Source organism: Chelonia mydas, chromosome 3 (assembly GCF_015237465.2).
Source record: "Chelonia mydas isolate rCheMyd1 chromosome 3, rCheMyd1.pri.v2, whole genome shotgun sequence".
Taxonomy (NCBI): Eukaryota; Metazoa; Chordata; order Testudines; family Cheloniidae; genus Chelonia; species Chelonia mydas.
In genome coordinates, this window is record NC_057851.1 from 42768249 (window position 1) to 42840337 (window position 72089).

A 72089-nucleotide genomic window follows, 5' to 3' on the forward strand; every position below is an offset into this window, starting at 1 on the left:
GGTAGGGATAGAAAACAGAGGGCCCTAGACAAATTAGAGGATTGGGCCAAAAGAAATCTGATGAGGTTCAACAAGGACAAGTGCAGAGTCCTGCACTTAGGACGGAAGAATCCCATGCACCGCTACAGACAAGGGACTGAATGGCTTGGCAGCAGTTCTGCAGAAAAGGACCTAGGGATTACAGTGGATGAGAAGCTGGATATGAGTCAGTGTGCCGTTGTTGCCAAGAAGGCCAATGGCATTTTGGGATGTATAAGTAGGGGCATTGCCAGCAGATCGAGGGACGTGATTGTTCCCCTCTATTCGACATTGGTGAGGCCTCATCTGGAGTACTGTGTCCAGTTTTGGGCCCCACACTACAAGAAGGATGTGGAAAAATTGGAAAGAGTCCAGTGGAGGGCAACAAAAATGATTAGGGGACTGGAACACATGACTTATGAGGAGAGGCTGAGGAAACTGGGATTGTTTAGTCTGCGGAAGAGAAGAATGAGGGGGGATTTGATAGCTGCTTTCAACTACCTGAAAGGGGGTTCCAAAGAGGATGGATCTAGACTGTTCTCAGTGGTAGCAGATGGCAGAACGAGGAGTAATGATCTCAAGTTGCAGTGGGGGGAGGTTTAGGTTGGATATTAGGAAAAACTTTTTCACTAGGAGGGTGGTGAAGCACTGGAATGCGTTACCTAGGGAGGTGGTGGAATCTCCTTCCTTTGAGGTTTTTAAAGTCAGGCTTGACAAAGCCCTGGCTGGGATGATTTAGTTGGGGATTGGTCCTGCTTTGAGCAGGGGGTTGGACTAGATGACCTCCTGAGGTCCCTTCCAACCCTGAGATTCTATGATTCTATGAACAAGGGATGCTGTTAAAATGAAAGACTTACTTAATAGTTTACATTTCAAATGTTTTAACTGTTTTTCTTTTTTCTTTTATCTTTAATAGAAAATTGAAAGGATTTATAATGATTTGTTTGCCCTGGGTGCTAGGCATGCTGAAGTCCCTAGATACCAAGCCACTGACCTTGTTTAATACTGTTTCATGTTAGACAATGACTCGCTGAGTTATATTAACACCTTTGGCCCCATTTGTTCCATCTAAATTAATACGACAGCAGGTTAGTGTCACAGCTGACAACAAATGGCCAAATCCTGTTTCCACTGACTTCAGTAGTGTTTAGGAGCTGTCCCAAAATAGAAGAATCCTAGTTCCTTGTCCCCTGATTTAACAACCAGATAATAGTACATCCCTTATCAGTTCAGATAAGTTAGATGGCAACATTATGGATAATAGGCACAGATAAATGAGCTTCTGAAATCCAGAGATCACAATTCAACTTCTGCTTTAGAAGCCAACTGAAAATGGATACAGTGATTTCCTCTTTTTGTTGTCCATGATTCAGCATGATTGGCCTGAGGAGGGAGACAAAGTTGAGGTGCAGCTTGAGGAGCTGTCTGAGGAAGGCTGCACAAAACCTAACCAGTCGTGCACTACAATACGGTCCTACAAATCCTTCATACATATCTGATTCACACACAAAAATATACACCAAAAATTTAAAAACAGGTAACCTTCCATTGAACCAACTACTGGGGACAGTTAGAAAGAAGGGTCTAAATTCAGAGGTGCACGTTACACATTGGGTATAAATTAGTCAAAATGTGGATGTATGTGTGAGAAACAGAGAAAGCAATACAGTAGAGCTTGCATTGATTTGGTCTGAATTCAGGGGTTGTGCAGAACAATTGTATTTTAGAAGTCACGGGGTGAATAGCAGTAATACCAACATATTAAAGGATATAAAATAAAGGCCCTGATTCAGATTTTACACCAATTTTATACTGACGAAAGGCCATAGTCTTTAGTTGAATTACTATGAATTTACATCACATTAAATAAGATCAGAATCAGGCCTTTTCTTTTCCACCCTTCTGTTACCTGCTAATCATTCTACAGATCCTCCTACCCCAATGCAGACTGCTCCCAAATTTAGTCTTACTATTAGAAATCAATGGGGAATTCTGCTTACAAATTGCTCGCACGATATGGCCCATAATTATGAAAAAGGCCAAAGTATTGATTCATTCCTTAGATCTTCTGAGGAAATCACAGAAAGTGTAGCTTTAATTAAGTATAAAGAGTTGAAGAGTTTTGCTTCTGTATTAAGTAACAGAACTCTGGAGACATATAGATTCGTTGATACAGATAAGTGTTTTATATCACTATAAAACAAACATTTTTGTGGTATTATAAGTTTACACCTGAGCCTTTCAGACCTAAACATAGATCTTTAGGAATATATCAGGAAGCACATAGTGGGTTTGCCCAAAGATGAATGAGCTAATATGATAAAGAGATGATACCTAGGACTAACTGATTAAAATAATTGTTTTTCCAATAATTTTAGAATTTCAGTAAAAGAAAAATAAACAAAATCAAACTAAGGCTCCTTTTATATTCATTTTTTGTATATAGTTATTGTAGGACTGTTTAAAGTTAAACTTATTTTCTCGAACATAAATACAACAAAAACAGGCGTATCTATTAATCTGGGTTATTGGGCGAAATTAGATTCGTCAGAGAAAGCAATTCCAAATATACGAACAATCATTCTGTGGCGTTTGTCTTTAGAATCTGTTACGACTCCCTTGTTTTCTGTATACTGCATCTTCAAATTTCCAAGACTGTGCTGTCTGTAACCATTTTGAAAGGCAAGGTTCAATAGAGATATACACACTATGCTCTCAGAATTTACATTCTTAATGTTTTCTTAATCTAGAATAAAGCCATTTAAACTGAAAGCATCCTTTTGCTCTGTCTGTATGAAGAAACATAACACATAAGAAAGGCTCTGACAAATTAAACAAATGAAAACAAAAAATAAATAATTCTGAAACTACAATTGTTAGAAGTTTACTTTGGATTACTGTAAACAATAGAAAAGTAAGACACAATCCAGATATTGAGCAGTCATCCACTCTGTTCATTCATTAGCAATATGTGAGGCTTGACAACACTTGGATGTGGTCAAATTGTAATTCTTATTGAAACTAAAAATCAATTCCTCTGTGATGGACATTAGTTTCAGTACAGCAAACATGAAAAGCTTCGCACCTAGCAACTGATGTCTGAATTAGACCAAATTAAAGGATTCGGTATGCTTGATTGTGCCACTTGTCAATAAAACCATAACAAGCCACTTTGAAAACTGTTAATGAGTAACAGTGAAAGAGCATTATGAAAATTGCTAGAAGATGTGCATGATAATGTATTATTACCTCTTTTGACCCAAGCAGTTAGCCAAAGTTCAAGACCCTGCAGTGGTTTCCATTAGGAGGAAAAATTGATGATGGAGTCAGGTATCTTTGATGCAACCCTGTTTATTACCAAAGAAGTCCTGTTTTCCTGAACACAAGAGGAATCAAACAAGGGTAGTTTCTCTGCTCATACCACGAAGCCCCTTTCACCCAGCACTCTGCCCAAACGTACTCTCTCTAGGCCTTTCTAAACATCATGCTCTCAGTCTCTGTTTAGGCGATGTCTGGTATGTCCTGGCTTCTTCTCTATATCTGTTTCTATGATGTTTCTCTTTCACACACATACACACACCCCTCTTCTAAAAACAACACCCAGCCAAGCCGCCTCCCACGTAATTCAAATTACATAATGGCCTCATACATCCCATTTCTTCAGGCCATAACGTGTGCCTGTATTTGGAATTGAGGCCTCTATTGTTCCATAAAACTATCCTTTTCCTCTGTCTGTATGAAGAATTATAACACATACCCTAACCCTAACCACCATATTTGGGGATGGGAAGAAATTGTCCCCTGGGTCAGACTGGCAGAGACCTTTGGGTGAGGGCAGGGGTTGCCTTCCTCTGCAGCATGGGGCACAGGTCAACTGCAGGTTTAAATTGGTGTAAATGGTGGATTCTCTGTAACTTGAAGTCTTCAACTCCTGATTTGAGAACTACAGTAGTTCAGCCAGAGGTTATAGGTCTATTACAGGAATTGGTGGGTGAGGTTCTGTGGCCTGCAACATGCAGGAGGCCAGACTAGATGATCATGATGGTCCCTTCTGGCCTTAAAGTCTATGAGTCTATAAAGGAGCTTAACTATTTCTTACTGCTGTTTTATATGAAGAGCAGCACTTACCCCCACCAGCTCCAATGACCTTTCACGCAACCCACATCAGTATTTAGTAGAGGCGTAGACTCGGCTGTGATTAATCATACTAACAGCAAAAAATAGGCCATAGTCTCCCCTTGGTTTTTGTGAGGAACATTCACTGATATCAGTAGAGCTGCCACATGAGAACTGAGGGTAGAAATGGCCCAAAGTAAATGTCGGTTAACTACAAAAGACAAGGTAAAAGTCTCAGAGGTACATATTACAGGTTCAAATAACTCAAAAACAATTCATCTTCTCACATCCAAAATTAAAATAGTGAAACTGAGTTGATTTGCTAAAAAATGAAAAAAGCCAGTCTCCAGATGAATAATAATGCTGTTGTTAGTATATATGTGGGTCTGGTAGAATCACCTCTTATTAAGGTTGCTTGGCACTTCCCATTATAAGATCTTGTTCTCATTTACTTATAACTTTATCAAAGTTTAGCCATTGAGCTGAAATTTTCCGTACTGAGTGTCTACCTCTGGTTGATCTATTTATTTATTTTTGTTGTTGTGGGAAACATTTAGCCAAAACAGTTCAACTGTTTCTGAGAATGAAGTTAGGGAAAATACATTTTGCCCATGTTAGAGAATTCTGGTCACCATTTCTTTCAAATTCTCTAGTACAGGGTTTCTCAACCCATGGATCGGAACCCAAAATGTTTCAAAGGATCACGTGGCAGCTCCTGAGGCTCCTGTCCCTCAGGGCTTGGTTTGGTCCAGTCAGGGGGGCAAGACCAAACTAGAGCAAAGCTGCAACCCCGGAGGTTGCAATGCCCGAGCGGAGAGCCAAGCCCAGTCAGCCTCACAGCAGGAGCTGCCACTGTGGGGTGAGTGCCAGGCAGGATTCAACTTCCCCTTTCCCCCACCACACACTCTCACCCTGGAGGGCAAGACCCAACTGAAACCACTGAGGGCATCCTCCCACAGACTATATACTGGGTTGTGACATGCCATAAACATTTACAAATGGGTCCTGAGTCCCAAAAGGTTGAGAACCCCTGTTCTAACACCCCTATGCTTTGGAGCAGGGACTTAAAATTGGGTACAAGGGAATTTTGTTAGAGATGTATATTTTGCCATGAAAATCTGCACAAATTTGGTAAAGTTATAAGCTTTTGATAACTCACATTTTCTATGTGCTCAGTAGACTTATTTGTTTCTAGCAGCTAAATTTCCCAAAGATTCCATATGAACTGATCATGCTCCACCCAGGATTTTTCCCTGCAATTGCAGATCTGCTGTGGGCCAATCAGGGCCCTGGGCCACGGCCGGGCACCTGAACTGAGAACAGGAAGACCATCTGTCCTGTTCTCTCAGTGACCCACCTGCTGGAGGAAGTTGCCTGATCCAAATATAGAGGACATGGGGAGGAACAGATTGGGACAAGAAGCCTTGGGGAGAGGAGGGACACAATGTGACTTGAGGCTAGCAGGGGGGCAGAGACAGAAACTGGGAGTGAGACAGAGCGGTGGAAGACAGAGTGGCTAGGCAAGGAGACTGGGATTGGGAGCCAGGGGTAGAGATGGGAGCCCGGGGAGGGGGAGTAAGGCAGGGGACTGAGAAACAGAAGATTGGGTGGGAGACTGACATTAGACAAGGAGCAAGGGGTAGACTGGGAATGGCTGGGCAAGGAGACTGGTATTGAGAACAATGGGGCAGAGGAAAGAAGCTGAAGAGGGAGAGGAGACAGATCTGATGATGAACTGGGTGCAGGAGAATTGGGACTAGATGAGAGGAGAGTTTGGGACCAGAAGCCAGTAGTAACGGAGCACAGGAGGGGTGTGGGTTAATTTTGGGAAACCCATTTGAAATTCAAGACCTGATTTTTCAAAGTACTTAGCATTATATAGCACTTTATGTTTAAAGAATAGCTCCCATTGATTTCAATTGCCCCTGAAAGTGCTCAGCACTTCTGCATATCAGATCCCAGGGCCTCAAAGCAGACAAACAGAAAATGAGAAACAATTAGTGACCACCTGTGAAAAGTTTGTTCTAAGTGAGTTATCCAACTTTACACACAAACTCTATAGCAGAAGGGTTATCCCACTCTGCAAGGCAGCATTCAGCTGACTTTACCACAAGACCATCCTTTATCTTCCTGAAATCTCCTGATCCATTCACTTCACACATGCCAATCCTCCCTCAAATGAGAGGCCAGACCTTTAATTTTGGGTCAGCTTAGACCCATCCATCCTAGGATCTGCAATAGGTACACACCTTTCCACTTTTGCAACAAATGAAACAGGGATCCCATAGTCAACAGCTTCCTTTCACTTCAAAGCTGTAATTCATAACGAGAGCAGTTCCATCTTATGAATTGAATGAGACAGGGGTCCTGTGGACCAAACAGTGTGTGATCATGTACTTAAACAATTCTCCTCTCTCCTGACTTGTACCAGGCACAATGCACATGCACAGGGGGCTGAACTAAGGTTGCACAGACAATCTTAATTCTGGTGTTTCCTATTTTTTACTCTCTTGATTTTGCAACCTTAAGTATGTTCTTTTAACATAGTTTTGTGTGTTTAGTTATATCTCAGATAGAAAGATAGATAAGGAACATGAATCTGCTCTTAATTGCGCTGGCATAAATCATTAATAATTCCTCTGAAGTCTTACATTGAGTTACATCAGCATAAAACTAGTGTTAGCAAGAGCAGAATCAGGCTCAGGTCATTTAAATCTCATGTAACCTGGCCTTTTTTGGTTAATGGCTGAAAAAATTGTGGCATTTGGTCTTCCTCTACAAATCTGAACTGTGCTAAACTCTTTACTCTGAAATGCTGTTCAACTCGTTGTTAAAAATTCTTATGGTTTCTTGGTTGTGTGAGAATGTAATTCCTGGATTCATTTGAGCTTGTTTTACACCTCCCAAGGATTTAGGTTTTCTGAAATTAAAACTCTTCAGCACATGTCTGTGCTTCTCTAAGAAGGTAGTTCTGGAATTTTCAGCTGCAATAGAATTTCTGCGATATGACTGACCTTGTTCTCATCTCAAGCTAAGATGACCCTCCATGGGGGTACTGTTAAAAATAAATGACCTAAACATAGTCATGGTGTAAGCAGATCCAATTCCCTTTAATTCAGTGGGTTTACACTTAGGTGGAATTACATCTGAAATATTTTGACCAATTTCTCATTTTGTTTCCTGGTCAAATTTTATTACAGCATTGTATCCCACCTTGATTGAGCTATAATATGTTAAAAGAAAAGAGATATTGGGTATATTTAAAAGATGAAGAATGTTTTAAGCTCATTTTTAAGAAGATAATTTAAGATTTTTGTTCCAAATGAATGAGTTCAAACTATTAACAATAAAAATATAACTAAATGGCAGTCTAAAACTATACAGGAGTTTAAAAGAATCAGTTAAATAAGAGTGTCTGCTCTGAAGCTCACTGACCAAATGAAGTCTTCTGTGTCCTACACAGAAAAGGTTGCTCTGATCAAGATAGATACTGCAGTGATAGGTGCCGAAGTGCAATGACTAGACAGATGTCCAGCGTACTAGCTTTTCATACATGATGAAGAGGCCCAGACATCCAACACTGTTAACCTTTTTGGCAGGGGAGATGGGGCACGAGGGCAAGGGGGCACATGGCACTGTTAATAGTACCAAAGTGAGTGTTTAAAATGGAACAGCAGCTTTTTTTTCTTTTGGGTCTTCCACAAGAACCTTGGAATGCCCAGTCACAAACAATTCATTGTTGTTGTCTGGAATCAGCCGGAGGGGAAAAGAAGTACTCCCCTCTTGTGAAATAATATGGGTCACAAGATTCTTGGAACAGAGCACTGTAGGCAGTAGCTGTTGTTAGAGTAAGTGTGTCTGTAAAGCAAATCCCCAGCTAGGGGACCAATCCTGTAAGATGCTACATGTCTCCTGTGAGGTGCTAAACACTCTCAACTCCCATTGGTGTGATTGGAAGTCAAGGGCACTCAGCACCCTCCAGGATCAGATAAAAAAGCAGGAGGTGGGAACAAAAAAAATGTATATAGTGGAGCCTGCTGATCATCAGTGTATTCTTGGTTTAGTAAAATTGCCACCATTTTTCAGTAGTTGGATTTGCTGTTCCATAACTTTAACCAGTTGGGGGATTGAACCAATAGTAAGAGGTAGGTAACATCAGAATAATTCTATTTCTGTACCTTTGACCCCTCGTTCACTATCTCTGTGGGCACTCCTTTCAAGTGACTGGCCCAGCACCTGTACTTTTCTCAGAGTGGAACTCTCAGGTCCAACTGGGTTTGGCCCCTGCTATAGACTTCCCTCAGGAAGCTAAGAACAGTAGGTAAATGTAGTGAAACTGGATAGTTGTTTCAAAAGAAAGTATTATTTATCCACAGGAATATAGCAATCAGAGAGAAAAGGGTTGACATAATAAGAGACCAAAAGTCCAACAAACAATAGTCCCGAGACCTCAAACCAAGTCTTTGGCCCAAGTCCTGACTCAATAACCCTTCAATCACTGGTTTCCAAGGTCTGCCTATAACCTTTTCCAGTGGACAGTGGGGGAACCAAGGCTGTCCTTCTTCTCTGAGTTCCAGCAAAGGGACCCTTTAATAAGCAGTTAAGGTCTCTCGATTCAGATTCCCTGCTTCTGCCCTGAGCTTCTCCATAAATCAGCCTGTCCACCATCCCCTCCCTGGGCTTCCTGCATACCTGTGTTCGTCTCAGACATCCCAAAGTCTCAGGCTTTATCCTTTCTTCAGGGCCCTGGCTCACAGTATTCCCCCTGGAGTTTTCCAACAGATCCCAAATCAAAAAGTGCAAACTTAAACAACTTCCACCCTTCCCAAGCTGGAGTTTAGTTCTTCACAAGTCTTCCCCAATACTCTTCTGCTCAGCTGAACACCAACATCCCAGTGCTTCCTCCCTGGAGCTTTGTCCCTACTTTGAGACTCACCACAGAAGCAAACATTTCTCCTATAACTTTGCCCAATTCTCCTCTCTCCTGACTTGTACCAGGCCTTTCTCAGCAATCAAGCACTCCCAACATTCTCCTTCCTGGGGCTCCCTCTATCTTATATTTCTCAGGGCATGTCTTCACTAGCAATGTTAAAAAGCTGCCGCGGCTTAAATGCAATGATATTTTCTGTCTTATTATCTATCCCTTTCTTAATGAGTCCCAACATTCTGTTCACTTTTTTAACTGCTGCTGCACATGGAGTCGATGATTTCAGAGAACTATCCACGACTCCAAGATCTCTTTTTTGAGTGGTAACAGCTAATTTAGACCCCATCATTTTATATGGATAGTTGGGATTATGTTTTCCAATGTGCATTACTTTGCATTTATCAGCTTTGAATTTCATCTGCCATTTTGTTTCCCAGTCACCCAGTTTTGTGAGATCCTTTTGTAGCTCTTTGCAGTTTGCCTGGGACTTAACTATCTTGAGTAGTTTGGTATCAACTGCAAATTTTGTCACCTCACTGTTTACCCCTTTTTCCAGATCATTTATGAATATGTTGAATAGGACTGGTCCCAATACAGACCCCTGGGGAACACCACTATTTACCTTTCTCCATTCTGAAAACTGACCATTTATTCCTAAACCCTTTGTTTCCTATCTTTTAACCAGTTACCAATCCATGAGAGGACCTTCCCTCTTATCCCGTAACAGCTTACTTTGTTTAAGAGCCTTTGGTAAGGGACCTTGTCAACAGCTTTCTGAAAATCTCAGTACACTATATCCACTGGATCCCCCTTATCCACATGCTTGTTGACCCCCTCAAAGAATTCTAGTAGATTGGTGAGGCATGATTTCCCTTTACAAAAAACATGTTGACTTTTAATAACATAAGATAAAAATGGCCATACTGGGTCAGACCAAAGGTCCATCCAACCCAGTATCCTGTCTACCGACAGTGGCCAATCCCAGGTACCCCAGAAGGTGTGAACCTAACAGGTAATGATCAAGTGATCTCTCTCTTGCCATCCATCTCCACCCTCTGACAAACAGAGGCTAGTGACACCAAAAAATTATGTTAATCTGTGTGTCTGACAATTCTGTTTTTTTACTATAGTTTCAACAAGTTTGCCTGGTACTGAAGTCAGGTTTACCAGCCTGTAATTTCCAGGATCACCTCTGGAGCCTTTTTTTAAAAATTGGCATCAAATTAGCTATTCTCCAGTCATTTGGTACAGAAGCTGATTTAAATGATACGTTACAGACTACAGTTAGTAGTTCTGCAATTTCCCATTTGAGTTCATTCAGAACTCTTGGGTAAATACCATCTGGACCTAGTGACTTATTACTATTTAGTTTATCAATTTGTTCCAAAACCTCCTCTAATGAAACCTCAATCTGGGACAGTTCCTCAGATTTGTTACCTAAAAAGAATGGGTCAGGTTTGGGAATCTCCCTCACATCCTCAGCCATGAAGACTGATGCATAGAATTCATTTAGTTTCTCCACAATGGTCTTATTGTCCTTGAGTGCTTCTTTAGCGTTTCGATTGTCCAGTGGCCCCACTGATTGTTCAGCAGGCTTCCTGCTTCTGATGTACTTTAAAAAAATTTGCTATTACTTTTTAAGTTCTTTTGATCTCCTGTTTTCATGGGCCTTTTCTTTACCAGTTTCAAACCAGTTTTGTAGGTTAGCTGGAGAGGAGACAAAATCTTTAAAGTTAATAGTCCTGGCATTGTCCCTTAACAACTCTCAAGCATTTGCAGAAAGGTGGCTTATCTTTGCCATTCTTGCCTTTCCTGCTTTTTCTTTTTCAGAAAGCACACAGTTCTGTTAAATCAATGTAGTGATCCATAAAACATCTCACAAACTAGGTCAATTTACAGTATTAACAAACTATTAGAGAGCAGCTCCAAATCCTTCAATAACACCCCCCCCCCATTGAAGATGAATGGAACAGGAGTACCTCCTGAGCACCATAGGGAAGTTCTCACACCTCCTTTTGAGAGAGAACAACTGCCATCATGTTTGCACTCCCTTTGACGTGAATTACCTCCTTGTCATCATCTTGGAATACCAGACTCCATTTTAGCAATTTGACATTAGTCACATGAGAAACATGCTCCTTCCATCTCTAATTAAGATACAAATACCAGCTATATATGTCAGGGCAAATTCCCCCATCCCAATCCACGGGATGTCAAAAAGTAGCTGGGGCTCCCTGAAGGCCAAAAGGTAAAACAAGAAACTCAGAGAACCTCTGAGTCCCCCGCTCCCCCCACCCGCCCCCACACACACACACATTAATTTAGACTCAGATAGTCTACTCAGATAGTAAACAAAGCAGGAACCTGACCCGCACAGAGTATTCATAAATTATTAGAGTCCAAATCCATCACATCAAGTAATTGAAAAGATTTTTAAAAATAGACATCTCTTGATGTTGCTGGAGAAGCAGAAGTAACTGCTTTTGCTCAATTTTTTAAGTGATAGCAATATTTCTGTGTGTATTGTGTTGTGCTGACCAATCCTGACAAATACTACTAAGGAACAAATTTTTAACCTTTTTGAGGATTCTTAAAAACAGCAGTGCTGTTATTCAACTATATACTGGTGGTGCTGCAGCTACAACTAGCAAAAAGAATGGCCTCCGAGCTAGAATCAGAGCTTTCCAAGCAGATTCAGTGCATTATCTAAAGAGAAGCGCTAACAGCAAAGCAATTAGCTCCTAAATTACATTCAAGTTATGTATCCCTATCAAAGGCTATAAAATTGGCAAATTTTATCAAGTCAAGGACACTCAATTCAAGACTTTGAGAGAAGATGTGCTCTGAGCAACAAAACCTCCTCTCCATACTGAAGTAAAATAGCTGTCAAGAGGCAACATTTTGAGTTTAAGTGTTTGAACTCAGAAATTAAGTCTTTTTATTTCTGGAAAGCAATTCAGTGAAGCAATACACTAGTGACTGTGTATTCTGGCAGACCTGTCTGATACATTTGATAAGTTAAATATACTCAGTTTGTCACCGCAGAGATATGATTCAAACTTTCTGAAAATGACAGACAAGTTAGCTGCATTCAAAGAAAAGCTTAGTCTGTATGGTCAGGGGGGGAGGAAGGAGTACAGAAATAATCACCTCATTTGAACTTCTTGGAGACGTCTGTATAAAAATTAAAAATTGTGTGGAGTGAAAGGAATACTGAGCACATGTCAAAATTACAAAGCAAATTCATGAATCATTTCTCAGAGTCTGAGATTAATGACGTGAAGCAGTATGATTGGGTAAAAAGTCCTTTCAAAGAAGCAGTTGTTAACTGCTTTTCTGCTGAGTGAAGATGTGGAGGTAATGAATGAACTTTCCAGTGATTGTTCAATGAAAATAAAACCTCAGCCACAGTGCTAGTTTTGGCTCTGTACTTCAAATAAATATCCTGGCAGAGGATGAAAGAATTATGCCTGCTGCTACCATTTGGATCTTATGTGAACTACAGTTCTCTGCAATTCCCATGATACAAAGAAAATCTAGCAGATTACCTCTTAACAGTGATTTGATACATGTGATAACTTGTCATTACTAGCAAACTCAAATGTTACACTAGAGATATTATGTTGAGCAGTTTGCAATTTTACTTCCAAAACTATTAACAGTGAAACAGTTAACAATGTTCGCAAAAAGAAAAGGAGTACTCCTTTTCTTTTTGCGAACACAGACTAACATGGCTGCTACTCTGTTAACAATGTGGACTTTAAAAATATTGTATGTAGGTTAACAACCTAACAATGAATGGGTAGTTGTTTTAGGCTTTCTGAAAATATAGGCTGATGTGACTATTGGTTTACAATCTGTTCACATTTTCAAGGTTAACTTTAGAACCATGAGAGGAAATAAAATGTGGTATGACATTGTAGGTTCTGGTACACAATTTTACAGCGAAGGGTGGCCAAATGGCAAATTCTACAGGAACCTACATCGAAGTAAAAATTGCAGAATGCCTGCAAGATTAGAGATACTTTAATGCATTATTCTTATTTTGTTACTGAATACCTCCATTTTCCATCTTATTATCTATGCTGGGAAAGCAGGTACATTTCAGTAACATGGAAGTTTCATCTTTATTCCTTCCTAATTATTTCATAATCTGTTAACAATTTCTGCCATTTTGAATCTAGGCGGCTTGCAACACATTGGATTTTAAATGGAAACCATGTAATCCAAAGAGTTAATTCACATTGTAAATGGTATTCTAGGAGTTCCTGGGGCCTCCTTCTACTTTCATTATACAAATTTTACACACATTCCCTGGACTTTCATAAATTTACTCCCAATGTACAGCAGTTCAAGTGAGATGAAAAGTGCGACCCGTGAATCTAAAAACCCTCCTCTCTACATCATCAGCAATTCCATGAGTTGCCCTCCCTTAGCAGTCTTGTTCTTTCATTAGTTTTCAGCTACAAAACTGGATAGAAAAGGACATCATATTTTTTTTTCATCTTGTTTACTCCAGCAATTTTTAAAAACACAAAATCGATAAAAGGTATGCTACACAATACATTCATTTAATATAAAAATCACTGTTTAAACTGAAGTGTAAACAAAACTACAATTAAAACCACTAGCCTTTCTGAATGTCTGGGAGCAATTGGCAGAGGCTGAGGGAACTCGGCTTGCTTAGTCTGCCGAAGAGAAGAGTGAGGGGGGATTTGATAGCAGCCTTCAACTACCTGAAGGGGGGTTCCAAACAGGATGGAGCTAGGCTGTTCTCAATAGTGGCAGATGACAGAACAAGGAGCAATGGTGTCAAGTTGCAGTGGGGGAGGTCTACGTTGGATTTTAGGAAACACTAATTCATTAGGAGGGTGGTGAAGCATTGGAATGGGTTACTTAGGGAGGTGGTGGAATCTCCATCCTTAGAGGTTTTTAAGGCTTGGCTTGACAAAGCCCTGGCTGGGATGATTTAGTTGGTGTTGGCCCTGCTTTGAGCAGGGGTTGGACTAGATGACCTCCTGAGGTCTCTTCCAACCCTAATCTTCTATGATTCTATATATAATTAAAGTAGATTAAGATGATGGATTAACAATGGTAAACATTCTTCTAATTCATATTGCGTATTCATTTCCACTATACTCATGACCTTTATTCTTCTCTATTTGGAAACAGGCTTTTTATTTGGAGATGTACTATATTTACTTATAAAGTACTGCCTATCATGTCTCAGTAACCTATATCATGGCTCTCTATAATAGCCACATTTTTAATTCCATTAAGGCCTTCCTTGGATTGGCACAATAATGAGGGAAACAAATGAAGCATTGTAATAGAATCATAGAATAGAATCATAGAATATCAGGGTTGGAAGGGACCTCAGGAGGTCATCTAGTCCAACCCCCAGCTCAAAGCAGGACCAAAACCCAACTAAATCATCCCAGCCAGGGCTTTGTCAAGCCTGACCTTAAAAATAGCTAAGGAAGGAGATTCCACCACCTCCCTAGGTAATGCATTCCAGTGTTTCACCACCCTCTGAGTGAAAAAGTTTTTCCTAATATCCAACCTAAACCTCCCCCCACTGCAACTTGAGACCATTACTCCTTGTTCTGTCATCAGCTACCACTGAGAACAGTCTAGATCCATCCTCTTTGGAACCCCCTTTCCAGCTATCAAATCCCCCCTCATTCTTCTCTTCCGCAGACTAAACAATCCCGGTCCCTCAGCGTCTCCTCATAAGTCATGTGTACTTATATATATAGTACTGTAATTGTATAGTACTAAGCAGTTGACATCCTTTTTGGTCAGGGTTTTCTAATTTTCTCTACATTTACATTTGATCCTTTCAGTATTTTCTACTAATAGATTCTGATTCTCATTCCCCACCCCTGAAATTGACAATTTAGTTCAGCTGGTGGCTTTGCAGTAGATTCTTCTTCATTTTGCCATGAAAGTATGTTTCGTATCCAAGTCAACTTTAATCATATTCTGGCTGTGTCCAATTCTTGCATAATGTATAACAAGCCTACATCCATTAGTGTCAATTAGAAATACTTAAAACATTTTAAAAGACATTTTATATTAACATTCCCCTTTTATCCTTGACCAACAAGTCATCTGAACTCAGCTTTTCTCATCCTCCATAGCTAATATAGAGACTGATCCTGCTTCCATTGAAGTCAACGGGACATTTGCCACTGATTTCAATCAGAGGAGCATTGGGTCCTGGGTTACTGACTGAATTTAACTGATCATATGATACTTCTCTTTTCATGGTGTTTATTTTAGTACTAGAACTTTTTGACTCTGCCATACAGAAAAAGAAAGACACAGGACACTGCTTGAAACAGATTTTTCTAGATATTTTGGACCAGACACAAAGCCCATTGAAGTCCACAGAAGTCTTTCCACTGAATTAAATGGGGTTTTAATCAGGGCTTGACTAGGACATGGATCTTTGATAGGAACATGCAACCTGACCTAAAGAATAAATGATGGACTGGTTGGTAATGATGAGAAGAAGTATTTAGTGGAGATGCAGGCATTCATCAATATCTTCCAGTCAGTGTTTAATACAATAAGGAGAAAAGCATGGTGTAATCTATAATGTACATAGGCTGTTGTTCTCAACTGTAGCGCATAACGTTTTCCCAGAGAATAGAGGAATTACATATTGAAGCATGTTTCTATTTCTAGAATACATCTATATATGGGGGAGAAGACAAAAACATGACTGGATCCAGATTTATTTTTTAAAAAATAGCTCGAAACTTCTGTAAACTAGTACAGACATCTCAAATGCAAAGCTTCCAAGAGAGAAATCCGTACCCTATTATATGATAAACACCTTACATCAGCTATAAAATTCATCTTCAGCTAGCTCAAACACTACAGAAGCACAATTAACCTGCCAGAAATAAATCAGAATTACGTGGACATTTTATATAGCACTCACACTAAAATCATGTAATTATTACTAATTATTTGGTGAGCTTCAGCAGTGGCCCCACTTTTGTTCAGAACTTCAAGAAGACATGGAGTTTATAGTCTAAGGCCCCAATTCTGCAAACAATTATACATATTGAAGGCTATGGGATTATTCACTTGAATAAAAGTCAGTATATGTTGAAGTATTTCCAGGATGAGACTCAAGATAACAAACATCAGACAACTATTCAAATGTAAAAAGCACCAGGAAATGAATAAATCATAGAGGGTTATAAAAATAACAACACTTATTTGGCTAGGAAGTTAACACTGGAAAAAAATGTGTGCTCTGAAAGAGGAGAAGGTGGATGCTATAATAAATTCTCAGATTTTTAGTCTAGAAAAGACCATTAGATCCTCTAGTCTTGTATAACACAGGCCATAGAATTTCATCAGTTACCCCTGTATTGAGCCCAGGATGGACTGATGGATCACCAATTTTAATAATGATTTAAATCATCGAGCAGGAAACCTTGAGGTAGTAGCTTATTTTAATCTTGTTTTGCATTTGTGCTTAGTTATTTTTCTAAAGAAAGGTTGATTTTCACTGGTTGCTAACCATTAAAATATGTTAATTTGCGATTAAATTGAGACTTTACATTAAATATGGTGCTTCTTTTTTATATCCAGGAGGATACACTATATCTACACACATTTATTTAAGCATTTATGTAGCTTAATTTACATTTATTCAGATTCTTAATTTTTATGTTTTTATTATGTTAGAAAATTGTGAATAATACATTTCTTATTTATTAGATTATTAGCTTTTTACTAGTGATTTATGTCAAGCTGTATTTGTATGGATATTGGAATTCAATTAAAAATACACAAAAACACCATTTTAAAATTGTTTTTGCTAAATAATGCTACTGTACACATGCTGGATTCATAAGAAAAAAGTTTATCAAAACAGGTTTTGCATTTAAAACTAACTGATTTATTAAACAAATGAAGTATTATCTGTGGTTAGTGAATTATTTCTGGTCACTATGCCCTTCAAGATATTAGAACTAGTAGATCTAATCCTCTCACACCTTGTTTTTATTCATAGAATGCAAAAGGAAAACAAGATTTCCTGCAAATTCAACTCCCAATGAGTTCTTAACTTGGCATGAACTAGTTATTGAACTAAACTAGTTTGAATAAACTGAAAAGAAGAAAATATTCTCTCTGCACCTGCAGAAGAATCTACTGATGTCAAAAGCTGGTTTAGCACTTCAACAAACTCTGGTTCCACGTTCTTAACCAGTGACTTCTATTCATTCATTGGTCTGACTTTCTTTAAAACTTGGCAACAAACATGCATGGCTTAATATTTTTTTAAAAAATTAATTTAAATAATTTAAATAGATTATATTTTGTTTAAGCCTTAACATAGGCAGTTATTTGAAAGATTTGTTTTGAAAATAAATAAACTTGTATTTAATTTAAAATTCCATATAAATAAAAATACATTTTTTTTTTAATATGGCTCCAGCTAGTTTCAAAGGTAGAGATGGTTTTGGTTTGCTTTTATCAAGTTTTTGTTTTGTTTTTAAATGCAAGTTCACAGTGAGTTACAGTTAATGAACTGTGATTTTGGCTTAGTTAATTGTCTTATTAAAAGTAGTTTCTATTTTGTTCTGGTTATTCTGGCTAACTAATACGGGATGTTTATATCAGTATACAGGACATTTTGGTTTAAACCATCCTCTTCCACAATTATCTAGAAAGAAAGTAAACACAAACAAGCAAATGCTCATTGCAAGTGAATGTGGTGGAATTTTGTCTGGCTAGCCCAGTGTTTCTCAAAGTGGGGGGCATGCCCCCCTCAGCAGGCATGGAAGAATATTCAGGAAGGTGTGCAGCAGAGCCAGGGCCATGGGGGGCAGAGAAGGAGTACCACAATTCCAGCCCCCCTCCAACCCCAGACCAGCTTTGCCCTCATTCCCTTTCTGCCCCCAGACCAGCTCCAACCCCAGCTACAACTCCACTCCACCTCCTGTTCTGCCCCCAACCAGGCTCTGCCCTCATTACCTTTTCACCCCCAGACAAGCTCCACCTCTAGCCCCATCTCCTCCCCCAACCCCAATTCCACCCCCAGATCTACCATGCTCTGCTGCTGAAGAAGCCTCAGCTCTGCAGTAATGGAGGGGACACAGACAAATTTGATTACTGATAAGAGGGGGGTGTGACTGGAAAAGTTTGAACACCATTGGGCTTAGCAGAAAGTAAAGGACTAATGGCTTCTTTAATGATCCCCATTGCCCTTGTGTTCTGATAGGAGGAAAAAGGAAGTAGTACCTGATTGAGCCAAGGTGGGGACCAGAATGACTGGTTCAGGTGGGGCCACAGACCCACCAGGCACATTAGTGAGAAAGGGCATTAATATCCTGTGCACCTCAATAAGAACACTCATCACAGACCACCAGCACCCACCTTCCCACCCATGGTATCAGCGTAGGACCCAGGTATTCATGATCTGCTACGGGCTTTACACTAATCATGTTTTTTTTCTTTGGGACTGGGAAGAAATTTTTCCCTTACCACAAGACTGGCTGTCATAAATATAAAGGGAAGGGTAACCACCTTTCTGTATACAGTGCTATACAATCCCTCTTGGCCAGAGGCAAAACCCTTTCACCTGTAAAGCGTTAAGAAGCTAAGATAACCTCGCTGGCATCTGACCCAAAATGACCAATGAGGGGACAAGATACTTTCAAATCTGGACAGGGGGAGGGCAACAAAGGGTCTGCCTGTGTGATGCTTTTGCTGGGAACAGATCAAGAATGCAGCCTTACAACTCCTGTTAAATTAGTAAGTAATCTAGCTAGAAATGCGTTAGATTTCCTTTTGTTTAATGGCTGGTAAAATAAGCTGTGCTGGATGGAATGCATATTCCAGTTTTTGTGTCTTTTGTAACTTAAGGTTTTGCCTAGAGGGATTCTGAATGTTTTTAATCTGATTACCCTGCAAGGTATTTACCATCCTGATTTTACAGAGGTGATTCTTTTATCTTTTCTTTCATTAAAATTCTTCTTTTAAGAACCTGATTGTTTTTTCATTGGTCTTAAGATCCAAGGGTTTGGGTCTGTGTTCACCTGTACCAATTGGGGTGAGGATTCTTATCAAGCCTTCCCCAGGAAAGGGGGTGTAGGACTTGGGGGGGATATTTTGGGGGAAGACATCTCCAAGTGGGCTCTTTCCCTGTTCTTTGTTTAAAACGCTTGGTGGTGGCAGCATACTGTTCTAGGACAAGGCAAAGTTTGTACCTTGCGGAAGTTTTTAATCTAAACTGGTAAGAATAAGCTTAGGGGGTCTCTCGTGCAGGTCCCCACATCTGTACCCTAGAGTTTGGAGTGGGGAAGGAACCTTGACACTGGCTTAGGCAAGGTTGGCTTTATCACCTTCCAACCGTAGGTCAGGGACCTGGTGAAGGAGGTAAGATCAAGATTTTGTAGCTTAGTAGGTAGCAGTTGAATCCAGTGCAGGTATTCATTACAGAGGGGATATGATTACATGATAAACAGGAGTTGTACTTGGATTTACAAGAAGACAGGTTGGGAAGGGAGAGGGCTGACAGCCTTCCAAATAGGTGGAAATGGTTAAGGAAAGAATGATGACCTGTCCAATACAATTTATTGCCAGAAATGCCCAGATAAGTTAATCAAGTTGTGGCCTAATTAAACCACTGCCTTTTGTCTTCCTTCCTGCATGGCCAAGGAAATTAACATGTGGGCAGGCCAAGATCACATTTCAGAAAAATGGCACTGCTTTTGGGTGGGTACTTTTCAATTAACTGGATGTTAGCCAGTCATGGCTGTGAGAACTGGTTCATGATTGTCATCAGCTGGGTGCTTGATCAACATGTCAGAAAGAGAAATCAAGCCAAAAAGGGAGTGCCTTAATAGCCTGGTACACATGGATATTTTCCATTCAAATCCAGTGGAGGATGCAGCATTTCCCTGGTTTCCTGGTCCCGTGCAGCCTAGCAACAATAGCTCAAAAAAAGATGTTTAGAGGATTCAGCACCAGTGAGCAATCAGCATAAATGAGGGAAACATTATGGTTGGACAACTTTACAACATGGGCCAGGCTCTGAAGCTGTCAGGGCTCAAGAACAGCCTTCAACTGTCAGGTGTGGAACTGGTATGGTATCCATTGTTTTATGGACGATGTATGTATAACATAATTCTTCCTGTTAGGGTTTGTGGCAAATTGCCGGCACTACTATGATGGGTCTCGCGCTCTCTCGTCTTGGAAGCGGCGGGGTTCAAGGTACCGTTTCTTGCCCCTCAAGTGGGGTATTAACTGCCCCACTAGTGTCCTAGAGGAGGGGAGTGGAGAGGGAGGGACCCGGGCCCGCCCTCTACTCCGGGTTCCACCCCAGGGGCCCTAGGGATAGCGGTAAACCACTAGAACTAGCGCCGGTTCCTTCCCCTGGGATACTTCCCTCTCCTGCCCTTCAGCTTGTGGGGCTTCCTGCCCTCCCTCTGCACAAACCAGGTGTCCCTTTACGTAGGGTCTTGGTCTTCTTAGCCCACCACAGCACTTCTCCAAATTCTCCTCTGCTTCCCTCCAAACTGCTCTCTGCTCCAACGCCAATCCTCTCCGCTTCAACTCCTCCAAACTGCTCTCTGCTCCAACGCCAATCCACTCCGCTTCAACTCCTCCAAACTGCTCTCTGCTCCAACGCCAATCCACTCCGCTTCAACACCTCCTCTTGTCTGATTGAAGCAGGGGGGTTTTATCATGTGACTGGCTTCAGGTGCTTTAATTGGCTTCAGGTGCTTTAATTAATTTATAGCAAACTTTCTTCCCTCTACAGGGAATAAGGCTTCCTTCTAACACTCTCCCTCTGGCCATGCTGTATCACAGGTTGCACTGATAATTATGCGGTGTTTGCTTCCACAGGAGCATACTGAATTTTTCTGTTGTTAGTACTGCATTTGCCCTACTGCGATTGTGGTTTTTTCTATGCCTTCTTTTTCTTCTTGCAAACAAAAATAAATAAACTGGATCATTTCAAAAGTGTTCCTGTACCACCAATAATTGCTCCACAATGCAACCTCAGAAAATACAAGAGAAGTGGCTTTTTCGCACTCTGTGTCTGCTGAAATTCACAGCTATTTTTATGAGTTCACTATGCTACTGTAAACATTGGCATCATCCAGCACCATGTACTGCTTTACCAAATGTGCTACAAAGTGGTTGTGCTGATACATAAAGTGCATCTGCCACGCCCACTTATGCAAATTAAGTGGCTGGTAGGAAGTCTAAATCTAAAATCAAAGTAAGATTTTTCAGCCTTTATTTATAAAAGAAATGCAAAATATAATTTAATAATACAGGTACCATAGTAGTAAGGAAACTAACAGGTTGTGTCTGAATCAAAATAAGGTTTATGTAATGCAAAAATTCACTCTCATTTGTTTGTTTGTATTGCGTCAAAGATGTCATTCAGGATTGGGGCCCCATTGTCCAAGGCACTGTATAAAAACAATGAAAACATTGTTGCTATCCCACAGACCTTACAATAAGAAAGCCAGATTCTGATCCTCTTTCTTACATTGACTAGAACTTTATTCCACAACTATCTCCAATGACTTTGGTGGAGCTACTTGTCGAGTAAGGTACTATTCATTGTAGCAATCAAAGGAATCAGGCTCTGATTTTTCAGGAGTAGTCCCCTTGAAGCTATTTGGACTACTCATAAATAAGGTGGAGTAAGGGCATTGGAATCTGGTTGTGAATAAATCACTTACTCATGCTCTGATCCTGCAATCTAATCTGCACAAACTGTACCTTAGAGACCCACTGAATTCAGATTACAAGATTGAGTACAAACTGAAACCCCAATGAGGCCACACTAACAGGGAGCCAGAGAAAGATTCAGGGGCCCCTAGCACTGACAAGAAAGCACATGGTCATAGCTCTACATCACATTGGATTCTTTCAAATAACAAAGAACTAAGTCAAGACTTCAAGTTTTGTCCAGGATGACCAGCCTCAAAGGCAATCTGATAGTGTGATTTATAATTGCAGGACTAGCTTGATCCACATTTAAAGGAGGAACACATTCTGATCTTATTTATTAGACTTTGCACATAACTCCAATATCTTCCTGTCATAGAGAATCCCTTAACCTACCCTATGAGTCCCGCTGCCTAGTGTGTTCTTCTGGCCTTCTTGCCACAAGCACAAGCAGGCCAGATCCCTTTCACGAAATATGCTTTTAATCTTCAATTTCAAAACATAACAGAAGAAACCACAGGTATACAAGCAGACAGACACTTCCACACTCCTTTCACTCCTCTCCCCCAGCTCACACTCTGAATCCCCACATTTTATTTCCCAGTTCCTCCCAAATATATCCTCCCAATTACTGAACCAACTGCCTCATTAGCCCAGCAATTGCCACCCCAGTGTCAGTAATCCCCAACAGAAACTGGTTAATTGACTTCAATTAAGCCTACAATCTTCCCGTCGTGCAGTAACCTCAGTGACCAACATGCTACAGGGAAGTGTGACAGGCGTTATCACAATCTGAGATGATCATAGTTCTCTCTTTCAAAATCCATGTCAGCTGGAATCAAATCAAGTAAAAATTGACATCTAAATACCTTTTACCTAAGCCTGGACAAGTCCACTAAAAAAAAAAAAACCAAGGGAAGGTTGAAAGTTTTTAGAAAGGCACAGACTTTAACAAGCTAAACAAAGGCCTGTGGTGGGAAGCTTACTTGTATATGATTGATATGACTGATTAGAAAGAAAAATTGGTGTTATATTTGTCTACATAAGGAAACTTTATTTATTGTGAATTGCTAGCAGGAAAATAACTCTTTCTGTTTAAAGGCCCTTGCTAATTTACCTTATACTCTTAGGGTATGTCTACACAGCAAAAAAGGTGTATTCTTAACGTATATTAGCTAATCCTATAGCTGCCCTATAGGCTTGAACTCGAGCTGCTAACCTGAGATTGAAGCAGAGTTGCCATGTCTTTGCTCCTATTTTAGTCCAAATTAACTAACCCAAGTCATAAAACCAGAGTTAAGAACACACATTTTTTTCCTGTTTAGATCCACACTCAATAGGACTTTCCTAAGTAACTATTTACTATTATTAAACAAAAAAATACTGGGAATGGCAAACATGCATAAATAAACCAAGAGCAAGAATAATACAGTTTATCAGACATGCCAGAGAATTGTCCGCATACTTTCAATGGTTTAAATCCATCATTTAAGATGTTAGCAAAGGTTGTCTAAAATTAGACAGCAAGCTCTGTCTGTCCAATTTCCTGCACTATTACTGGTCTGACAGATTCAATCACTTTCACTTCCTCTTCAGGCGCATGGAAATCTTGAGTAGAGTTGGTCAAATAGTGGGGGAAATTATTCAATGTGTTTACAAATTGTAAATCGTTATTTTATCCAGCCATGTGTAAGGGGGCTGTTGGCCCCTTTCTAAGACTTCGTGGAGTTTTTTTGATTCGCCCTCACTCTGTACCAGGACAAAGGGGAAGGGCCAAAGAGGAGTAAGGATCCTGGGACTGAAAGGACTTCTGGCCAGTCAAAGAACTGCAAACCAGCATCCAAAGTCAGTCTGACTGACCAAGCAGCCAGGCCAATCAAGGAGCCCCAGCTCAGGTCCCAGACACCGGGTGTGCTGGGGAAAGGACACTTGAAGAGAGCAGCACTGGGTGGGGTAAGGGGACTGTAGCCAGAAGCCAGGAGGAGAAAAAGAGTGCGAGAGGCTAGAAGGGAGCTGTGTAAAGACACAGCGACATGTGTAGGAGGGAGCCAGGGAGTGGAGTGGAGGAGGTTCAGTAAGGAAAGCGGGAACCCAGTGTGAACAAGGGAAAGAACCAGCAGTGAGGGGGACAAACTTTCGGAATCCAGTAACACCACTGTCACACTGCCTTGTGACTAGCACCAACCTGGGGGAGCTTAGCAGCCCCTGAGTCCAAGGAAAAGGTCAGAAGTCCTGCGGGGTAACTTCAGCTCATTCTGTGGAGGCCGGTCCAGTCCAGTCCTGAAGCAAAGACTTCTCTGAGCTGTGCACAGCCCAGACAATGGCAGCCCCATCCTCGCAGCAGGCAGAGGAGTCTGGAGCTCAGAGGAGGACAGGGTTTTTTTCTTTGTCTCTTTTTCTCTCATTTTGAGCCCTTGACTATGGGGGGAAGGCATGAGTGGACTGCTTCCCACAGTGTGTACTCAGCCAACATGTTCACCTGCTTGAAAGACAGTTCTTCATTCACTAAATGGCACAAAATCTAGTGACCTTTCAAATCAGGGTCTCTGTTATAGGGGGATAATTTGGGGCTTGCACAAAAAAGGAAAAGGGGGAGCCTGGACACTGCTGTGACAATTTGTGTGGAACTCTGAGTGACACCCTCACCTGATGGGCAGGACATTATCCTCATCACACACCCCTTCTGGAACTATCAAACTGAAAAGCCAAATTTCCCCACCTCACAGAAGAGACGGTTACTGTTTAAAGTGGGGTGGGGGGTTGTATGTGTACATATAGAGTAATCGTTTAGTAGGTCTTTTCATCTCAATGTAAGTAATAGTGTAAGGATTGCTTTAGTGTATTATTCAACTGCTTAATACATTTTGAAACTTGTTAGCAAGTTTCTCCCCATTTTCAGGGTGTTCCTGAGAAAGATAAATCTATTGTACTTGATTTGGTGTTTTGTGTGTGTGCCCCTTTTAACAGTTTAGTTCGAGTTAAGGCTACTACCTCAGTTAGGTGTATGTTACTTATTGAGAATCTGTCTAGGAACTGGAGGGGAGCACTCCACCTCAACGATGGATCTGGCATGGGTAAGAGCAGCAACTGGAGAAGACGTACCATGATGAGAGGGTGAGCTGATTTGGAATCTCCATGTTCAGACTCAGTCCTGGGTTCTCTCAGGCAGCTGTGATACCTCTCAAGAAGGAGGGTAATTGGATTGCAGTTTTAAACACAATCCCAGAGTGTTCTGGGGACCCAGAGGCAAGGCCCTGCTGGTATAACCTCTCTAGGTAGATCAGAGGGAAAGCAAGTCTCCTGGAGTTACTAGTGTCCCATCCCTTCCCACAGGTGGGGAATCACACCCAGAATGTTCCTCTGGGTCATGCCGGAGGGCAGTGAAAGACAGGATGCTTCTTTTCCCATTGTGATAACTTAGGGTGGGGTAGGTTCCCATTTTACAATATCCCTGCCCCTAATCCTGCTATACGTGTTTAGATACTTGATCATTTTTCTGCATATTTTCCCTGTTTTTGATTACATGGATGGAGCTAGGTTTGTGTGACTGTGAGTAATGGCTGGATTTGGCATCCTGTAATATTTTGTTTGTAGGGAGTAGTTCTATACTTAATAAAATGATTTCAGTGGTAGGGAGATAGTCAAGCACCAACAGATATTACTGGTGATTATGCCTGTCTTCTAAAAAGAACTGCTCTACAGCTGACAAAAGGCATTTTTCAGCATCTAACTTCTCTCCATTTGGATAAACAGAACATATAACAACATCTCTAAGGGCATGATTACCAAAAATTTAACACTATTAGGGGAAGGAAGAGAATAAGAGAGTGAGAAAGCCAATGACTTTCCAACAAACAACTGAGTGAACCCATGAGAGATTCAATGTGCCAATGACTTCTTTAGACACTGCCCTTGCTTATAAAGGCTGTTGTTCAATCAAGGAACAGAAACCATATCATGTAGTCAAACAGAGAATTTCAAACATTCATTTCAAAAGTGGAATCAACGGTTCTTAAACACAGGCCCAAACATATTAATAAAAGTGATTAATCACTTATGAATAACAAATAAATCCATACAAAATCATGATCCGCAATCTGAGAATACAATATAGGCCAGTTCTGAAAAATAATTTTTTCACATCAGGTAGTTAGTCTAGCTCTCCTCTTGAGGTACTATAATATCACCCCCTCTATCTTTGAGCAGATGTCTTGTCTATATTCCCCTTGGATGTCTCACCCATTTCTATTACTCCTCCTCATGGAGTCTCCTGTACTTGTCATATTGTATAACTTTTAATGTCTATCAACTGGCTTAACGCAGAAAATGACATTACCTATATCACATCAAGTAAAAAGGTAATCAGACTCTCTCGTAGATTCCAGATACAGATAGATCTCATCTTCTGTTTTCATTAGTAACTTTATATTCAGCTTTATGGACTAGATTTGCTCTGTTATTACACTGCATCTCCATGGTCCTTCTTGCTTTTGTTTGAATATTGAGGATGGAATTGTTGAGAAAAATCCAAATTCCCACTATATTTTGATTAGGGTGGGAACTATCACTCAATGTTATTGGAACAGCCTTATTGAGACATTAGGTGATATTGTGATAGGCAACATATTATATTTATCAACATGGAATAATGTTCTAAACTCTAGTTTTACTTTGGAGGACTGGGAGGATTGGAGTCAGGGCTCATAAAATATTATTACGAATGTAGAGAAAGGGAGTATTGTACTAGTCAGAAGGATCTTTTATGGCATAAACATTCAAATCCTCCCTACAACTGGATAAACTTCATAAAGATGATCATCCTCATAATTGTAAATGTAGCTTTAAAAAATTCATTGTGATTGTTATTTCCTTTTGTTATTTACATGTTTTATTGTTTTTTATGAAGACATACAAAAGACCAAAGAAGATGCAATATAATTATTAAGGTTTGATATACAAAAGAGGTAGGTGGTAAGGTACATTAATATGGAACAAACTGGTGCAGACCACGGTGTGTATGCTGTCTGGAGTCTGGTAGATAAGGAAGATTAAATTTTGTTGTGTTAGTCATGTTCAGAGGTCATTTGTGGCTTTTTAAATAAATAAGCACATTGCAGACCACTCAGATTATATATCTCATTTCTAAAGATCTCCTGATATATCAGTTCTGTATAGAGTATTAGCTAATAAATAATTGTAAATACTGGCTGCTCCAAGCTGCTCATACAGTTAGGAAATGCATAAATTTGGAGATGTCAGATGGATGAAGATATTATTCCAGTCAAGTTTAAATAATTTATTGAGGAAATGTCTTACTTGAAGAAAGTGCCAAAAAAGTAATTTAAAAAAAAAATCAAATAGTATACAATGTTCTTAAAGCTGGAGAATTCCTCCATCAACTTTCTGGGAATGTAGATATGAGAAAACATTACATCTGGTAATAGTTTGATGAAGCAATTCAAGTTCATGACTCCGAGAGCACGTGCCTCGTGGCTGGGGAGTCAGGGGAATGCAGCTATTTTTAAGTAAATTAGTATGGTAACATCAATAATTGCATAACCATCTTGGATGCCAAAGGAAACCTTTTCTGAATACATTCAATATCTTATTTTCAGTCCATTGTTCACTGAAACAATTCTTCTAGTACTGTCTTCACATAAAACTTTCCTTCAGTAAACTAGATAATTTCCTCTCTCACGTTTGAAAAAGAGACTTGTTAAGGTGCTGTATTCCTGCCATTCTGGAGACTAGAGAGAAGCCATTCTTCCTACATTAGCAGCTAGAAAATAAAAGCTACTCTATAAGGAGGTTCCCAAAAAGAAAAGGACCCCAGGGTGTACCAATATCCTGGAGGTGACAGCCAATGGAAACAGAGCCAGAGAAAAGGAAGAATAATTACTGGGGCAGGAGCCTGATGGCAGAGGTATCCAAGGAATAAATTTTAAATTCTGAGGTAAGATTCTGTGTTGTGTTTCTAAGACACATAGCAATGAACTCATAGCTCAGAGGATGTGGGGTCTATTGGATCTTTTAGTCATCTTTGCACCCTGTAGATTCTGGGCTAAGCCAGGCAATGTCGTGGACCCCAAAATAATTTTGACAACTGTCTGAGGCCTGCTCTACACCTAAAAATTAAATTACTACTACTTCACTCAAAGCTGTGAAAAACTCGAAGAACCGGAAGTATGGACGAGAACACCAATTGCACCCCAACTCTTTTATCCTTCTTCCCAAACCCACATATTATACCTATACCCATTTGTCTCTCAGAATGTGTGTGCAAAATATGTGACCTGGGGTTATCTCCTTAGGCCTAACTAGATGACTTCCTAAGGTCTCTTCCAACCTTAATCTTCTATGATTCTATTCTGCTAAATCTCAGCCTTTAGCATAACTACTTCCACAAGACCTCATACAAATACAACAGGCCTTTAATTATAGCAAGCCTAATAACCCAGTTATTTGTTCTCCTACTCGCTGTTACAGCTTTCATAACTTCCATTAAGCAAAAGAATTATTGGTTACTCAAAACTATAAACCTTCCAAAATCAGATCAGTAGTCAACAAGAACCAATCTTTCAAGCATCTCAGCAGGAGACACTCAATCCCTTGTTGGACAGAGTCAGAGGGAACAATCTCTCACTTCTCATATTTCCAAGATTCAAAATACCATTTAAACGTTGACAATTTGTTTTGTTCAATGACAGTATACAAAGATATCACTTTCTGCATTACTAATAAACCAATGTTAGATTCACCCATATCACCAAGAATATAAAATTATTCAGGCACCTAAAAGTCTCATATCTCATGCTGGTCTGGCTGCCTTTTACAAATTTTGTATTGATAGAAATTGCTTCTTTCCTGTCAACTGTTTATGGATGGGTTGGCTGCTGCAAACTGTTTCGATAATACTGAATTTAAAAGAGGACAAAGATCCTATTGTAAGATGTCTCTTGCTCTTTGATTAGCTCAAACCTACGTCCCTCGGCCCGCGCTGCTTCCCACAGCCCCCACTGGCCTGCAGCGGCGAACCACAGCCAGCGGGAGCCGCGATCGGCCGAACCTGTGGATGTGGCAGGTAAACAAACCGTCCGGGCCCGCCAGGGGCTTTACCTGAACAAGCGGCATCCCAAGTTTGGGAAACACTGCTCTATGGTATTGATATTTTAACATAAAGTTTTAATTTAACATTATATTCAAGTAACTTTGTTGTCCCTTGCTGCTTGATAGTTAATTAAGGGCTTGAGTCTGCTCCCATTACATAAACTGGGAGCAGGACCCAGCCCTTAGATTGCAAACTCCTTGATGCAGTGTATATGATTTTAAAGGCCTAGGGCATAGTTTTTTGGAAGAATAAATAACAAAAACCTTAGAAGCCCCATTCTGCATGGAAAGCCTTACTCATGTGAACAACACTTGAAATTTTTGGCCATGTAATGATTGAATAATCTGATCCTAAGGTCTGCCTGAAAGCTATTAAAACAATGAAATAACAGTCAAGGAAAAAATCCAAGCAAAAGAAAACAAGAATAGAGTTACAGTCCAAGCAGTGCTCCATAAATCTGATTGTGTGCTTTGTGAATTTGTCAGACACCTACGGTTATTTTTGTAGTTAAATAGCCCTTTATGAGAGTGATTAAAACTAAAACTTCTTGCAGGAGAAGTGTCACAAGAGAATGAAACATACTTGAAGTCATTCCTCTATCCTGAAAATACAGGGCACTCTCTTACAAAGCACCCCATGAAAGTTTGCCCTTGATAACACGAGCCAGATTTTCAGCTAGCACAATTCCATTGAAGTCAATGGAGCTACACTGATATATGCCAGCTGAAAATTTGGCCAAATTAGTTTAAAATGGAAATTCTAACAGACTATTAACCATAGTACAGCACCATGACATGGTAATAATGCACAGAAACCCCTCCAAGTTGCAGTGGAGATGTGTTATAGGTTTCCATAAGGCATTATTTCCACTGACTATGCAGGCCATCATATTTCAGACCTTTTTGAAATACACATTGCAATAAAATTCATTTACCTTTCTACCACTCCAAGTTTACTCACTGAATAATCTGCAATACATCAGATCAGGGTAATGGAATCTTTTTGGTCCTGGAATGGAATGGAATCCTGGCTGGTGCTGAGCCCCAAGCATCTGACGCTCCTGAATGTTAGGAGGAATGAATAACACGCTCTCCAGGATTTGAGAAATAGTTAAACTCTTAACTTCTTGTGCATATACTGCCAATGAAAGCAGGTGTGATCGAACCTGGGACCTCCGCTTGTTAGCTAGGGCTGCAGAGCAGACTCATTTTATATCTCTCTCTCTCTTAGTGGTCTCAGTGCCACTAGACGGGACAGAACACCACACCCAGAAGGTGTGTGGGTTACACAGGCACTAGCGCAAGAGCATATGCTGTACCTTTTTACGAGAGGAAAAGCAGAAATGTGCCCTTCAGGATCATTACTATGTAACATTAGTATACTAGTAGCGCTCAGAGGGTCTTTGGTCTCTGTTGTGTACGTGCTGTGCCCCATGTTTAAGAAGGACGAATTCAAACTGGAACAGGTACAGAGAAGGGTTACTAGGATGATCCAAGGAATGGAAAACCTGTCTTATGAAAGGAGACTCAAGGAGCTTGGCTTGTTTAGCCTAACTAAAAGAAAGTTGAGGGGTGATATGATTGCTCTCTATAAATGTATCAGAGGGATAAATACCAGGGAGGGAGAGGAATTATTTAAGCTCAGTACCAATGTGCACACAAGAACAAATGGATATAAACTGGCCATCAGGAAGTTTAGACTTGAAATTAGACAAAGGTTTCTAACCATTAGAGGAGTGAAGTTCTGGAATAGCATTCCAAGGGAAGCAGTGGGGGCAAAAGACCTATCTGGCTTTAAGATTAAACTTGATAAGTTTATGGAGGAGATGGTACAATGGGATAACCTGATTTTGGCAATTAATTGATCTTTAACTATTCATGGTAAATAGGCCCAATGGCCTATGATGGGATGTCAGATGGGGTGGGATCTGAGTTACTACAGAGACTTCTTTCCTAGGTATCTGGCTGGTGAATCTTGCCCACATGCTCAGGGTTTAGCTGATCGCCATATTTGGGGTCGGGAAGGAATTTTTCTCCAGGGCAGATTGGAAGAGGCCCTGGGGGTTTTTCGCCTTTCTCTGTAGCATGGGGCATGGGTCACTTGCTGGAGGATTCTCTGCTCCTTGAAGTCTTTAAACCATGATTTGAGGACTTCAATAGCTCAGACATAGGTGAGAGGTTTATCGCAGGAGTGGGTAGGTGAGATTCTGTGGCCTGCATTGTGCAGGAGGTCAGACTAGATGATCATAATGGTCCCTTCTGACCTTAATATCTATGAGTCTATATGTTTTTGTCCCAAGAATTTACAATCTAAGAAGCCAAGTGACAAAGGGAGGCTGGGGCAGGAAGAGACAATCCATTCTATACATGTTTGCTCATTATTACTAATGATATAACTAAAGGACATGACAGCTATCCTTATTTGCCCTTTAATTTAGCCATCATTATTTGGTTGATTTCCTACAGCCATTATGGCAAAGTTGGGTCATAAGGAGGAATGTTGTGGTGAAGAAGAAGAGGAGGAAGAAGAAGAAAGCAATAGGATTACATACCAATCCCCAACTCCTTGCTTTGTTGCTTAATATAGAAAGGGCAGGATTTTGACCAAAGACTGTTCATAAGATTGTAAATAATCAATAATGCTGTAACATCCTTTTAAAAGAAATAACTCCAAAGTAAACTGTTAAAAGAACAAATTCTCTATTCACACGGGACTTTTTATAACAGATTTGCACACTCACCTTAGCAACAGAAGTAAATGTTAATAATGTGAAGAAATTAGGTGCAAGTTTGACATTTTGGTGTCATGTTTCTCAGCATGAATAGCTATTTGAAATGGCATCAAGCATGATAGAGATTTTTCCTAATACTGCTGCTAACTTGAAGTGGCATTTAGAAGAGTTTAGATGAACCAAGCTGAAAAGTAAGATTTCCATCACAAAAGGCCAGGTTTCACTGCAGTTGAGACACTGCTCTCTGAAGTTCTGCAGGTCAGTAAGCATTTCAATCATGTTCAGTAGCTCTCTGAATTGTCATCTTTTCAGTACATCATTTTTTCTCTAATTATATTGATTTTAGTAAATTGCAGTGTCTTCCTGTGGTGATTTTCAAATATGTACAGCAAGAAATTGGAGTGTGAACGGAAAAACAAACTCATTGTGCTCCACTAAGTTATTTTATATCATTAAACCTTTCATGGGGCAAACCAGTAACTTAAACAGAGATGAGAACACATGAAAATATTATAGTTATCTCAAAAATAAACAGCAGTTTAGTTTCAAAATGAATATAGCCTCACCCATCCACCCACCAATCACTAGGCAGAAAAAGAAAACTCTTATAATCTGGAGTGCTGGCTGAATAGTTGCAATTCGGGTTTATTTTCAGTGTACCAAGGGTATAATTGCCTGTGGCCACCTTTATCTTTATTGCGGAAATGCAGCCAGCAGAGTACAGGTGTCAGCATGTAGTGTGATCTGGCCATTCTGATACGATGAAGGATTGAACACTGACACCCACAGTCTCCACAAATCACACATTAATAAGGGGAGAGATCCTAAATTGTGCTCCATTCAGCTAACTAGATGTGATTATATGACCCCCTAGCAAGCTGCCAATGTAGCCTCCCTTCTCTAGTTGGGCAAACTATTGAGTTCCCATTCATTTTACACTGTTTCCCCTGTAACTGTACCAACAATAAAGAAGTAATAAAACAGCTGCATATGATGATCATGTTAAAAACAGAGGGCCAGATCCTCAGCTGGTGTAAATCCACTGAAGTCAACGCATCTATTCTGGTTATAGCCACTGAAAATCTGGCCCTGAATTTAGTAAGACATATACCATACAAATGGTTTAGAAAGTGCACAGCTCAGTCATCATAACTCAGATGAAATGTTACCCAAACCCTGCCGTTTCTTTGCTGTGGGCACACGAATACACATTCATGTTATTTTCAGTTAGTTTACCCTCCTGAAGATTTTCTCTCTTACACTTTTTTGACCTTCTGCCATCTGACTGTCAGATATAAAACAAAACAACATGATACACTTTATAGTTATATTTAGCTATTGCCCCAAGAATTTTACGTGTACTACATAATACTTCCCTATGAATTATAGAAAAGTTTGGAATGATGTATTTAGAAAAATATTTCTATAACTTGCCTTGCCAAGCGTTTGGAAGTCAGAAGCCCCTTTTCTCTGTAACTCAGACACCTTTACAAAGGTACTAAAGGGACACCTCAAACTACTCAAACTTCAAAAAGTTAATTTAAGGTCTGATACTAAAGCCCATACTTTCACTGAAATCAGTGGACCAAATCTCCTCTTGCATACACCAATAGCATCCCATTGAAGCCAAAGGCGTTGCCTCAGTGTAAATGAGAAAAGAATTTGACCCAGCAGGACTACTCTCTGTGAGGCATACCCACAACCGGACCAGGGCCGCTCACTCAATTACGACTCACTCCTTCCACAGAGCCTGAAGTGAGCCATCCCTCAGGCATGCCGCAGCATGCTATTTCTGGGCTGGACCCAGGACAGATGACCCCCAGGTACAGGTATTTCACTCTCACCACCAGAGCTGCAAGTCAATCTGTGCAACAGTACCACTCGGTTGGGACCCTCTTGCTGCCTCACAGTGTTACAGACTTTCTGGGCTTCCAGCCTGCCCTCCACCCTGTGCCTTGCCTATGCCTGCCCCAGCCTTGTTTCAACACACTTCAGCCTCATCCATACCCTATTATGACCTTGTTTAAGCCCTGTTCCTGAACCCCAGACCTTTGGACTCATATTTAGCTTGTGATCCATTATGACCCCCAGATCTCTTTCTAAAGTACTGCTTCCTACACCGTCATTTACCATTTTGTTACTTATCACTTTATTATGTTCTAGGTGTTTGCAAATCGATTGCTTAATTATTTGCTCCATTATCTTTCTGGGTAAGGAAGTTAAGCTGGCTGGTCTATAATTCCCCAGGTTGTCCTTATTTCCCTTTTTATAGATTGGCACTACATTTGTCCTTTTCCAGTCCTCTGGAATCTCTCCCATCTTCCATGATTTTTCAAAGATAATAGCTAATGGATCAAATACTTCCCCAGTCAGCTCCTTGAGCATTCTAGGATGAATTTCATCAGGCACTGCTGACTTGAAGACATCTAACTAAGTAAGTAACTAAGTAAGTAAGTCTAAGTAATTTTAACTTGTTTTTTCCCTATTTTAGCTTCTGATCCTACCTCTGGCATTTTCTCTGGCATTCACTGTTAGACATCCACTTGCTACTAAACTTTTTGGTGAAAACTGAAACAAAAAAGTCATTTAACACTTCTGCCATTTCCACATTTTCTGTTATTGATGTCCCCCGAGTAAGAGGCCTATCCTGTCCTTGGTCTTCCTCTTGCTTCTAATGTGTTTATAGAAGGTTTTCTTGTTACCCTTTATGTCTCTAGCTAATTTAATCTTGTTTTGTGCCTTGGCTTTTCTAATTTTTTCCCTACACACTTGGGTTATTTGTTTATATTCATCCTTTGTAATTTGACTTAGTTTCCACTTATTGTAGGACACTTTTTTAAGTTTCAGATCATTGAAGATCTCCTTGTTAAGCCAGGGTGGTCTCTTGCCATACTTCCTATCTTTCCTATGCAGTGCGATAGTTTGCACTTGTGCCCTTAATAACGTCTCTTTGAAAAACTGCCAACTCTCTCGAATTGTTTTTCCCCTAAGATTTGCTTCCCATGGGATCTTACCTAAAAACTTCCTGAGTTTGCTAAAGTCTGCCTTCTTTAAATCCATTATCTTTATTGTGCTGTTTTCCCTTTTACAATTTCATAATCATGTTCACCTACATTGCCTTCCACTTTCAAATTCTCAATCAGTTCGTTCCTATTTGTCAAAATCAAATCTAGAACATCTCCCCTAATAGCTTTCTCCACCTTCTGAAATAAAAAATTGTGCCCAATACATTCAAGAATTTGTTGGATAATCTGTGCCCTGCTGTGTTATTTGCCCAACAGATGTCTGGGTAGTTGAAGTCCCCCATCACCACCAAGTCCTGTGCTTTGGATGATTTTATTAGTTGTTTAAAGAAAGCCTCATCCACCTCTTCTGCCTGGGTCTGTGGTAGACCCCTACCATAATATCAGCCTTGATCTACTGGTCCTTTCTGGCCTTAAACTCTATCAATCTCCATGGATGAGGATTTGGACTTTATACAAAAATCTTATTTCCAAGTTCTTGTTCTTATAATTTGATTATTTTAATGAAAGCAGTTTAGATAGCCTTTGAAATTGACCAATTTCTGAAAAGTTAATGGCCAAAAAATGGTTAGTGTTGAAAGCTGAATATAGCTTTACCTAAATAGTTTTTATTTGTTATTGTAAAATTGATTTATTATCTATATTACTACTATTAATAAAGGGCCTGTATAGTTATCAATGGAGCTACAATGTCATAAAACCAGTGTAACACAGTTGAGGGCTAAGCTTTCTGTTTTCATTTATAATTCAACTTCTGAGGACATCAATATAATTTGCAAATACTAGTTCACTTAACCTCTCAATAATCCACTGAAGTACCAGTGGGTACATATTATTAGTCCAGCTTCATAGATTGCTTTGCTACTGATTTGCTGTATGGCCCAGAACACAACATTTCAGCTCTGAAGGGAAAAACAAGCAATAGAACAGAAGTGACTCCATTTAAGTCAATGGCAAAACTCCCATTGAGTGCAGAGGGGACCAAGATTTAATCCTACATCTCTTAACTTCTAGTTCAGGCCCTTACCTAAAAGTCGATCCTAGGTGTGATTAAATACTTCTCATTCCCATCTTTTATCCAAACTGAAGATTTGTGTCAAGAGGAGGAATAACAACCATTTTTATACTTGACTTTCATCTTCTTATTTTTACTATACTATACCTTGTTTGCTTATCATTAAATAAATTCTGAGGCAAAAAAAACCTGTTTTACCTGATCATTTTGCAGTGTTTTATAGTTACTGCCTGTGAGACCAAAGGGATGAAGATTAAAGGCAACTAACAGGTACATCCTATAATGAATAAGGAAAATATCCTGGTAAAATTATTGGAAGCCCTTTATTATTAGGACAATAGTTGACTAGAGAGAAGGAAGGATGGCTCAGTGGTCAGGACGGCTCAGTGGTTAGGACACTGGCTTGGGATGTGGGAGATCCACATTCAATTCTCTACTCCACCCCATACTTCCTGTGTGACCTTGGGCAAGTCACTTGAGCTCAGTTCCTTGTGTGTAAAATGGTGGTCCCAGAGAGAAGACAGCCAAAACTGGGATAAAACTGTATTGAAATATCATGAAAATGAAACCCCTATGATCAAGTCAGACATGGGATCCACACCATTGACTAGAGAAGATGTATACTTCAGCTAATGAATCTGATTTAAGAATTTTGTAAAGCTCATGAATTAAAAGAGGCTAAAGCTAAATGTCAACAGCTTACAAAGTTTAATATGAGAAATGACATCTCCATACAAGATTTGGAAATCCATTAAATTCTGCTTTATTGAAAAATCATTGATGTGATTTTTTTTTCCGGTAAACTGAAGTAACCGATACAAAAACTTAACATAACTTTTAAGTTATTTCTGACTGAAAATATTAGACTTGGTTCAGATGGAGCGAAGGGTGGGGGCACAGGGCTCTAGTTGCAGCTCCACAATTCAGAGCCACCCTGGTCCCATCACAAATAAGGGCTGCACTCTGAATCGTGGAACTGCACAGGCTCCATTCTGCTCCACCATGCCCCCTTTCACATCATTCAGGCATCCAACATGCTGCCTCCTTTCCCTATACACTAAGAATGGGAATAGTGCAGGAAGCAGCAGAGCACCTGTACTAACTTTCCATTGGGGAGAGCTCCCCTGCTCAGGGGGAATTCTCCACTGGCCACCTGTAGCCCCTTTAGAACAGCACAAACTGGCTTATGCAAAGTGGCCTTAGACAGCAGAATTCAGCAGTGTTTCCATTTTAAATACTAGGGGTATGATTTTCCCGCTCCCCCCTTGAAGATCCATGCATATAACTCTTGGAACACAGAGGAAGCTCCAGAAGAAAGCCTATGTTCTGACTATTAATTACCTGGGTTGTCCTCATGAAAAACAAATCTTGTCATACTAATTTGAATTATTTTATTTTTGAGATTATAAGTTTGGTTGATGAAGGTAATAGTGTTGATGCAATATACTTAGACCTCTTGACAGCATTTGACTTGGTACTGCATGATATTTTGATTAAAAAACTAGAATGATACCAAATTAACATAGCACACATGAAATAAGTTTAAAAAATAGTTAAGTAGCAGGTCTAAAAATGTAATTGAAAATGGGGAATCATCATTGAGCTGGTTTGTTTCCAGCAGAATCTGTTCTTGGCCTTAACATTTGTATTGGTGCCCAAGAAAACATAAAATCACCACTGATAAAGTTTGCAGATAATACGATTGGAGGAGTGGTAAATAATTAAGAGGGGAGGTCTGGTACAGAGCAATCTGGATCACTTGGTAAACTGAGTACAAGCAAACAGCATGTGTTTTAATGCAGCCAAATGTAAATATATACATCCAGGAACAGATGTTCTGCTATACAAAACACATGGGATCTTTTATAAGAGAAGGCAAATACGCCATATTTGTTGAAAATACAACAGTTAGCATATGCTTTTCAGTCTCACACACACACACAGTCCTGCCAGTTGATGTTTTTAATAGTTACCAGTCTGGATCAATCTAGTGGCCAGCCAGATTGGTCGCAGAGGGGAGCTGGGCTCAGTCAGTCGTGATCCGATGCTCCTGGAGTCATGGCAAGACGAACCCAAAATCCCATTGCAAAGCACCCTATTCTTATAGTTCCTTTTCTCTGTTGAAGTCTATGGATTTTGCTGTGTCCTTTTGTGACAGGTTACTTCTTAACTGGTGTTATCTTCTGATGTAAACATTCCAATACACCTCCAAGAGGGTTATCCTGTCCTGTTTCTGATTTAACCAATTGTCCTGTCTTTAGGGGTGCCAGCCTTCACCTCAGGGTCGTCAATTTGCCTTTCCTTCATTATGGATGCATGTTGATGATTTTCTGGTGTCGTTAAGTTTCTTTACTCCTTTTTCCTTGACCATCTGGCTATAACAATGGCCTTCACACCTTATTTCTTCCTGATGCATACATTCCTCATTCACACAGTCTTTTTACAGAGAGCTTTGAGAATACAAATAGTGTCAGTTTATTTTGAATCTCCTTAACATAGACACAATACAAGATCCTGTCTTTTACTTACTAAACCTTAAAAACAATGAAATGTATATTTAACTAGAGTGCCTAATTTGTAATACATATAGGAAATCAGAGTAGACATTGTAACTTATCCTAAAACAAAAGGATGACTATAATCCGTCATAAGGATTGTTCTGGTCTGTCCCTGCCTTAACATCAGTACAGACACTGGCAGTCTGTCAGATGCATTCCTATCAATGTCCCAGAGGGTTATTCCTTTCTGCTATTCAAAAAGGTTGGCTGGTAAAATGAAATCAAGACATACATTAGTACCTCTATTCTTATAGTACAATTATAAAATCCTGCTCCTACACAGAGAAGGTAAACCAAACTTACAGCATAGGGGACTCTATCCTGGAAGGTAGTGACTCTGAAAAAGATTTGGGATTCGTGGCAGATGATCAGCTAAACATAGGTCCCAGTGCAGTGCTGTGTCCAAAGGGGCTAATGTGAATATCAAGCTGGAGCTGAGAAAAGGTATATTATCTCTGTATTTGGCACTGGAGTCACTGGAACTGGAATACTGTGTGCAGTTCTGGTGTCCTCAGTTCAAAGATGATGTTGATAAATTGGAGAGTATTCAGAGAAGAACCACAAGAATGATTAAAGGATAGACTCAAGAAGCTCAATCAACTTAGCTTATTAGACTGTTAAGGAGTGACTTGAGTCCAGTCTATAAATACCTACGGGGGAACAAATATTTAACAATGGCTCTTCAATCTAGTAGAGAAATGTATAACATAGTCCAATCGTTAGAAGCTGAACCTAGACAAATTCAGACTGGACATAAGGCATACATTTTTAAAAGTTAGGCTAATTAACCACTGAAACAATTTACCCAGGTTTGCGGTGGATTCTCCATCATTGGCAATTTTAACGTCAAGATTGGATGCTATACTGGAGCTATAGTTCAAGCAGAAATTTTGTCCTAAGGACTGTGTTATGCAAAGCAATGACTACAGGTGTCCCTTCTGGCCTTGAAATCTGAATCCATTAAAATAACCTCAAAATTTTGGTAGGTCACATGATCAGGATATAGGAGAAGTTCTGTTGCCTTGATTTTCTGCACATCTTGTGTGCAGATCTGATTGTAGAAGGGACAGACCTGTTCTGCCAAATGGGATTGGTGTTTAACTAAAATTTAAACTTACAGTCAAGTCTCTACTTATATTTTTAGTAGCCAGTCCAAATTTCCATAGCATCAGTGGGTATTGTATTAGGCTCTTAGCACTTATAATATTTTTCTTTTTGGATGTCAATATACCATGGGCCAGATTTTCAAGAGAGATCAGTTACCATTTAGGGACCAAAATAAGTGGCCAGATTTTCAAAAGAACTCAACACCCAATAAGCTGAGTTATTTTTAAAATCTGACCTTAAGTATCACAATTGGAGTTCCTGGGTGCCAATCTCTTTGGAAAATCCAGTGTCATTTGCAGATGCTGAGTTCTTGAATACCTGGCCCTGTGCTCTTCTGAAATTCTGGCCCCCTATGTGATCCATAATCAGTACTTCTCTGGACTGAACATTCCCACTAGAATGGACCAGAACTTCAGCTGATGTAAAAAAGCATAACATCATTATAGCCCATTTAAACCAGCTGAGGATCTGGCCCATTGGCTGTAAAAGAAGTTATATTATCTAAAGAACATCTGTGTTTGTTCTGGTAATTAAAGAAGATTTTTATCTACGTTTGTTTAAATTGTGAGACATTTTCTTGTTCCTCACCTAGAAATGAAATATCATACAGCTTTCAAAATGTGAGGGCATATAAAATATGGTATTGATGGTGAAAGGAAAGTTTTGAATAATTGATCTCTTCAAGTATTTATATTGTTCATCACTGTAGTATCAGAGTGCATATCCAAGCTGTGGTCCCGGAAACAGGCACAACTTCATTAGCAAAGTTAAATAAATAATAAAGGGGAAGGAGATATAAAAATTCCAGTACAATCAGTTTCAAATATAATTCCCCAAACTGTTGCTAACAGATTTGTTGAGGATATCTGTACTGGGTAGTTTTAGTGGAATATATACATACACAGCAGTATGATGGTGAAATAGACTGGTAGTTACATGTCAATAAAAAGAATGTGAATAATTTATACACACGCACACGTCAAAGACTATCATATCGCGCACAGATTATGAGTCACACTGAAGTCACTTTCCTCAGAGCACGTCTGTCTGAAAGGATATTTAGCTTTGGCTCTGTGATCTGTCTGAAGACTAGACTTAGTGATTTCCAGAGGCATGCACCAACTTAGGTTACAGGTCATTTACCAAAATTGCTTTTGAGTTTTGAAATGTGCAGATTGCCTTTGCTGAAGGACCTGTTGGCATGAGAATGCATATTTAAGGCTTATTAAATGTACTAGTTATATGGAAGGGAATGAGGTAATTGTTATATTTGTACATGAAGGCATAGAGGTGAATTTGAATTTAATACTCCAGAGTGATCAGTTAAGTTTTTGCATACAGTATGTGAGCTAAAGAATTAAGATCCATTTCCGAATGAAAAGCTTTATTAACGTATTTTAAAATAGTATATATATGTAATGTACGTAGCACCCTTAAAATAAGATTTCACCTAATGAATTGTAAGGGGTTGGTTATATGGGATGTTGTAAAATACCTCTCACTTTCTGCTTTGAAGTGGTCATCTCTAGTAATGGTAACTGAGGGCCATCAGGGACACAAGGTGGGTGAGGTAATACCTTTTATTGGACCCGCTTCTGTTGGAGAGAGAGAGAAGCTTTCAAGCAACACGCAGCGTCCTGAGGAAGAGCTCTATGTACTTCTAAAGATTGTCTCTATCTCCAACAGAAGTTGATCCAATAAAAGACATTTCCTCACCCACCTTGTCTCTCTAATATCCTGGGATTGACAGGGGTACAACACTGTATACCTATCATATGCCATGTGATTCTATTCTAACCTATGGTAAATCTGATAACGTATTAGCATTAATAATAAGCTTGCTGATAAGTTATTTTGGCAACTATTGTTTTCATAAAAGCCATTAGAAAAAGAATGTTGACCGTTCTTTGCACAGCCATGCAAGACACCTACATTTGATATAGTGTTTAGTACAGTGCCATCTAGTGAAAATGTGGTGTAAATCCAATATAAAGTTAAAGGAACAATAAAAAAGAGCTCGAGGGTACATCTAGACAGCCCACAGAAGCAAGACTCCCAACCCCAGATGGACAGATTTCGGCTAGCAGGGCTCAGACTGGTGCTCTATAAACAGCTATTTAGACAGTGCTTGGAAGTTGTGGCTTGGGCTGGAGCTCAGGCTCTGAAGCCCACCTCACTCCCTAGGCTTCAGAGACTCACTTGTTAAATTCTAGAAAAATTTTCCTTGTTACTACCTAGGATCCAGTTCCTGAAATATAGGCTTCAACACTATAATTTTACAGAGCTGATCTTTTTAATAGATCTTTTACTAGAAATAATAAAGTGTGTGATACTCCATCACAGTTCCAGTGCTACATAAGGTTGCCATAATGGAGTCCCAGAGGTTTGCATATTCCTACACAAAAGAAGGAAATGTCATGGTTAAATGGTATAAGCCAAACAGGGATCCTTCCAAAAACCATGAAAATCCAGTCCAAGTAAAGCTAATTGAAAAAGCAAACTAGGCAGGTAAACGTCATGTGCGAATTAGGATGGCTGAGAGGGGATTCAATGAAAAAATATGCAGAGAAATAAAAACAAATAAGAAATTATTTGGGTATATCAGAAGCAGGTAGCCTGAGAAAATTAGTGGATCTGCTGGACTACAAAGGGGTGAAAGGAACAAGTGAAGAAGATAAAATTACCTTAAAATAGTTAAATGATTTCTTTGCATCAGTTTTTCTGCACAGATGATTTTGAAGAGTTTTCTACCACAGAACTACAATACCATTTTCAGGTATGAAAGACAAGGCAATGTTGAAGATTCATGCATTAAAAGAGAAGGTGCTGGAATAAACCGAAAAGTTAAATAGCACCATGCCCAGATGACAGATACCCAAAAGTTCTGAAGGGACTTTAGGATGAACTGGCGAATCTGCCAACAAAAATATGCAATTTCTCATTAAAATCTAACCCTAAAAAAGCAGAGAAATGTCCAGTTAATGCATTAATCATACCCTATTGCCCACACAGCTTGTTTCCACAGACAGTGACAGACTCTGTATCTCCAGAATTTCCTTCTGCCTCCAGTAGATAAGGAAACACACTACACAGTCATCTCCCTCATAGTACAATTCAAAACCTTAACTACAATCTCAGCAAAATTTGCAAATATTCAGCACTGACAGGATAGTTGAGGCATGTGCAATGTGTTTTGTGGAGAAAGTACTGAATGAGATCAGAGTTACATTTGTGTGTTGTAGTGCTAGGCATGTGCTATTTGAGATCCCTGGAGGACAAAAGCCCATCCTGTGTATTTGTATAACTAAGTCTACTGGCTGGGGTGCTCTGGCTCCCTTGTAGAGCAGAGATGCTGCTGACCATCCTTTCTGCATAGGGAGCTTACCCTCCATGCACAGATTTATGGAGCACAGTGTGGCCTGGTATATCTGGCTAATGTTTATCTATGCCTACTGCAAACCACATAAATTGTGCCAGACACACTGGAGAGGTGTGCCCTGTAAATGTATAACAAATATTTGCAATATAGTTAGACATATTTTTACCTTTTAAAACTGATCTGTGAAAGTATTTTTTTCATTTTTGATCCTTTAGTACATATTAGCTGAGATAATTTAGGGTATACTTACCATTTGCATTAATACCAATGATTTAAATGGAAAAAAAATCTCACAAACTGAGTTAATTTTAAAAGTTGACTGACACTGTCAACAGCGAGACAACTGTAGATGACTCAAACATATAGGACTCTGTCCCCACTCTGTGAAATCTCAGATGTAAAATTTCCATGAGGAGCAGATAAAGAATCAGGATCCGGAATAAAATCTTAGATATATTTTTGTGGGTTTTTTTACACTGGATTTACACTAATGAAAGTGAGACCAGAATTTGGCCCAGTAGCTCTGAAAGAAGTGTGAACAGCCTCATTCATGGCATTGGTATGCTCACCATGAAACCTAAGTGTCATATTAAATGTCAAAAAAGTGTATAGATCATTTTAGTCGAGACATAAAGCTAGTATGTTTCCTTTTAGTTGGATATTCTAGAAGTCAGAAATTAAAAAGACACCTAGTCCATTGCCCAGCCAGTGCAAGGCCAGTACAGTATATTCTTCATTCGGTGCATTGTTAAGTTGAAATATAAGTGACTCCAGTGATGGGACTTCTACCACTTTGCTAGAGAGACACTAATCCATACCAACTTCTTCCTTTTCATATTTTCATCCATCATTGCTGATGGTACCCGAAGGCTCAAAATGAGCCGTCACTGTGTGTGAAAGGGGTGCAGCACTCTCCAGTGAAAAGGAAAGGGGCCAAAAAAGGATCCACCAGTGGGTTGGAGATGTGGCAAGTTGAACTTGAGCAGAATTCCACTGCTTTTCTTCCCCAACTTTGACCTTCGGTGAAAGTATTCCCAATACACTATACCCTTCTGTTTTATATATTGACTTTGTATTTTCAGACTGCTTATTCAGACTGAATAAATACTTTGGTAGATGAATCACTCCCAACCTACACTGTAGATTTTCAAAAGCAGTTTGAGAAAATTACAGCTACCGCCTTTATTGTAAATGTCCTATTCAGCTACATTTAGTTAGCTAACTGAATAAATAAAACACTGATAAAACAACTGAAAGTGACAGGATACTTATTTTTTCTAGATAGGAAACTGTTAATCTTGTAATTAAAGGTTGACACTTGAAATTCTCTTATGCCTTTGCTTACAGTATAATATTTCCACAATAGCTTTGGGACTGGAATACAGAAAGGTAAGAACCATCTTGATCATTTTCTCTCTAGCCAGAGAGATTCAGCCTGGGAATAGTGTGCCCTCAAGCATTCATCACAAGTAATTACCCTGCAGAGGGAACACAGCCAGAGAAAAGTTAGAACATTACTATTATTACTTTTTGGGATTAAATAATAAATATTTAAAAGAGTAAAGCTATCCCACATGAAATGATGAATGCACACTAAAAAAACCCACCTGCTCTAGGGCACAGTTTTGGGCCTTTTGTATCTAGAACATATAGCAAAAATATTTTTCCCATTGTGGGTTTTTATATTTTTTAGCAAATTAAATCCTCTGACAAATTTAAACTCTGCTGTGAGATTAATTAATTTGACACATGTTCAAAGTGGGTCAAATCTGTACACGGCAATATAGCATGTGCATCTAGAACTGGTTACCATTATGTAGTAGTGGAAATAGTTAAGGGACTGATCCTTTCCCCACTGTCATATTGTTAGGCTTGGCAGAGTGACTCTCTCTCTCACTTTGATGGATCATATCTGTTTATTTTTAAGCATTTTTATTTATCAATTTAAATTTTCACAGCTGTACAAAAGTATGGGTTAAGCATTTTATCAATTTTGAATTTTCACTGTTGCAGGAAATGGGGGGTCACACATGGGGTGTCAGACAATTAATGACACTGAGCACTGACATTCAAAAACAGTTAAAGCTGTATAACTGATAAAAGCATATTGTCACCCTCACATGTTGAAATATACACAATCAATACCCTTAATCAAGTTCTAATAAGTTCTCATGCAGCATTCGTCTTACTTTGTCTATCTATGGAAATCTTTGTGGGTTTGTGTGTATGGTGAAATCAACATTTATAATAAATCTAATCCTTGCAAGCCTATACGTAATCCTCTTTCACTCACTCACCCAACTTTCCCACTCACTCAAAGTTAACTTTGCACATTAAAATTTGCAAAAATATGTAGCAAGCTCATCATAATTGCTAATAAATTTAAGTTCTACTTTCTATTCAAGAGATCCTTTCCAACAATCTCCTTTAAAATGTTTGTTAACTTTTGGATATATTTTTGCAAATGTGATGAAGAAAAGTTAAATCTGGATAGGCAATGATTAAGGAGAAAGTGAGAAATATGGCTATGAGGAAATAGTTTTATCCCTTAATTGTACATTTCCAGCCATTCTAATGTGGGTTATTTTCTTAACCTGTAGAATTTATGTAATTAAAACTGTAATATTGTTTTGAGTGTTAACTGGACTCCTTTGAAACACGATTTCAACCTTAACTTTAAAAAAAAAAAAAGAGGGTCTGTGTTGCAAATGGTAACAAAAATTAAAACCTACCCCTCCACCAAAAAAGAAAAAGAAAAGGATGAATAATAATAGTGCCATATTTGGTTTTTTATGACTCATACAGTCATATTATACACAATCCATAAAGCTACTACTAGATATTTATGAAGACACCAGTGAAACCCAAGTGTTCCAAATTTTGAAACAAATGTTAATTTATCAGAAAAATTCATAATGGACATGCATTATGCATTACTAGCTATTCTGTTTGAGGACATTTCAGTCATCTAATTAGGAAGCAGAAACAACACCATGTGACTAAGCAATCATTCCACACATTGGGCTACATTTTCAAAAGTGCTCAGCACTCACAATTAGAGTGTATTTTCAAGAGATCTCCGCTCCTGTATAGACACCTGAACAAAGTCTATACTGGATCCTGATTTCTTTAGAAAAATTGGCCCCAATTGTGGGTGGTAGTAATAGGGAACACGCACCTCTCATGAGTGCCTAAACAAACATCCACACAAATGATTGTTCTCTTCCTTTTGGCTTACTCTTCAGGCTGCTTTCTGGGCTTAGGTCTCAGCCCTTTCTGGTCTAACTTTAAGTCCTTCCCTACCCTGTTATAAAGCACTGACTCCCAGGCTGCTTTCCCTGGAGTCCCTCTTGCAGTCCATCACTTGTTGAAGTTTCCTGCTCTTTACTCCTATTCCTGGGCCCTGCAGAACTCTTTGCTCCTTTAGCTAAGTTCTGCCCCCAGAGACTCTTTATTTTCACAGGTTCTCACTGCCCCAGCTCTCCTCTCACGTCATCTCTCAAGTTAAGTCCCCTTCTGGGGTTTAGGCTACTTTGCTTATGCCCAGTGGGAGAACCCAGGCTTGCCCACTACTCTGGGTCCCAACCCAAAGACCCTATAAACAGCAGCGACATACAACTGACAGTTTGCTGTTGCTATTCCCTGGGCCTTTTCCCACATAGCCCCTTTCCTTTCACCCATTATATTAGGGCTGAAGTTCACAGAGGCTCTTCCTTCTCGCTGAATGCAACATATCACCAGAACCCACCTTCTGGTTCTCTCCCAAGCTCCTGTGACCAGCAAGAAATAACATTCCTTACTCCTCTGGTGCAAGGTAGAAAGTGACCTTCTCAGGGCCTGCAGCTCCTTTTATCTGAGCCTGCTGGGCTCTGATTGGCTGCTTCCCTGCAGCCTCTCTAGGCAGGCCAGGAAGACCCATCTTCACTGCTCCGTTCCGGGGGCACGAAGTGGTAGGACCACAGAGCCTCTAGCAAACGGCCTGGTACACCCCATCATAGTGATGCACTCTTTTGAAAATCTAGCCAACAGCAAATTATTAAAACAACCAGCTGATAAACAACCCATAGGCTGACCATAATTGATCCAAACAATTTGATTAATACTTACAGCTAACAGCTTGCAAACTATTTACTAATCAAAAAGGGACAAAATTCATACCAAATTCTATTCATGGTGAATAGTTATAAACCTGATTGAAATTGAATTAAGTGTCCACATAGGGATTTTACTAAATCCATTTTAAAAATACAATTTCAGTAAAAGCAGTGCAGCTTTGTGTGTAGACCAGGCCTGAGGTGACCAGAATTGTATTCCCTAATGCAACACACACAGGGATGGACATCTTAAGCACAAACAAATGAAGCAGCAACTCGGGGTTCCACTTTAGTGAGCCCCACATTTCAGGAAGATTCCATGTAAGGTCTCAGACCCACAGGCCAGCTTGGTCTTTCTCTACCAGAATGAGAGCTGACAGGAAAGACGATTGATAAGTTTGATCCCCTACTCCTAGCAGTTTGTCCCCTTGCTCCTGCCAGAGGCCCCACTATGGTAAGGCTACCCCAGAAGTGAACACAGTTCCTTTCTATATGGCCCTATCAATTTCCTGATCCAAAACTTCATTTGTTTTTTAAAGCTTTTCCTTCACATAACTTAAATATTTTGATTATAGTGAAGATTTAATAAGACTAAGAACAGGAGATAATAAAAGATAAGCAAAGAGATTTCACTTCAATCAGGGAAGGAAGAGCTTAGCGTTGATTGACAAAAGTTGGATGCCATATTATTATAGGTAGGATTAATTCATCAAAAATATTAGAGACCCGGAAATTTCTATTGACCAGTCCCCAAAAGCCAGGAATATTAATAAATGTAGATATGAAAAGAGCATGAGCTAAAGTACAAATTATTTCTGACATTCACAAAAAGTATTCATAACATTCATAATACTTAGGCAGCAAAGGAGACTTTGAATTCCATGGTGTATTAATGAAAAAAAACCTGTGCCCTCAAAGAATATCTTGTTAAAATTATTTTTTCATTTTAACCATGTTGTTTACTCCTCAGGCTTTATTATATTTTTCATTTTTGTAGCCTTTATATGCAGTTACATATTTATAATTCAAATTTGGTAATCAAATAGGGAGAAAAAAATTACAGATAAATTGAAAATGGGCCAAGACCAAGAGATGGTTTGCCATATTTCTATGTCAACTAGCCTGGGAAAAAAATGAGACAGTGGAAATGTTATACAGGCTATTTTAAAAACTTTCAGTGATGTCATGAAAAGAAAAGGAGTACTTGTGGCACCTTAGAGACTAACCAGTTTATTTGAGCATGAGCTTTCGTGAGCTACAGCTCACTTCATCGGATGCATAGCATATCGTGGAAACTGCAGAAGACATTATATACACACAGAGACCATGAAACAAAACTTCCTCCCACCTCACTCCCCCGCTGGCAACAGCTTATCTAAAGTGATCCTCAAGTAGAGCCATTTCCAGCACAAATCCAGGTTTTCTCACCCTTCCCCCCCCCCCCCCCCCCGCCCCAGACACATACAAATTCACTCTCCTGCTGGCAACAGCCCATCCCCCTTTGAAACCCCTCTTTATAATGCGCATGATAATCAAGGTGGGTCACCTCCAGCAGTAATCCAGGTTTTCTCACACCCCCCCCACACACACCCCCCTTTTCCAAAAACCACACACACAAACTCATTCTCCTGCTGGCAACAGCTCATCTTACAATGTGCACAGCAATAATCCAAGTTTAACCAGAGCGTCTTGGGGGGGGTTTTGCAGGAAAAAAAACAAGGGGAGACAGGCTACCTTGCATAATGACTTAGCCACTCCCAGTCTCTATTCAAGCCCAAATTAATAGTATCCAATTTGCAAATGAATTCCAATTCAGCAGTTTCTCGCTGGAGTCTGGATTTGAAGTTTTTTTGCTGTAAGATAGCGACCCTCATGTCTGTGATTGCGTGACCAGAGAGATTGAAGTGTTCTCCGACTGGTTTATGAATGTTATAATTCTTGACATCTGATTTGTGTCCATTTATTCTTTTACGTAGAGACTGTCCAGTTTGACCAATGTACATGGCAGAGGGGCATTGCTGGCACATGATGGCATATATCACATTGGTGGATGTGCAGGTGAACGAGCCTCTGATAGTGTGGCTGATGTTGTTAGGCCCTGTGATGGTGTCCCCTGAATAGATATGTGGGCACAGTTGGCAATGGGCTTTGTTGCAAGGATAGGTTCCTGGGCTAGTGGTTCTGTTGTGTGGTATGTTGTTGTTGGTGAGTATTCGCTTCAGGTTGGGGGGCTGTCTGTAGGCAAGGACTGGCCTTTCTCCCAAGATTTGTGAGAAATCTCCAACGCATTATTAAGGATCTACAACCTATCCTGAAGGATGACCCAACACTCTCACAAATCTTGGGAGAAAGGCCAGTCCTTGCCTACAGACAGCCCCCCAACCTGAAGCGAATACTCACCAACAACAACATACCACACAACAGAACCACTAGCCCAGGAACCTATCCTTGCAACAAAGCCCGTTGCCAACTGTGCCCACATATCTATTCAGGGGACACCATCACAGGGCCTAACAACATCAGCCACACTATCAGAGGCTCGTTCACCTGCACATCCACCAATGTGATATATGCCATCATGTGCCAGCAATGCCCCTCTGCCATGTACATTGGTCAAACTGGACAGTCTCTACGTAAAAGAATAAATGGACACAAATCAGATGTCAAGAATTATAACATTCATAAACCAGTCGGAGAACACTTCAATCTCTCTGGTCACGCAATCACAGACATGAGGGTCGCTATCTTACAGCAAAAAAACTTCAAATCCAGACTCCAGCGAGAAACTGCTGAATTGGAATTCATTTGCAAATTGGATACTATTAATTTGGGCTTGAATAGAGACTGGGAGTGGCTAAGTCATTATGCAAGGTAGCCTGTCTCCCCTTGTTTTTTTTCCTGCAAAACCCCCCCCAAGACGCTCTGGTTAAACTTGGATTATTGCTGTGCACATTGTAAGATGAGCTGTTGCCAGCAGGAGAATGAGTTTGTGTGTGTGGTTTTTGGAAAAGGGGGGGAGTGTGTGGGGGGGGGTGAGAAAACCTGGATTACTGCTGGAGGTGACCCACCTTGATTATCATGCGCATTATAAAGAGGGGTTTCAAAGGGGGATGGGCTGTTGCCAGCAGGAGAGTGAATTTGTATGTGTGTGTGGGGGGGGGGGGGGGGAGGGTGAGAAAACCTGGATTTGTGCTGGAAATGGCTCTACTTGAGGATCACTTTAGATAAGCTGTTGCCAGCGGGGGAGTGAGGTGGGAGGAAGTTTTGTTTCATGGTCTCTGTGTGTATATAATGTCTTCTGCAGTTTCCACGATATGCTATGCATCCGATGAAGTGAGCTGTAGCTCACGAAAGCTCATGCTCAAATAAACTGGTTAGTCTCTAAGGTGCCACAAGTACTCCTTTTCTTTTTACGAATACAGACTAACACGGCTGTTACTTTGAAACCAGTGATGTCATGAACACTTACACTCTAAATAGTAATGCTGTGTGTTTTTCTAATGTTATTGGAGCATCACACTATCGTGCTTAGTTTTCTGCTACAGATTTACTGAAACAGCATATATACCCCCAGAGTAAGCCACATTAAAGCATCACAGTATATTATCAGAGCATCAGAGTGTGAAACCTGCATACAGCTATCTGTGCAAAGCTGGTTGACATTTCTAGTGACATGTCCCTAAAAAGTTTCAAAAAGTTTCGCTGTTTCATTTAGGGCAATTTCACAAGCCTAAATTACATTTTCCTACTAAATTTTAAGGCTGTATAGTTGGGGAAAGGATGTGAAGCCTCTGAGCCCATGACAAGCATAGCAACTCAGGGCCTTGTCTGCTCCCTCCTCCTGCCTGGGAAAAATGTGTTAATTCCAGCAGTTCCTTCTGCCCTGCTCTTCTCTTCCCAGAAACTACTGTCAGCTCCTGAGCAGCTAAATTAAGAACAAAAGAATGGCCATACTGGGTCAGACCCAATGGTCTATCTAGCCAAGAATCCTGTCTTCTAAAAGTGTCCACTGCCAGATGCTGCAGAGAGAATGTACATAACAGGGCAATTATTGAGTGATCCATCCCCTGCTGTCCAGTCCCAGCATCTGGCAGTCAGAGGCTTAGAGACACCCAGATCATGCAATCCTGATCTTCTTGGCTAATAGCTAAGGCTATGATTTAGTTACAGGTATTTATAGTAAAAGTCATGGACAGATATGGGGCAATAAACAAAAATAAACAAACAAAAAACATGGCCTGTGACCTGTCCATGACTTATACTAAAAATACCTGTGATTAAATCTTGGAGGGGGGCACTGAAGGGCGTGGGGAGCCGCTGCTGGTGGGGCCATCTGGGGAGGAACCCGGAGTGCCACTGCTGGAGGGGTACCCAGGGCCAGAGGCACCAGCTGCCAGGGGCCGCGAACCGTGGCTGCTCTGGTCAGGGACTGCTGCCGGAGCCAGTAGACCACGGCTGCTCCGGTCAGCTGGGAACCACTGCTCAGGGCCACAAAATGCAGCTGCTCTTGCCAGGGACCACTGCCTGGGGCCACGGACCACAGCTGTTCCGGCCGCCTGCTACCAGCACCAGCGGACCACGGCTGCTCCGGCTGCCCACTCAGGGACGCAGACCCCGGCTGCTCTGGCAGCCTGGGGACCACTGCCGGGGGCCACCAGAGTAGCAGCTGTGGTGGTTGTCCCCGGAGCCACTCCAGCAGCAGCTGGTGTGGCTGCCCAGGGGCCACCTAAGCAGCTGGCCCTAGAGCCAGCTGCTTGGGCAGCCCTGGGGTCAGCCACACTGGCCCCTGCAGAAGTCAAAGAGGTCGCAGAAACTCACAGAATCCATGACTTCTGCGACCTCCATGACAGACAAGGAGCCCTACTAACAGCCATTGATATACCTATCCTCCATGAACTTATCTAGTTCTTTTTTGAATCTTGTTATAATTTTGGCCTTTACAACATCCCCTGGCAATGAGTTCCACAGGCTGACTGCATTGTGTGAAGTAGTATTTCCTTTTGCTAGTTTTAAACCTGCTGCCTATTAATTTAATTAGGTGACTCCTGGTTCTTACGTTATGTGAAGGGGTAAATAACATTTCCTTATTCACTTTCTACACAACAGGCATGATTTTACAGATCTCTATCATATCCTTCTTTAGCTGTCTCTTTTCCAAGCTAAACAGTCCCAGTCTTTTCAATCTCTCCTCATGTGGAAGCTGTTCCATAACCCTAATCATTTTTGTTACCCTTCTCGGTACCTTTTCCATTTCTAATATATCTTCCCTCAGAGTGCGCTCTCTGCCCCTTGGAAGGGAGGGTCTCAGGAGAACTGAGATCTAATTGCCAGAGGGTTTTTCACTTCTGGATACATCTCCATAGTTCCTTCCCATGCATTTAGAACTAGAGAGGCCTAATCTGAATGCTGCTGAAGAGGCCAACAGGAGTAAGCACATAGGTTAGGTAGAGGGGTTATGGGAATTGAGCAGTTATGGTGCTCTTGTTCTTGGGCCCACTCACACTCGCCGCTGAAAAGACACTTATAAAAAGTCAAGGAAGTAGAAAAAATGTATACACTTTTCTTGCAGCATTAACTCATCATACAAAGGTCATCTGCCTCCTCAAGATTCATGGCCCACAGCAGTCAAAAAGTTCTTCAACTGCCTTGCTACAGATTGCAGAATCTTTATCTTACACTTAATGCATGACATTGGTATTTCTCCAGCAGTTCCCCTGAGGTAGCTAAGCCGGTGCAAAGAGGCAACAGAATCCCACGGAATGCCCCTGGTGCAGGTGGCCTCTCTGGCAGCCAAAGAACAGTTCCAGGCCTCCTCCAATTTCCCCTCCTACACCTAAGGAAACTGAAGTATACTGAGGGCACGGAGACTTGTGAAGGAGGATGCCAGGAATCAAGGATGGAGTAGGGATGGGCATGGCATCCCTATACTCCAGCAACATCCATAAATGCCATGGCAGCTAGAGCACAAGTTAGGAAAGTGCTGGGAACTGAACCAATTACACAAGCAAAGATACTGTGGTAGCAGTTGAACTGAGGTGTACGTGTCCTTGGATAAAGTGGTAGACGTGATTGGAGACGGGGATAATGAGGAAGTAGAAGAGCTGCTGGCAGCAACCAGATCCTGTTTCCTCTTTGCACCAGCTTAGCTACCTGAGGGGAACTGCTGGAGAAACACCAATGTCATGCATTGAGTGTAAGATAAAGATTCTGCAATCTCTGGCAAGGCAGTTAAAAAAACTCTTGGCTGATGTGGGTCATGAACCTTCTGGAGGCACATGACCTTTGTATGATGAGTTAATGCTGCAAGAAAAGTGTATACATTTTTTCTACTTCCTTGACTTTTTATAAGTGTCTTTTCAGCAGCGAGTGTGAGTGGGTCCAAGAGCAAGACTTGGGAGGCTGGCACAAGTTCCCCTACCTCCATCCCTGCACCAAGCGATACAGCTGCAAGGATAGATTTAGCCTACCCAATAGATTTGACTAGTTATTACTTAGTCCTGCCGTGAGTGCGGAGGAATGGACTCGAAGACCTACTGAGGTCCCTTCCAGTCCTACACTTCTGTGATTCTATCTTAGAGGAAACAGGCTCCATTTGCTGCCAGCAGCTCTTTTTCTACTTCCTCATTATCCCGGTCTCCTTTCACCATTACCATTTTATCTAGGGATACCTACACCTCCATTCAACTGCTATGACAATATCCCCACTTGTCATGGGGCAATGGTTTTTGTAATGAATCCAAGAAATAGATGCTTTCTACCACCAAGTAAGGGTGATTATTAGTAATAAGGAAAATATTACTCTGAAAGCATCTCTATATCTGTCCTTCTGCTCCACTGTAGAGCAGATAAACACCTGTCAAGGATGGTCTAGATCAGTGGTTCGCAAACTTGTTCCGCCGCTTGTGCAGGGAAAGCCCCTGGCGGGCCGGGCCAGTTTGTTTACCTGCTACGTCTACAGGTTCGGCTGATTGTGGCTCCCAATGGCCGCGGTTCACTGTTCCAGGCCAATGGGAGCTGCTGGAAGCGGCGCAGGCCAAGGGACATACTTGCCACTGCTTCCAGTGGCCTGGAGCAGCAAACCGCGGCCACTTGGAGCCGCGATCAGCCAAACCTGCGGACGCAGCAGGTAAACAAACCAGCCCGGCCAGTCAGGGGCTTTCCCTGCACAAGCAGCAGAACAAGTTTGGGAAACACTGGTCTAGATAATACTTAGTCCTGCCACGAGTGCAGGGGACAGGACCAGATGACCTCTCAAGGTCCCTTCCAGTCCTACAATTCTATGATTCTGCCTAGAACCTTTGCCAGCTCCATGCTGTTTGGCTTATTGCTACAAACTTAAAGAAACAGCATGTATACCCTCAGAGTAAGCCATATTGCTCTTAAAACTCCTGTATTACAAATATAATTATTATGTGTATTATGGTATCACACGGAAGCCCCATTAATGAATAAAGTCCCCATTGTGTTCAGCATTGTACAAACACTTAAAGAGATAGGCCCAGGAGCTTAAATCCAAGTATAATAGGAGAGTTTACAGATGATCAGTCAAATAGACCAGGGGAGCACAATGAATCAATGAGAAAATATTGGCCAGCATAATCTCCAGTGTCTGATAGTATAACTGTGGGATTTGACTTAAATCTTGTGGTGAGGAAAAGGAAGAAAATGGAGGCAGAAAAGATGATTCACTAACACAACCTAGCTCAGTAAACACTGCAGTGAGTAAACTGTCAGTATACTTGGGCAGGGTGGAGAATCCTACTAGAGACAAATGTTGTTGCTGGTGGCTGCCATGATGCACAAAGAATACCTCCAGCATTTCAGACTTCCTAACACTGAATCATAACAAAACCAAAAAGGGATTCACCTAATTTAATGACTGCAGATAAAGGCTCTCTGATCTTAAAACAGCATTTTTATCTATGTGGGATATTTTTCTTCATTCCACAGACTGTTAGAATCACCACCCACCTGAACAACAGAAACTGTCTAGTTGATGAGAGGTAGCAAACATTGCACAGTTATATTCTATTCTTTGCATACAACAACAAATAAAGTGTTTGTTCCTCTCAAGAGCAGACAAGGTTGAAAACAAAGTCCAAATCTTACAAGGAGCTCTATTGACTTCAGTAGGGTTTCACACAGACTGAGGGTTGATAGAATACGAATTTCCCAATTGTCTATAGGTGTCACTAATAACATATTTCTTGGGGTATTTAAGTAATTCATTGTGCCCCCCTTCACATGCCTCTTAACCCAAGCAGTGGGAAAAGGAGCAATAGAGACCTGACGGAGAGATGGGGAGCCCACATCTTCCATCAAGAGAGCCCTTCACGGATCCAGAGAGAAGTGGCAGGCTTCAGGTGAGGATATAACACAAAGGAGGCATTCCTTGCACCCTACTGACCTGGCTCCTAGTCTTGGGGGGAAATTCAGAGTTTGAGAGCCCTGACAATACTGCTGAGGAGTCCAGCTGAGGTGTGCCCAAAAGGAGAGGCAATTCTGAGAACGTCTGGTGGTGGTGTTCTCTGACCTGCCCATTTTTCCTTGCTGAAAAAGCCATTAAAAACCTTAACAAAACATGGAAAGAGAAATACCCTTGCAGACTTTTCTATAAAATGGATTTTGTATTAAAAAATAATAATTCAAGACACACTTTTTAAAAAGGAGCTCTCTCGGGGACTCATCTTTTTTAAAAATTAGTCAAGCAAGCCAATTTCAAAAGTTTAAAGTGACAGTCTCCCTTTAACAATAATGTAATCTGTATAATGAACTGAAACAGTACATAAAGTTAATACTGTTCCACTGGGCACAGTGTAGAAATCACATGCCAATTAAAATCTTTCAGTGTGTTCCTCTTATACCAAAGTATTAGAGCAGCCTACACAGCCCACTAGGGTCTCAAGTGCAAAAATAGCTTTCCTGAAATAACTATCATGCTTTATGTGTTTTATTGGACTAGTGAATTTCCCAGTGGATAAGTTCCTGTTGTTTTATATGTTAACACACTTGCTGTAGAGTGAGAGTATTGAACCCGAATACATTAGTACTTTGGTAGCTTGCTTGTTGACTACGAATGGCATTTAAGCAACAGCTTTTGGTTTCAGAATTCTGGCAAGTTGTTGGAATAACCCCATGCTTCGTTCCCAGTACATAAATCTCAACATGGATGGTATATGTTCTCAGCCAAATTAATGGGAAGGGAGGGGGCCTCAGAGCTGTATTAATTAATTTGGCAAGATATTTATATTATTGTATTTTCTAATGCTAGATTTTTTTTCACTGCTCTGCAGGAGCTAGTAATCAGAACAGAAAGTGATTCCAAAATGTAAATTAGGATGTCTGATGCAAGGATCTGGTGCAAATAAAAAGTTTTGTATTGAAAACATTTCTTTTTCCAGTTCACTGGTAGCAATCTAACCTTTGGGGTAAAAAAGCCATTTTTCAAATCTTGATCTTATTCGAGCATTGCTTTAAGGATTCAATACACGTTCACATACATACCATATATATCTTTGTTTAGAGGTACGCAGTTTCTATTAAATTTAATTACTTCTCCCTATGATTTTAATGACAGGTGGCTTCTAAACAAAGGCTGTTTCTACTAAATGTATTGTTTCTGTGACATATTAGAGGTAGATGGCAACAATGTGGTACAGAATGAAGGGTTTCTGCTAAATGATAGGTGTGCAACTATTGTCAAGGTGCTTCAGTACTGTTACATCTTTTATCCTAATGAAGCACATTTTCAGAACTTGCAAACAATTAGGTCCCAATCCTTCAATCACTGCACATTGAAAACTTGACATTAAATTTATTTTAGAGTTATGAGAGTGCAGCTGCTGTGGGATCAAGCTTTTACATGGTTTTGTTCACACTTCTTACAATCTCTTCCAAATTTACCTCACTATTTACTTCAGTGTATGAATTAAGACTAAGGTGTTAAAATGACAATAAAATATTAATTAAGATAAGAGTTCGGAATAAATTTTGTTTGGAAAACTATCCACAATGCTGTTTAATCATTAACTTATAGAACCTTCCATATTGTAAGATGTCTGCCCAACAGAATAATAATAAATATTTACTATTTAATATGTGGTTATAATGCCATTGATATGTATGGCACGATCCAAAAAGAACTGCACTAATGCCCAGTTTTGCACTGAGATCCCAATAGGTGGATCCCTTTGCCCATGTAGAGTTCTACTGAACTCAGTGGAGTTCCAAATAGGTGCAGGAGTTTGCCTCTACAGAACTGATTGTAGAATTGGGGTCATAGTCCCTTCCTTGAGGATAGTCATGACACTACATGATGCAGGAAGGAAATATGATCCCAGTTCTGTATGGTGCTGAAGTACATAAATGATTTGGATAATGGCATAGAGACTACACTTAAAAAGTTTGCGCACAATACCAGGCAGGGAAGAGTTGGGAGCACTTTGGAGGACAGAATTAGAATTCAAAATGATCTTGACAAACACGAGAAATGATCTGAAGAAAATAGGATGAAATTCAGTGTGGACAAACGCAAAGTACTGCACTTGGGAAGAAATAATCAATTGCACAAATACAAAGTAGGAAGCAACTGCCTTGGATGGAGTACTGCAGAAAAGGATCTGGGAGTTATAGTGGATCACAAAATATGGGTCAACAATGTAATACTGTTGCAAAAACAGCAAACAACATTGTGGGATATATTAGCAGGAATGTTGTGAGCAAGACACAAGAAGTAATTCTTCCACTCTACTCAGCACTAATAAGACCTCACCTAGAGTACTGTATCCAGTTCTGGGCATCACACTTTGGGAAAAGTGTGGAGAAATTGGAGAAAGTCAAAAATTATTCAAGGTCTAGAAAACATGACCTACAAAGAATGATTGAAAAACTCTGATTTGTTTAGTCTGGAGAAAAGAAAACTGGGGGAGAGAGGGACATGATAACATTTGTGTATATATGTAACAGGCTGTTATAAAGAGGAGGGTAATAAATTGTTCCCCTTAACTACAGAAGACAAGACAAGAAGTTATGGGCTTAAATTGCAGCAAGGGAGATTTAGGTTAGACATTAGAAAAACTTCCTATCAGGATAGTTAAGTACTGGAACAAATTACCAAAGGAGGTTGTGGAATCTCCATCACTGGAGGTTTCAAAGAACATGTTAGACAAATACCTGTCAGAGATGGGATAGACAATACATGTTTATACATGTGTAACTAATCATATGACTGGGTCCCACTGTTTTCACTGGGGCTATGCACTAATATTAATACTATTTATATTATAGTAGCACTCTTGATGGGAGGAGGTAGTGGTAGTGCCTCCCCAATAAGTGTTAGCCTGGTGGTTGAGGCACTCACCTGGGATGTGGAAGACCCTAATTCAAACCCCTTTTCCATATCAGACAAAGGGGGGGAATTGAACTCCAGTCTCTAACATCTCAGTTAAGAGCCCCAACCACTGGGCTAAAGCTCATAAGGGATGCACCATCACCATTCACCTCCTACCCTGACTCTCAAAAAAAAATGTAGAAAAAATTATTCAGCAAATTTGTGTCAAATTTGAGAGTGGTTTTGGTACCCTGAAAAATGCATTTTTTGGCTTATTCACTAAAAAAAATTCACCAGCTCTAATTATAACTCATCATTCTTGCATTTAAAGTTATGCATATTCTTCAGTAGCTTGTTTAACTGGGATCTGTATTCATAGAATCATAGAATATTAGGGTTGGAAGAGACCTCAGGAGGTCATCTAGTCCAATCCCCTGCTCAAAGCAGGACCAACACCAACTAAATCAGGTTTCAGAGTAACAGCCGTGTTAGTCTGTATTCGCAAAAAGAAAAGGAGGACTTGTGGCACCTTAGAGACTAACCAATTTATTTGAGCATGAGCTTTCGTGAGCTACAGCTCACTTCATCGGATGCATACTGTGGAAATTGCAGAAGACATTATATACACAGACACCATGAAACAATACCTCCTCCCACCCCACTCTCCTGCTGGTAATAGCTTATCTAAAGTGATCATCAAGTTGGGCCATTTCCAGCACAAATCCAGGTTTTCTCACCCTCTGCCCCCCCACAGACAAACTCACTCTCTTGCTGGTAATAGCCCATCCAAAGTGACCACTGTCTTCACAATGTGTATGATAATCAAGGTGGGCCATTTCCTACAGAAATCCAGGTTCTCTCACCCCCTCACCCCCCTCCAAAAACCACACACACAAACTCACTCTCCTGCTGGTAATAGCCTATCCAAAGTGACCACTCTCCTTACAACCTGCATGAAAATCAAAGTGGGCCATTTCCAGCACAAATCCAGGTTTTCTCACTCCCCCACCCCCATACACACACAAACTCACTCTCCTGCTGGTAATAGCTCATCCAAGGTGGTCCATTTCCAGCACAAATCCAGGTTTTCTCACCTCACCCCCCCCCCAACACACACACAAACTCACTCTCCTGCTGGCAATAGCTCATCCAAACTGACCACTCTCCCCACACTGTGCATGACAATCAAGGTGGGCCACTTCCAGCATAAATCCAAGTTTAACCAGAATGTCTGGGGGGGGGGGAGGAAAAAACAAGGGGAAATAGGCTACCTTGCATAATGACTTAGCCACTCCCAGTCTCTATTTAAGCCTAAATTAATAGTATCCAATTTGCAAATGAATTCCAATTCAGCAGTTTCTCGCTGGAGTCTGGATTTGAAGTTTTTTTGCTGTACGATAGCGACCTTCATGTCTCTGATTGCGTGACCAGAGAGACTGAAGTGTTCTCCGACTGGTTTATGAATGTTATAATTCTTGACATCTGATTTGTGTCCATTTATTCTTTTACGTAGAGACTGTCCAGTTTGACCAATGTACATGGCAGAGGGGCATTGCTGGCACATGATGGCATAGATCACATTGGTGGATGTGCAGGTGAACGAGCCTCTGATAATGTGGCTGATGTTACTAGGCCCTGTGATGGTGTCCCCTGAATAGATATGTGGGCACAGTTGGCAACGGGCTTTGTTGCAAGGATAGGTTCCTGGGTTAGTGGTTCTGTTGTGTGGTATGTGGTTGTTGGTGAGTATTCGCTTCAGGTTGGGGGGTTGTCTGTAGGCAAGGACTGGCCTGTCTCCCAAGATTTGTGAGAGTGTTGGGTCATCCTTCAGGATAGGTTGTAGATCCTTAATAATGCGTTGGAGGGGTTTTAGTTGGGGGCTGAAGGTGACGGCTAAACTAAATCATCCCAGCCAGGGCTTTGTCAAGCCGGGCCTTAAAAATCTCTAAGGATGGAGATTCCACCACCTCCCTAGGTAACCCATTCCAGTGCTTCACCACCCTCCAAGTAAAATAGTGTTTCCTAATATACAACCTAGACCTCCCCCACTGCAACTTGAGACCACTGCTTCTTGTTCTGTCATCTGCTACCACTGAGAACAGCCTAGCCCCATCCTCTTTGGAACCCCGCTTCAGGTAGTTGAAGTCTGCTGTCAAATCGCCCCTCACTCTTCTCTTCTGCAGACCAGTTCCCCCAGCCTCTCCTCATAAGTATTAGGCAAAAAGGAGTGAGGGAGCTCTACATAATAGTATTTTATTAGATTACTTGATTTAGCTAAGTACACATCATGTTAATTCTCCCTTTTTTGTATGTGTATGGATTTTTTTTAACTCATTTCAGTTTTATTAAGTTGGCATAAGAATGTTGTTTAAAGGCTGGAGAGAATGGGACAGAATGGGACTAGCTAGACTAATTTTTCTATAAGAGAGTGTTTTCCTCAGAAATAGCTTATACATGTGAATAATATTGTTGCAATAAAAAGGCTATTAAGATCAACTACTTATTGATTAGGAGAAATAAATTATAAATAGACTGTGCCTGAAACAGGCATCTACTTACTTTTTGAGCTAAAAAACTGAACAAAAAGGCATTTAGACTTGCACCAAAAATGCTTCTGGGAACAGCTGATTATTATTCTTTTCAACCTGATCTTGAAAGTTAGATATTTGCCCTGAATACATTATGAAACAGAAAGGAAGTCTTTCAACTGAAACAGTAATGCACTTCTATAACATAATCATCAGCAATAAGTACATTGAGCATGGCATTAGTGAGTGCAATGCTGCATTTACTATAATGTCAAAATTGTGAGAAAAATCATTTAAAAGCCAGACAATTTTATTTTTCAGAATTAAAAATGATCATCATTGAAAACTATTTCGTGTTTCCTTTAAGGCTCTTAGATAAGAAATCAGAGATATGTCTATACCAAAACCCTGGATTTAAACCCTTCCAGATATTGGGAGTCTGAAAATAAAACACCGCTTTAGTTCAGAATTTCATAAATGGACCCTATCTTTTTAATAGGACAAACCCAAATTCTGGATCTGAATTTCATCTGAATTTTGCAGTTGGTGACAATCACTAGCTCCTGTATATGATGACTGCAGCTATTGCACTCTGAGTTATGCAATCTAAAAATCAAAATTTACAAATTGCATAAAAGCAGTCACAACTCAAGGGTTCACTATTCAAATGCAGTTGAAGTACCCCTCTCTCCAAAAAAAATCAAGTAATTGTTTCATACTTTATTTATTTTTCTCCTTCACTCAGAAAAGTTACAATTTTACCTCATCTGATTTGGTAATCTCAAACGTGGGATTATCGTAGCTGTGTCCATAACTAGAGTAAGTTTTTGTTCTTTACAAATAAATGATCCCTTCTAGGTTTTGTAATGTACAGCAAAACAGGGAAAGCGAAGAGGCAAGAAAAAGGAAGTGACAATAATTTTGAAATACAGCTGTTTGAATAAAGTTTGCAGAGGACACAAAAATTGGGGGGAGTGGTAAAAAATAAAGAGGACAAAGCAACCTGGATTGCTTGTAAATGGGTTGCAGGCAAACAATATGCATTTTAATTCAGCTAAATGTAAATGTATGCATCTAGGAAATAAGAATGTAGGCCATACTTACTGGATGGGTGACTCTATCCCAGGAAGAAGTGACTCTGAAAAAGATTTGGGGGACATGGTGGATAATCAGCTGAACATGAGCGCCCAGTGTGATGCTGTAGCCTAGACCAGTGGTTCTCAAAGCCGGTCCGCTGCTTGTTCAGGAAAAGCCCTGGTGGGCCGGACCAGTTTGTTTACCTGCCACGTCTGCAGGTTTGGCCGATTGCAGCTCCCACTGGCCGCGGTTCGCTGCTCCAGGCCAATGGGGGCTGTTGGAAGGGTGGCCAGCATGTCCCTCAGCCTGCACCGCTTCCCGCAGCCCTCATTGGCCAGGAGCGGCGAACCGCAGCCAGTTGGAGCCGCGATCGGCCAAACCTGCAGACGCAGCAGGTAAACAAACCAGTCCGGCCCACCAGGGGCTTTCCCTGAACAAGCAGCTGACCGGCTTTGAGAACCACTGGCCTAGACAGCTAATGAGATCCTAGGATGCTTAAATAGGGGAATCTTGAGTAGGAGTGCAAAGCTTATCATACCTCTGTATTTGGCACTAGTGCGACCACACTGTGTCTAGTTCTGGTGCCCACAGTTGAAGGAGGATGTGAATAAATTGGAGAGGGTTCCAAGAAGAGCCACAAGAATTCTTATCCTTTTATCAAATATGCCTTATAATGACTGAGTTCCTTGAGTCTATCTATTTAGTTTAACAAAAGAGAAGGTTAAGGAGTGACTTGATTACAGTCTATAAGTATCTGCACAGGTATCAAATATTTAATAATGGGGTCTTCAATGTACCAGAGAAAGGTATAACATTTGTCACAGAATACTGGAAGCTAACAGGTGAAGGCAGCACTCCAATCATTTAAGGACCAATCAGTTCCCTAGGGAAGACTGATTGCTGATACACAAGCTAATTAGCTGATCAGCCTAGGAGGGCTGGTGAACCAATTAGCCCATCAGATAAGGGGTATAAGAAAGAGATGGTAAGTAAGTGAGAGAGAGAGGACCAGGGTTATCTAAGCCCAGCGTGTTCAGCAATCTCAGGGAAGGGAGACTTCTGTTCTGTTCCTTTCTGTGCCTGTGAGAAAGGGCAAAAGGTAGAAAAGCACTGTACATAATTCGCTGCACAAGACTGTATTGGTGTTGGTGATGGGAAAACAAATAAATCACAGGACATTGCCATTTACTGGACAGAGTTTGAGAGGTTTCTGGGCTATCAGAGGGTGGGGATACCCAGTTACAATGATCCAATGGCTGGAAGTTGAAGATAGTAAAATTCACAGTGGAAAAGGTGTAAATTTTTAACTGTGATAGTAATTAACCACTGGAATAACTTACCAAGGGCCGTGGTGGATTGATCTACTCTAGAAATTATTTTGGGGAGGTTCTATGGCCTGTAATACACTGGAGGTCAGACTAGATGATCACAATGGTCCCTTCTGGCCTTGGAACCTATTAATTTATGAATAATAGTCATTGGATAACTTATCCAAAAATTGTTATATTTTATAATACATTATTCAAACTTTCGCCCCTTATAATTTGCCCAGCTTTATTTTAAACCTCTCTTTTAATAACCAAGTGATCAGAATAGACTTCTCCTTGGGCTGCCACCTTGACGTGGTAAAGAAGCTTGTGTATACTTAAGACCCTAAGAGCAATGCAGTCAGGAGTCCTGTACTGCTGGCAGGGTCACCCTTGGCGGTAAAGTCGAAGGCAAGGTACCAGACAAAGCGCAGTGCAACACAACCCAGTATAAGACCTCAACTGCAGAGCAGGCAGATGAAGCGGGATCACATCTCAATGGCTGTGAAGGCGTACAAAGGCTGCAATGGAGGAGAAACTCCTGGTCATCTCGGACCTCCTTGCCACTGGAAACAGGTACCTTTTCTACCAAGATCTGTGTGGCTACTGTGTATCCCCCACATTAAACTACTTATGTGCAGGCTTCTTTCACCAGAAGAAATTTCTCCCCACCCCCACCCATAAAAGTCCTGCAGTGATGGGTGACGGGGACAGGTGAATCGATCACCAGGAGTCCTGAGTCACAGACCCACACACAGGCAGCGACTGCAAGATGGTCGTCCTGTGCCCTTGGCCTGGGATAACAGGGTATTTTGGCTTTTTGACTGAGCAGACCCTTTTTAGGAACCCCTCTTCTCACCCCATATGGGAAGGGGGCTAGAAAAGGTGCCCCCAACATAGGCTATCCCACCATACCTGACTGAATAACCACGTCTGGAGGGATCACTCCCAATGTGGTCAAAAAGCAAAAATGTTTCTTGCAACTTGGAATGTCCATACCCTACTAGAAAACTCAAAAGGTGAAAGACCCAAATGCAGAACAGCAATTGTCACCCGAGAACTCTCAAGATTCAACACTGACATTACTACTCTTGTCCCAGTGACACAAGATGTTCAGATGAAGGCCACTTGAAGGAAAAGGATGGCAGTTACACTTTCTTCTGGAACGGAAAACCAGCAAGCAACAAGTGAATAAATGGTGTTGGCTTTACAACCAAGAACGTTCTAGTCAACCACCTGTCTGAGCTCCTTTTTTATTTTATTCCTGAAACAAGACCTGCAATAATTTATAAATATAGGATACAAGTTCGATTTGAAACTGCATGCATACAACTTTTAACAAGTCCTAAGCCTCTGAATCCATACAAGAAATGTCATCCTATTGTTGCCAACTCTTGTGATTTTTATTGTGAATCTCATAATATTAGGAGTTTTTCTGAACCCCCAACTCCTGGAGTCATTCAATTATGAGTGAAGGAGAGGTGAGTTCAAGATGTACATCCCTGAACATTGAACAAAGAGCAAGGCGAATCAGATAACCATACCATGCTTCTCTGGGCCACAATGGAGTTACTAGTATAAGCTTGGATTATCTTTTTTTATCTTCTTTACCACTTTCAATAAACAGAAGCGTTTAAGGAAATGTATCAAGAAGGCCCCTTCTCCATCGAAGGAGGAATGAAGGCCCAACTGTCCCCTTGAACAAAAATGTCTACACATCCTGTTGGCAATGGTAGTGAGAAGGTCCACCTCTGGAAAGCCCCAAGCCTAAAAAAATGTGATAGAGTCTGACATTCCCTTTCGTATTCTTGGGAGAAGTGTCTGCTGAGGTTGTCAACCATGGTGTTTTGTATGCCTGTGAGGTAATCCACTGAAATTAGAATGTGATTGGCTATGTACCAGTTCCATAGCCTTGTTACTTCAGTATAAAGGGGATCTCATCCCCTCCCTCCTTGCTGGTTGATATAGAACATGCAGGTTACATTGTCTGTTGTGATTTTAATGGATGTGTCCTTGATTAATGGAAGGGGCTGTATGCAGGCATTCATGAGTGCCCTCAGCTCCAGGAAGCTGATGTGCAAGCAAGCTTCTTGTGTAGACCACCTACTCTGAATAGTGTGCATCCCTAAGTGCACTTCCCATTCTAGGAGAAAGGCATCTGTTGTTATGGTGATAGTAGGAGGACACTGAATGAATATAACTCCTGCACAGATGTTGTGAGGGTCCTTCCACCAACTGAGGGAGTTACGTACTTTTTGAGTGACTGACACTAGTCTGTCTTGATTGTGTTGGCTCAGAGCATAAACTGTTCTGAGCCACCCCCAGAAGCAGGAGAGACATAATCTGCCATTTAGTGTCTCAAAGATACAAACTGTCATATATTCCAGTAACTGAAGATAATTTCTTGTGGATGTCTGTGGGTTTATTTGAATCTTTGCCAGTAGATCTGATAGAATCATGAACCTGTCCCTGGGGAGATAAGTTCTGGCTGTTATTCCATCTAAGGAGGCTCCTATGCATACTATCTTTTGTATGGTGCCAAAGTGGACTTTCAAATGTTGAGCTGGAGACCTAACCTGAGGAACAGAGATAATGCTGTCTTTTTGGATGAAAGAGCTTTGTTGAAAAATTCAGCCTTTGATCAACCTATTATCCCCAGTCAATGTAGGTAGGCAGCAACCACTCCCAACACCTTGGAGGATACCTTTAGAGAAGAGGAAGGGCCAGAAAGAGGACCCCAATATTGGATGTGTTCTTGATCCACTATAAACCAAAGGACTCTCTTATGAGACAAGTGAATTGCAATATGAAAATGTGCGTCTTGAAGGTCAATCCTCTTGATCCAATGATAGAATTATAGCTTCTAGAGTCATCAACGTTAACCTTTGTGCCTTAATAAAGTTGTTTAGGAATCTTAGATCTAGAAACGGTCTCCACCCTGCATTCTTTTTTGGGACCAGAAAATACCCTGTGCTGAGGTGGAACTGGTTCTGTTATTCCTAACTGAGAGAGGAAGAGGATTTCCTGTCTCAGCAAGGGTTTGTGAGAGGGGTGTCTATAGAGGGATGGGAAAGGGGGGTATATTAGGGTGCTAGATGTAAAATAGATGGGTAACCCAATTTTATAACCTTCAACACCCATTTAATCGGACACAATCCACTCCCATGCTGGTTGAAAATTAGAGAGATGGTCGCTGAAGACAGAGGCAGATAAACTGGTGTAGCTGAAGGATTGAAAAAAGGGCTGTTCCGGACCCTCAGCCAGTCAAAATTGATATTTTGATGCTGAGGATGGTTGAGTAGCCAAGACAGCTGTAATGGGTGGTCTGTTTCTTTGAAACCTAGGTCTCTTTCCACAAGGCTCAGCAGACCTGTGAAAATCCAAAAATTGGGTGGGGAGGGATCTGCTAAATCTTCATTTGTTTGCAGATCCCACAAAATCTCAAGGTGGCCCTGGAATCTTTCACTATGTGTAATGGTTGGTTGTCTAAACAAAGAGCTTCAGTCCACCAATGGAGAGGTTCTCTACAATATTCTAGATATCCCAGGGAAATCCAGAGAGTTGAAGCCAAGATGCCCAATGCATCATAATAGCATGGGAGATAAAGTGAGCTACCCTGTCAGCTGCATCTAAGGAGGTTTCTAATGATGTTCTAGCCAGTAGCTGACAATTGGTTATGATGGCCTGGAATGGTTCCTGATATTCTGTCAGAAGGTGTTCAATAAACAAGGTGAATTTTGAATAATTGATATGATCATGCTTCACCATAAGGACTTAATAATTTGTGACCCTGAACTGTAGGGTCATAGACAAATAAATCTTATAGCCAAAAAGGTCAAGGTGTTTATGATCCTTGTTGCAAGGGGTTGATTTAGCATGGTGCTATCTGCCACACTCATTTACAGCTTCAAGTACCAAGGAGTTAGGTGAAGGATCCAAAAATAAGAATTCAGAATCCTTGGCTGGTACATAATATTTCTTATCATTGACCTTGTATGTGGGTGGAACCATTCTATGGTTCTGGCAGGATCCAGGAGGGCCTCATTGATGGGCAAGGCCACCTCTGCAAAAGGTGACATTTGCAAAATGTGTAAGAGTTTGTGCTGAGATTCTCAGATCTCTTCTAAAGGAATCTGCAATGAGTCTGCAACCCATTTCATTAAGTCCTGAAATTGCTTAAAGTCATCAGCTATGGAGAATGGGGGAGGCCTCCTTTTCCACTCTGTCATCTTGCTCTATAGAGGTTTCTTTCTACAACTGATGTGGCTGAGGAGGAAACGATGTGGTAGGAGACCTGTCAGGGTGAGAAAGACTAGGGGCTCATCAGATTTATTGGTGGTAGGCTGCCCAAAGGTCCCAATATGGCCATTAAGGAGGATCATAAGTAAGGCTATGTTTTAGTCACTGTATTTTTAGTAAAAGTCATGGACAGGTCACGGTCAGTAAACAAAAATTCATGGCCCATGACCTGTCCATGACTTGTTGCTGACTTTGGGCGGGGGTGGCCCAGGGGCACTATAGGTGCTGGGGGGGCAGCCCGGGACCCACACTGCTGCAGTGGGATGGGCAGTGGAACGTGACCCAGGACCTCTGCTGGTGCTGGGGTGGGGGGGGGGGGCAGTCAGTGGTGCATGGCCTGGGATCCCCGCTGGTGCTGGAGGGGTGGTTGGTGGGCTGGCAGGCTCCCTACCTGGCTCTGCGCCTCTCCAGAAGCAGCAACATACCCCTCCCTCAGCTCATCAGTGGAGGTGTGGCCAGGCAACTCTGCACACTGCCTGTGCCCTGAGCGCCAGCTCCGCAGCTCCTATTGGTCAGGAATCATGGCCAATGGGAGCTGCGGGGACAGTGCCTGCAGGTGGCCCGAGATTGTCCCAGCAGCAGCCGGTGTGGCTGGCCTGGGGGCTGCCCGAGTTGTTCAGGTGGCCCCTGGGCCAGCTGCACTAGCCGCTGCAGAAGTCATGGAGAAGTCTGTGACCTCCATGACAAACTCGCAGCCTTATTCATAAGATATAGGAGGCGGCAGCCATTGTTGATCATCTCAAGGCAGAGGATGTTGAGTATATGTCTCACACAAACAGTCCCTCTCCCTGTAGGTATCAGGCAAGGATCTGGTATACTGGGAGGTAGGGGAATCTTGCACTGACATTTGAGAGTCTGATGAGAGGTCATCCTCAACATCAAAGCAGGGGAAGGGAATTCTGCCCAGCTCCGAAACTTGTGAGGAACAGAATGGTACTGGAGAAGGTTGTAATTCCAGGTATCAATAGGTTCTCCCTACCCATTAAGGGGGGAGATTCTGGCTCATCGGAGACATGCAGATCCGTGAACAATCTAAACACCTGCAGTACCAGGTGAATTGTCAAAACTGAAAGAGGTGCCTACTTCAGTGAGTCCTTGGTAATGGAAGTCATCAGTACTGACAATGCTGACTATCTCAAAGATTAAGTCATACGAGGCTGCTTAGACTTCTGCAATACCAAGGAAGTCAAATGGCTAGGTACCAGAGGTTGCAGTGTAAGGGCTAATTGTCTTGTCAGAAGTCAGAAGAAACTCTCTTCACTCTGCTGCACCAGTTGCATTTGGACGGTACTAGAGATGGTTTAGGTTCCAACTCCTTGATAAGCCCAGTGCCCCAGGAACACTATTGGTACCAGAGGAGCCTGGAATTGCAACAGTACCTAAACCAATTTATTTGAGCATAAGCTGTAGCTCACGAAAGCTTATGCTCAAATAAATTGGTTAGTCTCTAAGGTGCCACAAGTACTCCTGTTCTTTTTGCAAATACAGACTAACACAGCTGTTACTCTGAAACCAGTACCTAAACCATGACCTGAGGACTCCGAAACAGTCAATTTCTGTAGAGACTGAGTTCTCTGAGGCAAAATCTTTACAAGGAAAACTAAAACTCCTCTTTTTAGCAGCCTTCCCTAGTACTTTCAGATGACATATCTATCAAAGAGCTGGGTGAGCATGCTGCCAAGATAGAGGGGACACACAATGCTCACTGGGAGGCTCATGTTCAGGGAGTTCTGCTGACCCAGATCCGAGGTAGGGTGAAGAAAGCACTCCATCATGTTAGCCTGATCTCCTGATTCTTCCAAGCCCTGTTCTTAAGAGCTGCGCAAAGACTACACTTCTGAGAGATATGTGCATCCCTCAGGCAGCAAATGCACAAGGAATGTTGGTTGCTGACCAGGATAAGCTTCCCTGCACAAGAGGCAATGTTTAAATCCCAGTGGTCCCAGCATACCCACACAACAGAGGAAAAGGGGACCCTTTGGCATAATTTTTAAGCCAAACTCCTGATTTTAAATACCTGGGGTTGGCAGTTCAGCATCCTCTCATACAATGGGTGAAAACCTGGCCCCGTTGACTTCAGTGAGACCAGGATATTACTTTCAGCTGCTTGAAAGCTGAGAATCTAACCAGGTCCATAAGAGTCACTCTTTTCCCTCACAAAGAAAATATAGGATGTAAGCAAATGCTAACTTTCATAGTTTAGTGCTAGGTCCAGGCTGTATCCATAGCCCACAAGAGAGGCAGATACTGATGGGATATTCATGAAAGGGGGTTTTTGGGTGTTCCTGTTCAATACTTTAGTTTCAATGTCCACTGCCATTAGACTCCATACCAAGGCCACCTGCATGTACAAAGCATATGTTCCCAGCATCTCTATTACAAAGAAAGCAGTATACTCCATGTCACACTCCACATTAAAGCTTCTATTTCAACATTCTCCCATTAATTGCTAAAACTCCTGCACTACCTTCACTATATTAACTATAATGTAACTGTGGGATCTGACTTACATTTGGGATGAGGAAAAGGTAGAAAGCAAAGATGATTAAGTAACACAACTTAGCTCAATAAACACTACAGAAAGTAAACTATCAATAAACCTAGGCAGGGTGAAGAATCCAAATGGAGACAAATGTTGCAGCTGGTACCATGATACATGAAGAATAACTCCAGCATTTCAGATTTTCTAACACTTAATCATAACAAAAAGAAAAAAGGATTCAGCTAATTCAATGACTGCAGATAAAAGCTCTCTGATCTTAAAACAGCATTTCCATTTATGTGGGATAGTTTTTTCTCCAAATGGGTTCTGCAGAGTGGTTGAATCACCTCTGACCTAAATAACAGAACCGGTCATTTGATGAGAGGGAGTAAAGCATTGTCCTGCAAAGCCATATTCTATATTTTAATTCCAACAAAAAAAGTATAAACATCTCAAGGACAGGCTATTTGGAAAACCAAGACATGGGAAAAGTTGCTATATGGAAGCTGCTAAATAAATGGTAATTTTTGTACTCTTTTACAAATAAAAAACAAATTGTTTCTTTACTTCTATAAATACTGATTTCACAAACACTTGTAGGTGGTACTAGTAATACGTTCCTTAAGATTTTAAGTAACTTAAATCATATGTGACTTGTAAAAGTTTTTTTTTAAAATTAGGCTTTTGCACTTTTCACTTTGCATGAGGAAGCCAGAATAATTCCATCTTGCTGAACTTCCCCTTAGGCACAGACCTGGATGGAAGGTTCCAAATATGTTGACTCCAAGGGCCTCTGGCAAAAATAGAGACCATTTCTTTTGAATCATGAATGGTCTCTGCTCCTCCCAAAAGACTGTCAGGAACTAAGGCCTACAGCTGAGCCAGTCTCCAGGCACCCCCAACTAGCACAGGTGGCCTGTAATTGGCTGCCTGATTAACTGGAAAATTCAGCAGACTGGCTCTTAAGCCCTGCAGCAGCAGCAGCCTCATGGGTGTGATAGTGTTTGCTTGTTCCCAACATTGTCCTTGCCTTACCTTGCTCCAGGTAGCACAGCTCTGATTTTTGGCTTTGGCACTAAACTCTTGGCTCTGACCTTTGACTCTGGCAGCTTGCTCCTTCCTCTGGCTCTGACCCTAGGCTGCTTGGAGTGGATACATGGGTAACGTGGCATGTTTCTATACATTGATTAGATTAGTGTAACTCTTAGAATCAGATTTCTTCTGAAAATAATTACAATTACAAATCCAAAGGGCTAGACTGAGCTTTTGGGCTCCACCCAAGAGTCAAAAAGCAGCCTGCCCCAAGAAAAGCCCAGGAAAGAATGGCTACTCCCAGTTAATTCCTCCCCTGTTTCCCCCACTTGCTGCAGAAAGGATTAAGGCAGGGGTTCTCAAACTGGGGGTCGGGACACCTCAGAGGGTTGCAAGGTTATTATATGGGGGGTCGTGAGCTGCCAGCCTCCACCCCAAACCTCTTTTTGCATCCAGCATTTATAATGGTGTTAAATATATGAAGTGTTTTTAATTTATAAGGTGGGGGTCTCACTCAGAGGCTTGCTATTTGAAAGGGGTCACCAGTACAAAAGTTTGAGAACCATTGGTTTAAGGCCTTGTCTACACTACACAATTTCATCAACAAAAGTCAGCTTTCATTGACAAAATGGTGACTGTGTACACACTGTAATGCTCCTCCTGCCGATGTTAACTCCCCTGTTATGCCGACTTATTAAAACCACCTTGGTGAGGGGCATAAGGCTTTTTGCGACGTAGTTAGAGCAATGCAAATGTCAGTGCAGACACTGCGCTTGGTTATGTTGCCCTAATTGGCCTTCAAGTGTCATTCCACAGTGCCCATCCTGACCTCTCTAGTCAGCAGTTTGAACTCCGCTTCCCTGAGGAGGCGACCCATGATGCAACACTCTCTCTCGATGCAAGAGTAACGACTGTGGACATGCGCTATGACACAAGGAGCATTGTGTGACGTGCACGCCTGATGCAGTTAAAACGGCTTATGATCATCGATGTAACTTAAGACGACTAACTCTGTAGTGTAGACATGGCCTAACTTGTGACAGTAACCTGTTTTTTCGGTTCAGTTTATTTCCCACTCTGCCCACTTTCACCTGTGGGTAGTACTTGACTCTCAGCCTCTACTCTCCCTCTCCCCGCAAGTAATGATCTGAGTAGGTCCCACATAGTCATGAAGGAAATCAACTGCCATGTGTAGCTGTGTAGCACCAGGGAACAATCTGGCCCAGAATTTATCATTAC